The 72,089-nt window shown below is 36.5% G+C and overlaps 1 protein-coding gene across 1 annotated transcript; it reads right to left on the bottom strand.

Annotated features, from left to right (window-relative positions):
• Positions 1-24,343: 24,343 nt before the first annotated feature.
• Positions 24,344-51,821, bottom strand: LOC131162033 (protein ROOT INITIATION DEFECTIVE 3). Its single transcript, XM_058118132.1, has 9 exons — positions 51,353-51,821; positions 50,419-50,684; positions 50,131-50,244; positions 49,845-49,978; positions 49,586-49,733; positions 29,682-29,881; positions 27,110-27,237; positions 25,634-25,875; positions 24,344-24,805 (listed from the first exon to the last, which is right to left on the bottom strand). The coding sequence occupies exons 2-9, from the start codon at positions 50,620-50,622 to the stop codon at positions 24,641-24,643; spliced, it is 1,335 nt and encodes a 444-aa protein (XP_057974115.1). The 5' UTR covers positions 50,623-50,684; positions 51,353-51,821; the 3' UTR covers positions 24,344-24,640.
• Positions 51,822-72,089: the final 20,268 nt, after the last annotated feature.

Below are 72,089 nucleotides of genomic sequence, written 5' to 3'. Positions count from 1 at the left end.
TTTCATTTGTATAGCATTGATTATTTTCATTTCATTTACATAGCATTGTTGTATTATTTATGCATAATTGGGAATGTTTATTCATTTTCCCCATCATTTATATGTGAATGAAAGTTGCGCAATTATCAAATATCTATTACTTATTTTATATTTGGTTTGCTAAACGAAATATGATAAGATTCAAGTAAACAATAGTTTATTTATAAACTAATAAATAAGTACTTTTAACTTTCATAAAAGGAAAAAAAAATGACTTTTTTATCTTTATTTTATTAAGAAGCAAAGTACACAAATCTAACTTCCACGCTAATTAATAATTACTGTGAAAGATTGAAGCAGATAAGGTTACCTTCAATGTTAATTAATGTGGAAAATTGAAGATAATGTTGTGATTAAGAAAAAGGCTAAACCTAAAGCTAAGTTATGAAAAGATAATCTTTCCAATTTAAGGGACAAAAACCCTTTTGAACTTGTACCAAAAATAAATAAATTGACAATAAGCTTGAATTATTTTTTTCTTAAGTGGTGAAAATACATCTATTTGCTTTCCTAGATTTTAGTTTTTTTTTTTTTTTTTCAGTAACTACTTAAAACAACTAGATGCTTTGTTTTTTATTGTTGTAATTAAGATACCCTTAAATTTTTCAAAATTTTTTAAAAATTAGTAAAATAATTGAGAAAAATTTCCCCATTTTTCAACCTTCATAATTCAGAATAAAATTTACTAATAGGTTGTTTTAGAAACAATGAAAAGTTTAAAAATACTATAATAAAAAAAATAATTAGAATTAATTTTATTCTTTGCTAGAACATATTTTGATTTATGACAATTTGTATTCTCATAATTATAATCATAGTTATTAATTTTTAATTAATTCAAGGACAAAAAATTCGCTCACAATTAAACAAATGCATTTTTAATTAATTTGGTTGACGCGTGGTAAATCTCGCAGAACCTAGCTGCGAGATTTGATTGAGTGAGTCGAGTGTATTGTGAGTGTGTACTAAAGTGAGTGAGTTGAGTGTATTGTAATTCTCCTCCTCCTTCACTGTATACCCATATATATATATAGTGAAATTACTCCTCTCCCGTGGACGTAGGCTAAATTGGCCGAACCACGTAAATATTGTGTGTTACTTGTGTGCGTGTTATTTGATCTTGGGCGGGATTCATATCCTAACAATTGGTATCAGAGCTACTGGTTTACCTCCTTGTTGGCAGGGTTTATTTTTCGTATATTAATACTGCCTTGACAGCAGGTTTTATTTCTGTGTATTAATACCGCCTAAATGGCAGGTTTTATTGATGTATATTGATACCACATTCATGGCTGGATCTATTCTTAATTTTTGAAACTATACTGTAGCAACATTGTTCACTGTAGTTGTCCACAAACAGTACCTGTTGGCTTTTTGAGTCTGATCCCTATTTTGATAATGACAAAGCATAAGTTACTTATGTGTGTTTTAAGTGCTTGAACAGGTTTACTTTTCAACACACACATAAGGCAAAAGGGAAAATGGAAACCAAAAGACTTAAAACTTACTTCAACTGGCGCATTCCATGGGGTGAAGAGCAAAAGAAGAAGACATTTTGATTTTAGTTGTATTGCATTTAGTTTTTATTATTTGGTCTGTAATAATGCATGCATTTGCATGATATGAATTGAATGTTCAAATGACCATAAACTAACCTTAGGGCACCCTACACTTCATACAAAACCTTTTCATAAAAATATAAAATCTTACAAAAGTTTTAATATAACTTTAGGGTCAAATTAGGGCATACAAAGACTTCGGTCAACTGAAAGTTAACCGATGTTAGAGTTTTGGACTTAATTTAAAAGTCTGGTCGACCGAACCCCTCTAGTTATAATCAGTTAGTCGACCGAATACACTGTAGGCCGAAAGTCAAATTTTTTACTAAGCCTCGGTCGACCGACCTTTGGCGTTATAAATTCCTCGGTCGACCAACCAAGCAAGAAGTCAAATCTTTGACTTGGCTCGGGCGACCGACCCAGATTTGAACTAATCTTCCACGGTCAACCAAACCTTGAAACTTGACTTTTCTATTGTCCCCGGGTGACCGAACTTGTAGTTCAAAAACAACTTAGTCGACCGAACCTGAAAGATTGGCAGACCGAACCATTCACTGGGCGACCAAAACCTCAGCTTTGGAAAATTGCCTGGCTCAACCGACCGGTGGTTGCCTATGGTTAACCGAACCCAAAAAATCATTTTTACTCTTTATGAGTGTTCGGGCGACCGACCATAGGCGCCGGGAGACCGAATCTCTCGGGTTGGGTTAATTTCCAGCGCCTAAACACGCAATATTTTAATTAAATATTTTTAAAAATACCGAGCGTGTCTTTAACGGTCATAATTTTCAGAAAAACTATAAATACCCCTTTCATTTTCTTAATTAGCAACTTTGATTAACTTAAAAATTCTCTCAAATGTTTTTTAATCAAAGTTCCCCCATTTCAATTTCTATTTCAAAAATCTTTTATAGGGTAAGTTTTATACTCTCCAAACTCTCTTTATTACTCTTTGTAAAATCATTTGAAAGAGTGTATTCATTTTTGATTGGGCATTTATTTTATCAAAGCAACTTTACTCTTATAAATTCTTTCATTGTTTTATAATCATTATTGAGAGTAAATCTTGGTTTCTCCTGATTATTTTCTTGATAAATATTTTCGAAGAAACTTTTTGTAGACTTTAAGATCTTTGAAGTATTTTATTGCATGCTCTATTTTAAATCAAAGATCATATACTTTTCATTTGTGAAAAAAATTTGTTTATATATCATACTCAAATATTGCACAATTATTTTGAAAACACCCTTACTCTAATGAGCATTAATTTCATATCATATAAGAATGCATTAGAGCTTTTAATGTATACATTAATGCTTATATTTAGAAGCAGTGTATTATGTACAAAATATTTTTTAATGTACCGGTTGGGTTCAGCCCATAAATTAAACTGGAGAGTCTCTGCCCTATAAGGGAGACCCGTTGGGTTCAGCCCATCGATTGAACTAGAGAGTCTCGGCCCCGTAAATGAGACTAGTTCAGTTTAGCCTGAAAATTGAACTGGAGAGTCTCCACCCTGTAAGGGAGACAAGTTGGGCTCAGTCTTGTAATTGAGTTGGAGTTTACCTCGCCCCGTAAGGAGAGGTTGTAACGGCTGTTGCTCCGCCTATTTAAGTGAGCATGGATAGTGGAATCTTTGGGGGGTATGACTAAGGCGGGGACGTAGGCTGGTTTGTCCGAATCTTGACAACAAATCTATGTATCACTCTCTCTCTCTATCTCATTTATATTTCTGCACTTAAATTTCTATATGTATATGTTTGTTTATTCACGGTTATAATTATTTGCATGCATACATTTAAATTAAATGAGATATACTGTACCCATGTATGCCTAAACTCATAGTTTAATTATTTTACATACACATGTGTACATTGAATGGGATATGATTTGTGGTGAATCGGAGAAATGTTTAAATTAGCCAAAAAGTTTTTAAAACCAAATTCACCCCCCCCCCCCCCCCCACTTTGGGATCACACCAATTCCAACAGTACCAAAACATATTACATGAAGGAAAGTACAAGTCTTGGCACTAGTTCCATGATCATACTTACAGAGACAAATTATTCCATCTGGAAGACAATGATGGAAGATTTTTTGTACTGTAAAGATCTGTTCGATCCCATTGAATGCAAAAGTATCATGCCAAGTGGAAAAACTAAGTCTGATTTGAAGAAGCTCAACAGAAAGGTTGTCAGTGTTATAAAACAGTGGGTTGAGACAAGAGCAATTCGTGATACAGTGGATGCCTACAAACTTTAACAACATCTGGGAGAGATGTACAAGTCAAAGAATGCCCAAAACAAATCCTTCATGATAAGAAGGCTTGTGATTTTAAAATTATGTGATGGACAAAATGTTTCAGATCACTTGGATAAATTTAATGAAATGCTTAATAATCTGGGATGCATGGAACCAACTATTGCAGAGGAAATTCAAGCAGTGATTTTGCTAAGTTCATTACCAGATAGTTGGGAGACACTAGTGGTAGCTCTCAGTAATTAAGCACCAAACGGAAAGGTAACCTTTAGTATGGTGAAGGATAGCATCACTAGAGAAGGCAGGAGAAGAGTAGAGCAAGGCTTGTCCTCTCACTCTCAAGGACAAGTGATGGTCACTAAGAGGGGTAGAAGTAGATATTCCCAAGGAGACAAGAAAAACACAGGCAGGTCCAGAGGCAAATCCAAAGGCAGATCCAAATCAAGGGGTAACTTCGCCTGTTATTATTGTAATAAGTCTAGACATATAAAGAAGGACTATTGGAAATGGAAGGCAAAACAAACCAGGGAAGAAAAGAAAGAGGATGACAAAAGTAATGCAACTATGACTTCTGATGAAGGTGAAACCTACGTGGTGTGTGAGGAATGACACGTTAACCTCACTTGCCAAGACACAACATGGATGATTGACTCTGCAGCATCATTCCATGTAATAGCATGAAGAGACTTCTTCTCATCTTACAAATGTAGTGATTATGGCTTTGTTAAGATGGGAAATGAAGTCAAATGCAAAATTGCTGGTAAAGGAGACGTGTTGATAGAAACAAATGTTGGCTGCAAGCTACTACTGAAGGATGTTCGTCATGTACCAGACATTTGCCTTAACCTGATCTCCACAAGTCAACTTGATGACATAGGTTATGAAAGTTATTTTGGTAATTGAGTCTAGAAGCCAAGAAAGGGAATTTGGTGGTGGCCAAAGGAAAGAATGATGCTAGCTTATACTACACTTAAGTTAAGCAACTCTATGAAGGAGATGTGAATGCTACAGAACATGAAATCACCACTGAGTTATGGCATAACAAACTTGGCCACATGAGCGAGAAGGGACTCCAGATTCTTGTAAGGAAAAAACTCATTCCAAATTTCTCAAGTAATTCTTTAAAGAATTGTACTCATTGTTTAGCTGGTAAACAACATAGAGTTGCATTTCGAAAGAACCCCACATTTAGGAGAAAGCATATTCTAGATCTGGTTCATACTGATGTGTATTTTATGAATGATAAAAATATTGGTGGATCATCATATTTTGTTACATTCATTGATGATCGCTCTAGAAAAGTGTTGGCTTATCCAGGTTTTAGATATATTCAAGAAATTTCAGGTCAATGTTGAAAGATAAAGTTGAAGAAAGCTCAAATGTGTTCATTCAGACAACAGTGGTGAATACATTGGGCCATTTTAAGAGCATTGTAGAGTCCATGGTATCAGGCTTGAGAAGTCAATTCCCAAGACTCCTCAACACAATGGCGTTGCAGAAAGAATGAACAAAACCATCTATAACAAGATTTTTTGCATGCTCTCTCATTCAAGATTGCCAAAATCCTTCTGGGGTAAGGCGTTAATGACAAAAGATAACATCATCAACCTTTCTCCTTCAATTCCTTTAGGAGGTGACATTCCTAAAAGGATCTGGATTGGGAAAGATGTATCCTATAAACACTTAAAGGTGTTTGGTTGTAAAGCTTTTTGTCTATATTCCTCGAGATGAAAGGACAAAACTTGATGCAAAGACAAAAGAGTGTGTCTTCATTGGTTATGTTTTTGATGAGTTCGGTTACAGACTATGGGATCCAAAGAACAGGAAAGTCATTCAAAGCAGATAAGTGGTGTCCTTCGAAGATCAAACTATTGACAATTGTGAGAAGGTCGATAATCCAAAGAATGTCCTCAGGAATCCAATCAAGCTTATTCCAAATTCACTGACATAGCCACAAGAAGAGCATAATGATAACATGGAAGTTGATGAACCAATAGCTGAAGGTAATCAAAAGGCTCTAGCAACAAAACCCCAAATAAGAAGATCCACCAGGGAACGTCAACCTTCTAGTAGATACTCACCAGATGAGTATGTGTTGCTAACCGATGGGGGAGAACCAGAATGTTATGAGGATGTCATGTCACATGAGCACAAGACTGAGTGGTTAAAGGCCATGCAAGAAGAGATGAAATCCTTGCATAAAAACCACACATATGAATTGGTAGAACTACCAAAGGGAATGAAAGCACTCAACAACAAATGGGTGTTTAAATTGAAAAATGAAGGAGAAAACTCACAACCAAGGTACAAGGTATGACTAGTTTTGAAAGGCTTTGGTCAAAGAAAAGACATTGACTTTGAAGACATTTTCTACCCGTGGTAAAGATGTCATCTATTCGAGTTATTCTCGGATTGGCTACCAGCCTGAACTTGGAGATTGAGCAGCTTGATGTAAAAACTGCATTTCTCCTTGGTGATTTGAAAGAAGAAATCTACGTGATACAATCTAAAGGATTTGAGGCCAAAGGAAAAGAACAATTGGTGTGCAAACTGAGAAAGAGTTTGTATGGTCTCAAGCAAGCATCGAGGCAGAGGTACAAGAAGCTTGATTCCTTCATGATGGAGCACGGGTATAACAGGTTCACAACTTATCACTGTGTTTTTATTAAGAAGTTTTCTAGTAATGAATTCATTATACTCATGCTTTATGTGGATGATATGTTGATTGTTGGTTGTGATACTAAGAAGATAGAAAAATTGAAGAAAGAATTAAGCAAATCCTTTGCAATGAAGGATTTGGGTCCAACAAAATAAATTCTCAAAATGAAGATCTTTCAAGACAAGAAAAATAAAAAATTGTGATTATCTTAAGAAAGGTATATTGAAAAGGTGCTAGAAATATTAAACATGAGCAAAGCAAAACCATACAGCTATCCACTTGTAGGACACTTCAAGCTTACTTCCAAGCAATATCCTACAAGTGAAAATGATAAAGAAGAAATGAAAAAAAGTGCTTTACTCTTCAGCCATGGCTAGCTTAATGTACATCATGGTATGCACAAGACCTAATATTGCTCATTCAGTTGGAGTAGTCAGTCGATTCCTTTCTAATCCTGGAAAAGAACATTGGGAAGCTGTAAAGTGGATTCTCAGGTATCTAAGAGGTACTTCTCATTTATGTTTATGTTTTAGTCAAGACAAACCTATGTTGGAAGGTTATACAGATACAGACATGGTCGGTGACATTAATTCCAGAAAGTTTACTTCGGGATACCTGATGACATTTTCAGGGGGAGCAGTATCATGGCAATCAAAGTTACAAAAATGTGTTGCATTGTCCACTATTGAGGCAAAGTACATTGCCAACACTAAAGCAAGCAAAAAGCTACTATGGATGAAGAAGTTCCTATAGGAACTTGGCCTCAAGCAAGAGAAGTATGTTCTTTATTGTGATAGTCAAAGCATTATTCATCTCAGCAAGAATCCAAGTTTTCATTCAAAGTCGAAGCATATTGATGTTCGATAACACTAGATTCGTGAAGCGTTGGAGTCAAAGCAATTGAGTATAGAGAAGATTCATACTGATGACAATGCATCAAATATGATGACTAAGACAACATCCAAATCAAAGCTCAAAGCTTATAGTTGCAACAAGTTTAGTGGAACTCTCCACATGAGTCAAGCGGGGTGGATTTTTTGGGGCCCGCCTCATTTAATAAAGCAAGATAAAATTGCTGCCAATTGATGGTTTCAGCTAATAAAATTGCTGCCAATTGATGGTTTCAGTTGGTGCAAATAATTAATAAAGTAAAAGAAGGCAAGCTTCACATAGGGTCAAATATGGCAAGCTTCATACTGCAGCCAATTGGTGTGAAGGAGAAAACTTGCTAAAATAATTTTCTCCTATCTGCCTATAAAAGGAGTACTTCTCCTTCATTGTTTTATGCTCTCTGGTGGTGAATTGATATACACAGAAAAGTGTTGATATACACAAATGAAGTGTGAGTGAGAGTGAGTGAAGACACAATAAGTGTGAGTGCACTTTGAGTGTGTACTAAAGTGAGTGAGTTGAGTGCATTGTAATTCTCCTCCTCCTTCACTATATATATAGTGAAGTTACTCCTCTCCCGTGGACGTAGGCTAAATTGGCCGAATCACGTAAATCTTGTGTGTTATTTGTGTGCGTGTTATTTGATCTTGGGCGGGATTTGTATCCCAACGCTCATGATATTTTGAATTATATAAGATGTCTTAATAGCATGTGATGCCATTTTGCCATAAGGTGAACCGCACTTGAATTCTTATATAAATATAAAATGATTGGATGTTTGGAAATTTGAAAACCCTAAAATGTTTTAATGAATCCGATGATGGACCTCAAGATGGTGTCTTGTGCATACCTTATAGGATCTTAAGGTGAGGGTAATTGTCGTCTTGTGCAGGATTGACCCATATCTATTGGAGGGTAAATATACATAAAAAAAAATTCACACAATTAAATTCATCCTTTGATGGACCTCAAGGTGGTGTCTTATGCATACCTTCAAGGATCTTGAGGTAAGGATAGTTGCCATCTTGATGGGTTGAATTTGAAGATAATCACAGTTAATTAGGTACAGTTCGTAGAATGGATGTGTAGGGGTGTTAGCACCTTCCCTTCACATAACACCACTCTTAGACTTAGATATAATGCGTAAATTATTAATTATCAATTCCTTGGACTCTAGGTTAGCTAGTTGACTAATCAATCAATAATAAATCATTAGGTACTCTAACCTCACCTAAAATAAAGTTAGTAGCGACTCTGGTGACATTATTGAACCATATCTCATCCCCAAAATACAAACACAATTCGAGTTCATCATCCATGCATGTTGAGACGGTTCGAAGATTCACCCTTGTATAGGTGAGTGGTCAGAACGTGTTGACAAAGAGGTTGCCTATGAGATGGGAGGCAAGAATTTGATAGCTATTCACTAAACCCAAAGTCAGTAAGTTTTCTATAATTGAAACCAACTCTTTTTAATTATTATATCCATTTATAATTTTTTTTTACATTTCCATTCAATTACCATAAATAAACATTACATGAACTAAGTGTGACCTAGGACTAATATGTGCTTATAATGAGATAAGGGGGAGATTTTATTATATAGTGTTTTCTTCCCCTTATCCCTAAGTATGACGGAAATTTTTTAACTCCCGAAAATCATATGATCAAGTGAGATTATGGTATTAATCAACGGGATTAGATTGAATAAACCCTAGAATATCTAATTAGATGTTTGTTGCTTAGGATTAATGGTTAGGAGTCTCCACCTAAAAGAAAATATTTTTAAAAAACTAAAAATTGTTTACAAAAGTCTTTTTTCATTTTAAGCAAAATGACCAATGATGAAACTCTAAATTTTCAAAAATCATGCATTCCGTCAAAACCTTTTTCAAAAGTCACTTTTTTCACTCACCTTCTTCAAAGACCGGTAATACAAACTCGATGCCCCTTTTCTAAATTTTGGTTTTCAAGTCGATAATACAAACCCAATATTTTTCAAAGCAAATATCTTTCATCATCGTCATCATCATGTTTTGTTCAAAATTAGGATTCTGAGGCCAAATTCCCTTTACGAGCTATACTCTAGGCTTTTAGAAGTCGTGTTGGAGTGCTTATAGATGATGGTTCTTACTGGATGACCAAAAGGGGTGTTTTTATATCATTTTAATAATTTTAAAAATTGGAAGAAGCACGCACATGTAATTTCAGTTACCATTCTACGAACGGGTGCTATTAGGGGTGCTAATTGGTTAACCATCACCAAGATGGTTAAGCATTCACATTCCTAAAGCATAAATGTACTCCCCTATTCAATCTCTAATTTTCTTAGACTTAAGATTTTCTTTATTTTCCCTATCTTTCAAAAAACAAAGTGTTGTTGTAAGTCTCGTTTATGATTGTTCGTCTCTTCTTTCTCATTGTTTTCTTATTCGGGAATCGACATACATATTTTCCTACGTTGATATCCTGGATAGAATCCGGCATTGACAAGACACTCATGAACGATAATTCGTTTGCAGCTCTAGTGATAAAATATATAGAAGAAAGTGAGTTACCTAACTCTGCTCGTGTAAACCAACTCTTATGACTGAAAAGAAAACCCAAAAGAAAAAAAGGAAAAAAGAAAAAGGAGCACAGTGCATAGTTATTGGGTTATTTATCTGTAATATGAAAATTATTGGCCATATGGCCTAGCAAAAGAAAATTATTGGTCATGTATGAAATGGTTAAAAATGATGTTTAGATATTCATGTAACCACATAGCTACTTGTACATTACACAACTCTTTAAGCTAGATGTCTACTAAAAAAATATTTACTAGATCAATAGTTCTAATTATTATTAGAGAGGATATTTAGTAAAGTTAAGTATTAAGTGCTAAACATTGAATTTAATTATAATTTTATAATTCACATATAAATTTTAACTTGAATTGATCATCAATGAAACTATTTGGTATTTTAATATTTGAAAATGTGTTATTATCCAAATTTAAGCCTCTCAACTCTTAATAATCCTCTCAACTATCAACAGTATAAATATCTAGTAAATTTATGAAGTAATTTTTTAAATCAAATTTATAATTTAATAAAAGTAAATATGTTCATAAATTTATTAATATTTTTAAATTAAAAATATAATTCAATGGTCCACAAATATAAAGTTAATTATTTTATTTTCCCACTTTTGTGTTAGTTTTTTTTTTTTTTCTTTTTTTTGCATTTTTATTCTTTATAATGGGTAAAAACAAAAAAGTAAACGATCAAATTTTTTTACCTATCAAATGAGACATTTTCCTATATATGCCTAATTCAGTTAGACCAATTTTAAGAAAACTAAAAATTATAACCAAATGCTCTTATATTTAATTGGTTCACTTATTTAGTGAACAAGTTCAAATATAACCTTGACTTAGAAACCATTCAAATAAAACAAATACCCTTCTAGCCTAAAATGGAATGCAAGTTATGACAAACAAAGGTGGACATCTGATAAAACTAAGTGATAAGTGTTGAATATTGAATTCAAATTTGATTAAATGAATGGTTCTGAATTTATGTGATATCTGATCGATTCACTTATTTAGAAGTGGTTCATTTATTTAGTGAACTGGTTCAAAAATCTCTACTCACATGCTATTTAAATAATCAAATGCCCCCCAAAATCAAGAGTAATCACACAAATTATCTTTTATCTAATTCATTTTTTGTAGAAAAACAAATTCATTAACAAAGATGAGAAACAATCATAAAAATCATAGAATAAGATATTCTCCTAGAAAAAAGCAATAATCCCCTCTCTCAACACAATGAAAGCAAAGAGTGAGCCCAAAACGGAGCATTTAGAAAAGAACAAAGACAATGTTTCTTCAAATATAAATCAACCTTTCCTTACTCCATCAAAAACCTCTATTCCACACTAATAAGAAAGTTTCAACAATTTGTTGCACCTTCAAAGGCAATTCAAAACTTGAAAATAGATAGGCTCATAGCAACTTAGTCATCCAATAATGGAGCCAGTAACGAAGAAACAAGGGGTCAATAGTTTCACTCGACTCTAAACATATAATTCAAATATCCAGATTGATACTCTTTTAAGATTTCCATTCTTTCAACAAATCATTAATTAGTATTAAGCTTATAAAAAGTCATAGTCCACACAAAAGCTCTAATCTTAAAAAGAATTTCTTAACCTTCTGGATGAAAGCATTCAAGGGAAAAAGGAGAGGAATTGGAGATTTCAATAACTAGGAGAAAAAATATTTTGTTAAAAAGAAACGGGTGTATTCACTATCTAAATCCTCAAATCATTTATTACTTGAGGAGTGAAAGATCAACCTCACATTGATATTTTTGAATAAATAAATGATAACCCTAGAAAATATACCCTCCTCCAAAGTTAAAAAACATTAATTAGGACATTATGAGTAGAAGACAATCTATAAAGATTAACTAATCAAAGACAACATTAAGACTTCGCCCGCCTAGTAGTTAAGAGGGTAGAATAAGTTGTTGAATTGTAAGTCACTTCTAGCATTCAAAATCCAACATATGGGTTGTACTATTCATATGGTGGTTGTACTATTTATATGGTGGCTGCACTATTCATTTGGTGGTTGTACTATTCATTTGACAGCTTTGAAAAGGAGGCTTACAAAACCCCTATAAATAGGAAAGTGGTGGTGAAGGAAGAAATCATCCTAAGCAACTCCAACTCCACCTTTGGAAAGAGAAATCAAGTACTCTCCTGCAAAGTGTCCCTGTTATAGCCTGCATTTCTAATTTCTCCTAATTTTAGAGAGATTTGTATACTCCTAATTCAAGAGAGAGGTATCATCGTTTTCCTCTTGTAATTAAAGAGAAGTTGTATCATTATTTTTCATAGTAAATTCCTTCTACTCTTCCCCGTGGTTTTTCCCTCGATTTGTTTGGGGGTTTTCCACGTAAATCTTGGTGTCATTTCTTATTTTCTCATTTCTTATTTTAGTTGTGTGATACTGTTCCTACCCATTCAATTTCCTAACAGTGGTATCAGAGCCTTGAGTTATAGCCTTTGGGTTGGGGTTACCATTCACGGTTACTACTCACGTGTCACCGGATACTTTACAGTATTGTGAACGTATACGAGATTTGTTCAAGTATACAATTCCATTCATTTACAATACTATTCACATATACAGTATTAATCACAATGAAAAAGTGGGAGTCGATTTAGTGGAGGAGCATATCTTATCTACTACAATGGCAGCAAAGTACGAAATTGAGAAGTTCAATGGGGGTTATTTCTCCCTTTGGAAATTGAAGATGAAGGCGGTCCTGAGAAAAGACAATTTCTTAGCGGCAATAGGAGACAAACCAACATAGATAACTAATGAAAAATGAAATGAGATGGATGACAATGTTGTGGCTAATCTTCATCTAGCATTAGCAGATTCGGTGTTATCAAGCATTGCAGAGAAGTCTGCAAAAGAAATTTGGGATCGCTGACAAAGCTCTATGAGGTAAAGTCACTTCACAATAAGATCTTCTTAAAGAGGCGACTCTACACTCTTCAAATGAGTGAGTCCACATCAGTTACGAACCACATCAACAATCTTAATACATTGTTCTCCCAACTAACAATGTTAGGCCATAAGATTGAGCCAACCGAACGAGCGAAACTTCTACTCCAAAGTCTGCCAGATTCGAATGATCAACTCATCATCAACATTACAAATAATATTCAATTAGATAATCTAGTCTTCAATGATGTTGCAGCGGCCGTTCTGGAAGAGGAATCCAGGTGCAAAAACAAGGAAGACAGATCATCTAGTTCTCAACAAGTTGAGGCACTACTGATGACGAGAGGAAGATCAACAGAACGTGGCTCTAGAGGGAGTCACAATCATGGTAGATCAAATTCAAGGAGTAAGAAGAATTTTAAATGCTACAATTGTGGCAAAAGGGGGCACATCTCGAGGGATTGTTGGCGTAAGAAAAAGAATGCAAGGAAAGCTCCTGAGGAGAACACTTCTCAAGGATGCGCTGTGAGTACCTTCAGTGATGGCAAAATCCTATACAACGAAGCAAAAACTATCTATATAGGTGGTAAGAAACTCACTGATGTATGGATCATGGATTTAGGAGCAACTTGGCACATGACCTCTTGCCAAGACTGGTTTCACTCTTATGAACCTGTTTCAGGTGGATTTGTATTCATGGGTAATGATCATGCCTTAGAGATCACTGGTGTCGGTAATATCAAACCGAAGATGTACGACAATACGATTCACACTATTTAAGGGGTACAACATGTGAAGGGTTTGAAGAAAAATTTACTGTCTCTTGGACAGTTAGATGACCTCAGCTGTAAGACCCTTATTGAAAATGAGATCTTGAAAGTTGTCAAAAGCGTGCTTATATTGATGAATGCAGAAAAGATCGTGGCAAATCTATACACACTGCTAGGAAATACTATACAACAGGGAGACGCATTAGTTGCATCAACCCAAGAAGAATCAACGATAATGTGACATCATAAACTTGGCCACATTTCTGAACGTGGTCTGAAGATTCTTTCAGAACGTAATCTTCTTCCCAGACTCAAATCAATAAGTCTACCTTCCTGTGAGCACTGTGTTCCAAGTAAGCAACATAGATTAAAATTTGAAAGATCTACTTCCAGAAGCAAACACATTCTAAACTTGATTCATTCTGATGTATGGGAATCACCAGTTCCATCCCTAGGAGGAGCACATTATTTTGTATCATTTATTGATGAAACTCCAGGAGATTATGGGTGTAACCAATCAAGAGGAAGTCAGATGTGTTTCTAGTGTTCAAAGAATTCAAAGTGCGGTTAGAACTTAAATCTGGAAAAAGAATCAAGTATTTAAAGACAAATAATGAAGGAGAATATAAAGACAATGATTTTCTTTCATTTTGCAAGCAAGAAGTCGGGTATTCAAAGGCAGTTCACTGTTGTGCATACACCTTAGCAAAATGGCATAGCAGAGCGGATGAATAGAACTATATTACAAAGGACCATAGCTATGTTGAAGACTACAGATCTAGCCAAGTCATTCTGGGCTGAAGCAATCAGAACCGCTTGTTATGTGATAAATTGGTCACCATCAACAGCAATTGGTTTCAAGACACCGATGGAAATGTGGTTTGGTAAGCCAGCCCAGTATTCTTCCCTTCACATATTTGGATGTCCTGCATATGTAATGTAGAATGCCCAAAAAGAACTAAACTGGACCCAAAGTCCAGGAAATGCATATTCTTGGGTTATGCTAACAGAGTCAAGGGGTATTGCTTGTGGGATCTCACCGCCCACAAGGTTGTAGTCAGTAGGGATGTCATATTTGTAGAAAATAAACTGCAAAATAAAAATAAAAAAAATAAACAACAGCACTTCGGAAACGACTACTTTTCAGATAGAAGAAAATAAAGATTCTTCTAAAGCCGCACCAAAGCATAAGGAACAAGAACCAAATGAGGCCAATGATACAGAAGTTCGACGTTCAGTACGTGAAACAAGGAAACCATCATGGCACTTAGATTATGTCATGGCAAGCAATCCTACATATTGTCTTCTAACAGAAGATGGAAAGCCATCAACTTTCCATGAGGCTATTAGTAGCACTGATGTTTCTTTGTGAATGAAAGTAATGCATGAAAAAATTGAAGCCTTGTACAGAAATAATACATAGGAGCTTGTTCCATTACCACATGGACATAAAGCCATTGGAAATAAATGGGTCTACAAGATCAAGTGAGATGGCAACGATCAGGTGCAGTGATATCATGCAAGATTGGTAGTGAAAGGGTATGCTCAAAAAGAAGGTATTGATTTTAATGAGATATTTTCTCCAGCTGTTAGACTTACTACTATCAGAACCGCATTGGCTATGTGTGCTGTGTTTGATTTATATCTAGAGTAGTTAGATGTGAAAACTGCTTTTCTTCATGGAGAACTTGGAGAAGAGATTTACATGATCCAACCATAAGGTTTTGAAGAAAAATGAAAAGAAAACTTGGTTTGCAGGTTAACCAAATCTATGTATGGCTTAAAGCAAGCGCCAAGATGTTGGTACAAAAGATTTGATTCCTTCATAATTAGCCTCAGATACAACAAACTCAGTGCAGACCATTGTACGTACTACAAGAGGTTTGGTAATAATAATTTCATTATTTTATATGTGGATGATATGTTGGTTGTAGACCCCAACAAAGAAAAAGTCCAAAAATTGAAGGCACAATTGGTTAGGGAGTTTGATATGAAGAATTTGGGACTAGCAAACAAGATTTTAAGGATGCAAATTAACTAAGACAGAAAAGACAAGAAGATTTGGCTTTCTCAAAAGAATTATTTGAAGAAAGTCTTGTGATGTTTCAACATGCAAGATTGTAAGTCAATTTCTACACCACTTCCTGTCAATTATAAATTATCCTTGAGTATGTGTCCTAGCAACGAAGCAGAGAGGAAGGAATTATCTCAAGTGTCGTTTGCATCAGCAGTGGGAAGTCTAATGTACACTATGATTTGTACAAGACTAGATATTGCTCAAGTAGTTGGTGCATTCAGTCGGTTCATGGCGAATCCTGGTAAAGAGCATTGGAATGTTGTGAAAAGGGTCCTAAGATACATCAAAGGGACCTCAGATGCTGCATTCTGTTACAAAAGATTAGAATTTATTGTTAGGGGATATGTTGATTTAGATTTTGCAGGTGATGTGTTTACTCTTGCAGGAGGAGCAATAAGTTGGGTATCAAAGTTGCAGACTGTTATGACATTGCTTACGACTGAAGCTGAATACATGGCAGCTACGCAGGCTTGTAAGGTGACAATCTGGATTAAAAGGTTAATAGAAGAACTCGGGCACATGTAAGAGATGATTCTTTTGTATTGTGACAGTAAGAGTGCTTTGTATATTGTAAGGAATCCAGCTTTTCATTCCAGAACAAAACACATCTGAGTACAGTATCACTTCGTTCGAGAAGCTGTGGAAGAAGAAAGTGTGGACATGCAAAAGATTCATACCAAAGACAACCTAGCAGATGTTATGACAAAACCAATCAACACTAACAAGTTTATATAGTATAGATTCTCTTATGGCCTAACAGAAACATAAGTGGCATGGAACTGGCAAGACCAGAAAGGATGAAAAAAAAAAAAAAGGGTTTGAAAATGACTGTAAATGAGAGAATGTTGAATTGTAAAGTCATTTCTAGCATTCAAAGTCCAACATAAGGGTTGTATTATTCATTTGGTGGTTGCACAAGTCTACAAAGGTGGCTGCACTATTCATTTAGTGGCTGCACTATTCATATGGTGGTTGTACTATTGATTTGACGGTTTTGAAAAGGAGGCTTACAAAACCCCTATAAATAGGAAAATGGTGGTGAAGGAAGAAATCATCTCAAGCATCTTCAACTCCACCTTTAGAGAGAGAAATCAAGTACTCTCCTGTAAAGTGTCCCTGTTGTAGTCTGTTTTTCTAATTTCTCCTAATTTTAGGGAGATTTGTATACTCCTAATTCAAAAGAGAGGTATCATTATTCTCCTTTTATAATTAGAGAGAAGTTGTATCATTATTTTTCGATAATAGATTTCTTCTACTCTTACCCGTGATTTTTCTCTCTATTTATTTGGGGGTTTTTCACGTAAATCTTGATGTCAATTTCTATTTTCTCATTTCTTATTTTAATTATATGATACTAATCCTACCCATTCAATTTCTTAACATAAGGGAGCATAACTTAATTGTGAATTGCTACTACCTCTATTATCATTTGCCAAAGGAGTGAACCTCCGAGAGTAAGGTCATTTTCTAGCTAAAGAAATGTTAAAAGGCACCACATTTAAGAGGCCTAAACCAATTTTCCCATTGAGGCCTTCTCACCTTTTCTGACAAGATGGCCCTTCTCCCTTTTCCTATACCTTTGGTCTCCTGTAGTTACAATGTTTCATTACTGTCCTCAATGCTCCACCGACTAATATTTACGCTCACAATTTTTTTCAAGTGCAAAAAAAAATTTATTCCCTAAACAAAAATTAATAATGAAGATCACTCTCATAAGAAAATATTCATCGTCTAACCCAATAAAGATTGTAATAGTCCTTATTTTTATTTTATCACAAGACTCTTAAAAAAATATTTTTTCATTGATCCACCATCATACTCTCAAAGCAAATTTTAAAATTCAACGACGAACTAACTAAGAATCTAAATATTTTGTTCGGATAGATATACACAAACATACATGTATTAAGTATTTTAACTATGGCATCTTCATCTAACATTCAAACTTAGCAATTAAGGGACTTATAAAGATATTCATATTTCATCTTTAGAAGATGGGGAAGGAGTGGTACCCAGGAGGCGAAGGGTCCAGATCTACCGACGGCACCACAAGTAGTTTTGATGGTGGATGAATTATTTTGGGTAATAAGTTCATATTTATAACAAATCTTTAGGCTTTAGCTTTGCTCACCCCCTACTCCTTCCGGAGCGGAGGGGGTTGGCGGTGGGAATCCGGTGTCGGCTTGTCTACGGCCGATTCACAGGCGGCAGTTAACCGGCGGTGGAAGGGGGCGTGACCCCCACCTTTACCATGCTGGTCCAGCGTATACAATAATATATGTTATCCTCGGCATTGAATAATATTATCATATGATATATGATTACTGCAGGTTAGGAACCTCACCTCCTAACCTGCTTTCCACCTGGGGCATCTACTTTTCCTTTCTTCTTACAATCTTTTACAGAAGAAAAAGAAGAAGAAAACTCTCCATTTCAAAATTTGTTTTAAGTCTCTTTTAAATATTGCAAAAAATGTTTGTTTGTCTTTTTTCTTTTCTTTTTTTTTTTCATTCATAAAAAGACAAAATGAAATGTGGAAAATTAAGGAAGACATGTATTTTTTGTCAAATTAGAGAGCCTTTAAGAACTCTCGCAAAAGTCTAAGATTGATCATGTAGGGTTTTTAGGAACGGCAGTCATTCCCCATTAATGCTTTAAAGTAAAAGCATTGTATACCATCCCCCACTTTACATTGTGTATTTTACATGTTATAGACAACATTTCAACCTCAATAAATTGAAGAGGACATCATTTGTTACAACAGACTATGAAAAAGTACAAATGGTAGAAAAAAATTTCAGAATGTCTTTACGGCATATGCTTGATTTGCGGATGAAATGCAAATAAGTAAAGAATGAAATGAAAATTTAAATGGCATGCATGATAAAATCAAACTATAAATTTGATTTCATCCCTTTAATTTCATTTGATTCCTACATACCAAACATGTACACTTCATTTGCTCCAATTCAATACCACCACTTACTACTCCACAAGGATTGAAGATACAATTAGGTTACCAGAATTACAGGTGAAGTTCTGAAAAAATCTTCACCGAAAGTGAAAATTCCTCAGCGCCCACAACCACTAAAGAATAATGATGGGTCTAAGTTCCCTCCCGTGTCTGCTTAAAACATTTCACCACACCATATTAATTTGCATCACCATGGTGTACTATTGCCACAAGGCATGACATCTCTACTTCAATATGTATTATCCATCAAAAAAGAGCATTTCCCTTCCCTTTTTTTCCCAAGAAAGAAGAAAGAACAAGAGTCTTGCCTATTATAAATTCTCCACCTCTAGTTCCTTGAAGATCGAATTTTGCTACACCATTTCCTTGACATCTCTATTCATAATCTCTCTAACAATGGAATAGATACTTTTTTCACTAACCTACAAAACCCTCGTCAAATTATCCATAGTTTATTGAGAGAGAGAGAGAGAGAGAGAGAGAGAGAGAGAGAGAGAGAGATTTTACTGAAATGAAGAGGACCAAAGAAGAAAACTATTACCCGAGGAGAAAGCTTGTGGTTTGATTTGCCAATGCACACGGCACAATGCAACTGAACACACAAATCTGGATTCCCAATTCTTGTAGAAGTATTTTATTTCAGTATGCAATTTGATTTGCAACAAAAGCAGCCACCTCCCAAATACAAACACAAATTTGGATTTCAGTTCTGAAAAAGAATGCTCTTAAGCATTTATAGACTGATTTGGCTAGGGATTATACTGATCATATGTTTCACTACTAGAAGATTAAATTCTGATTACACCTTTAAAGGTGTATGAGTAGATTAAAAGAGGGTGAATGGCGAAAATAGAAGGAAAACTAAGAGGGTAAACCCTCTCAATTACAAGGCTGAACTTAATTATATTCTGTAACCAGTTTTGGGCAGGAAGTCTGTTAGCTAGTAAATGATAAAGCTGTGGAGGCCATTGCGGGCACACCAGGTTGAAAGACATGTCTGACATGTGAGATTGCACGTAAATACATGTCTAGCACATGAGGCTGGAAATTTCTGAGTTGTAAGCAATAGATACAAAGCTGATGCTCAATGAAGAACTGCTTTGATGACTTGAATCAGAAAGACAAATTGCCATTAAATGGAGAGCCAGTCAAATTGGGTAGCAGCAGAGCCCATAACCCGCCCTCCAGAAATAAATCAAATCAAATCCATCTTAAAGCTTGAAATTACTTCTCCCATTTCTTCTGCAAAATCGGATGGACCTGAATCAATGTAATCAAACATTTAGAGCTTTTCAACCACTCTCTGCCATGCATGCTCTCTACTCGTCCACTGTATTACAAATATCATTGGTGCTTCAGCACTAAATACCTACCTATCTATTTAGCCAGCCCACTAGTCACAGAACCACTGCCTACCTTCACAAGACTGCGTGCATTCTTTCTTCGTCTTCTTCTTCTTCTTCTTCTTTTTTTTAAGCTATTCATTTCAAGAACAACTTACTACTACGAGTCCATGCCTAATTCCATGAGGAACATTCACTCTAATTCCATGGGCGACATCTCCGCCCCTCTTGCATTCCCATCTGCCGCTGTAGCTAAAGAAGCTGGTGCACGAAATATGATCTTAGGCTGCATTACACCTGAGCTGCAAAAACGTCTGGTTACCTTTATTTTGACGAGCTTCTTCTATGGACTCCTTGATAGTTCTGCTCCTTTTCCAATTATTGTCGCCCCTCATCTTTTAACTTGTTTTGGACAACTAATCCACCTTCTAAGATTATTTTTTTTCAGATAATAAATTGTTTTACCTTATTTTTCAAGTTCAAACTCCATGCCAAACAAGAATGCTAGAACAGTTTATAGCAAAATTGATCTTATTTTCTAGGGGAGAGTTGGCAACCCTTCTTAGTAGCGGGGCCTGCTCCGATATCTCCAAAATAACACCAACCTACAGACAATAAAGCTTTCTTATATCTCCTTCACTTTGAGAGAATACTGAAATAAGTATCTTCCGAGGTGAGATGTTTTCCTCGGCGCATACCACAATAATCCAGCATCTCATCCCTGATCTGTCTGAATGGCCTCTCCACGAAGTAAATTTTCATTCTGGCCATGGTGAAGGTGCAGCAATATGCTGGGGTCCAATTGGGGGTAGTCACCCCCTCTTCCCCCAAGGCTTTTGGAATTGACTATTATGGTTGCTGCTGTTATATAAATGACACTGACATTGTAGTTGAATTAAAAGACATGTGAGGTATCAAAATTTTCATATACCAAGCTTTGTAAGGGGAAAAAAAAATTTTAAGACTCTGGGAACTAAGTATACAATTATCAAATATAAAGAGGTTGAAGATTTTTGAAACAATTGGACAAGTCAACATTCTTTTTACCAAACCTCAAAAGATCTCTAAAAATTTTTAAAACACAAATCTTTTTGCCAAACCTGCCAATGTCTTTTTCCCTTATTATTACTAGGTGTTTCCACAAGTTGATTCCCGTACATTTTTTTAAAAAGAACAAATATCTTTAAAACTATTGACCTTATAGGTCACACCGGTTTTGATAATGACAAATACTCAAGTATTTAATGTCCATCAAGTTTGTGTATAGGTTCATATGAGTAGATCACTTGATGGCATATGAAGACTCCAAGACTAAAGATCCTGAATGTTTACTTGTATTGTAATTTATATTATGCTTTATTCGGGTCTGTAATTATAATTCAAAAGGTCTGCAATAATCTGCATATTATGCATGTAAAACTGACTATAAAGCTCAAGACCGTAAATTGACCTTAGAGATCACGCTTCGGTCGATCGACGCTGAATTTTTTCGGTGTCCTCATAGACCTTAAAAAGACCTTAGGTCTCTACACAGATGCACAAAATAGTCTTCATATCATATATATTATCAGGGGAAATAATTAAATTAAGATTGAACTTAAGAGGTAAAACTGTGAGAGGTCCGACGACCAAACCCTTGGTGTTCAAACACCTAGGGCGCCCGAACCGTGGACCGATCAACATGTTAACCTGAGTTCGACAAACCAAACCATTTTGAACGCATCTTCCACGGGCCCGAACCACTGATCTGACCTTTCCCAACAACTCGGCAGCCCAAACCTCAGCATTCAAATCATGCTCGGACGACCAAACTTCTGAGTTCGACAAACCAAACTTCATATCAAGCACTCAAACCGAGGACCTTTTGAGGAATCGCCTCATTCAGCTAACCGAGTCTATACTCGGGCACCCGAACCTTGAAAATAACTTTTCAAGTTGTTTGTTCGGGCGACCAAACCTCAGGTCATGCACTCGAAAACTCTCGAGTTGTTATATTTTCACCGATTTTAAAAAGGGTAAAACGGGGTTAATATTTTGAATGGCTTTTAAACAATACTAATAATTACCCCTATGTCCTTAGCGGTCATAATTTAGCCCATATTTATATATAGGGCCCCATTTGCAAGATTAACACGGGATTAGGGAGTTTGATAAAGAAAAATTTTCTCTGAATTTTTTAAATCTCTTTCTTCATACACATCCCATATACTCATCATTTTATCATTCTCTTGTCAAATCTTTTTGAGTGAATATATCTTAAGAGATCGTACAAAGCTATTGCTCTCATTACTTTGATTATTTGTTGATTTTTTTGAGAGTTTTGCCAAAGGCTTTTCCCCGGATTAACTAATATTCTTTGTGGGAAAACCTTATAACTAGTGAGTCTTTACACCACCATTGCAAGATTCACTTGGCTTGTGTTTTTAACTGTGCAAATATTTTTCACAAACATTCTTTTCAAACATCTCTTGAGCTACATTTTGAGAAAATCATTCAAGAGATTTTTGTACATCCTTATTGCAACTCTTTGAAACACTTGTTGTAATTGATTAATATTAATTGTTAGTTTCAAAGATAGATTATTTGCATACTCTTTGAGGTTATTGCATATTAATATTTGTAAGAGTGTAGTTGAACACATTACACAGAGCTTATAGTTCTTACATCATTGATGTGCATTGATTATACTGTGTTGTATTGTAGTATATAGTCTGCTTAGTTGAGAAGCACATTTTCGTGTACATAAATTTACATTTGTTGTATTCTAGGCGTGGGCATGAAGAGGGAGATTAGTCCTGTTGAATAGTCCCAAATTGGTTTAGACCCGATTAGGAAAACTAGGTGCGCACTATCCTGGTAAGGTGTAGGTTGAGGTCCGCCCCGCTAATTGACCTGATTGTAATCAGTGCTGCTTCACCCGTTAAGTGAACTTATAGTGGAATCTTTGTGCTGATAAGCCAAGGCAAGGATGTAGGTACAATTGGCCGAACCCCGATAACATTTCTTATGCATGCTTTTAATTTCTATATTTTAAATTCCAGCACATGAATGTTTGTATTTTACTATTGTGAATGATTGAGTTTATAAGTGTATAGGCAAATCCTAGGTTGAGTAATACTGTTCCTTAATTAGTTGAACCTAAGAGAGATTTTAAATACCCAATTCACGCCCCCCTCTTGGGAATACACCAAAACCAACAAAAACAATCCTTTCCCAACCCTACAAGGCACTGAAAACAGTAAGAATTTGAATTATTTATAATTTTAACCCCACATCCGCTTTGCCTTTTGCAAAGAACAAACTCAACATCTGTCATGGCATTGGCATGGGACTGTTAAAGCCATCATATTGATACACAAAAAACAAAATGGAAGACAAATGTCGAATAGAATGGGCAACAAGAAAAGTAATAAAAGAAGTCAATAGAGAGGGAGGGGAGAATGGGAAGCCAAAAGAGAAGTTAAAAGAGTATCTGGATACTGCAATGCAATGGGGCTTGAACATGGGAAATTTGTTAAGGTTAATGAGATGACACTGTATGTTTCTTTGTTTACATACATAAAACATTTAGTACCCATCTTAAGAGGCCAAATGAGGGATTTTAAATATAGCAAATCATTCATCACTAGGTTCTAGCTCCACACATGAAACCTTTTATACAAAAGCACAAATCTAGTAAATAATGCTCCCAGAAACGTGTCTACCTCTTGCAGACGACTGCAAGGAGTTAACCGAGCAAAGGTAATTAGTCTCATTGCTATCTCAAAAAAGTCAGTAGATGTTTTCATATTTTTCACGTCTTTCACGAGGTTTTCAATTATTGCAAAATATTACACCATATAACTTTTCTAGCAAAAGTACTATTGCAACATTTTAGTTTTTAGGGTAAAAGAAAGTGACCTCCCCTAAGTTTGATAAGACACTGAACTCCCCTCAAGTTTTAAAATCTAGGAACCTCCCATGACGTTTTAAGAATTCCACAAACCTCTCAGTTTAACAAAAAGACACTAATCTTCCCATGCATTTTATAGAAAGACAAGTTTTGAGGCCTACAAGGCCCAAAATTCAAATGTCAAAGGAAGTTCGTGAGAATTCTGAAACCTCAGGGAGGTCCATGAGATTTTTGAAACCTCGAGGGAGGTTCCTGTCTTTTTGCCAAATCTCAAAGAATGTCAGTATCTTTTGCCCTAACTTTTAAGGAGGATTGATTTGATTTCCTGTGAAGGGGATCATTTATAGCTACTCCACATCAAACGAAAAATGATAAGGTGATTAAAACAATAGCATGTAAGGAATGCAAAAATTACTCAATTTGCCACCCATAGACAACAGCAAATCAGTGTATTATGGATCATTGGATCCATAGGTGAGTTGACTCTAATAAATTAATCCTCTTAACCCAAATAAAACACCCATTTCTTGAAGAAAACAGCAAACAAAATTTCAAGCTAGAGAATACAAAATAAAAGAAATAACAAGAAGCACAATAAATCATTAGAATATACCTACAAAACTTGGAAGCTGCTTGCATAGAGGACAAGTGAACAACCATGACTCAGGTGGCATTCAACAGGAGCCTCCTGTTTGATTTCCATCCAAAAGCTCATTCACACAAAATTCATGCAAGTTTTCATACATTCTCTTCCACTGTTCAACCATTTGCATAGACTTTCTACAGTCAAACTGAAGTCTCTCATTCTCCACTTCAACAGCAGCAGCAGAACCTAGTTGCTAAAAAACAAGACCCAAAACACAGTTTAGATATCGGATGTCCATGACAGGCTACCATGCTCATTTGCACAAATAGAATAATTTAAAAATAGAGGGAATAAAATTTTAAGTCAAAATATTATGAACATGAATGCTGAAACTCATGCAAACTTGTAAAACAAACACACACCTATAACTAAGTCACAAACATTCATATTCTATGAAATAAAATAATTGCATGGTGGTGTTAACCATGCGGACATGAACATATTTAATCTATGCAATGAACTTTTTCTTTCTAAACCAATTCCCAAAGAAACACACATGCATTCAGTGCTTGGACTCGACCAACCAAGAGCCTAAAAAAACAGGAGTTTTGGTCATATAAGACAATAGATCAGTTGGCTAAGGATGAGAATCATATACACCTAGTAATTTCTAAACTCCTAAGATAAATTGAAGCATAAAAAGCTACATGTTCTTTAGGCATTGATATATCATTGTACTTGCATCATTTTTTTTCATGAATGATATCCATATGCTGTAGTTCTACACAGCTGCATAAGGCATTTATATGCATATATAATGTTGATGTTTCTGGGAAATAATCAAATAACAGCAAATATTTCCAAGGTATCTAGAAGTAGAATGTTAGTATCATTCACTTTAAATCATTAAAAGAAACATAAATAAATAACCAATAGGATGCATTTAAAACAGTATAATTATTCTGAAATAATATAGGAAACTGTTTCCAAAACAACAAAAATAAAAAATAAAAAATGATGTTGCACAGCAGAATCTACACTATTGAAGTGAAGCACAAAGATTCATCAAGCAATAAGATACCTGAAGCTCTTTCATTTGATTATTCATCATGTATGCACTGAGGTATGCAGCATCCATTGGCTTATCAAAAGCTTCCTTCGGTGCAATAACAGCCTCTATCTCTATGTTTTCGTCAGATGAATTTGCATATTTTCCCAAGGGAGGTGGTAAAAATGACCCCTGCCTTCTTCCTAGGGATGCTTGTGACACCTGGGAATTTGAGGAACAGGGTCTTCTTACAACGAGAACATTGTTAATGGGAGCTGCATAATACAGAAGGGAGTGCCTTATATTGAATGCAACAAACAACAAAAAACAAGAGTAGGATATCAATTAGGAGGGGAAAATTAAAAGAATGATAAATCACCTAACTAGACAAGAAATAATAAATACATCAGATGGAATTAAGTATGCAAATCCTAGGTAATGCATGGAGGGATACACTGAGGGGCAGTGTACCAGAAAAAATTTTAAAAAAATGATAAAAGAAAAGGGAGAAGAAATTTAAATTTCTTACCTTTTCAATCAAAATTATTTAGAATACCCCGCCTAATTATATGTAGATAATGGACATCATCAAAATGGAGATTCTAAGAGCTCATTTAGCAGTAGAAAATATTTTTTTTAGTTTACATATAGTTTTTCAAACTATAAATATTTCAGCTTATTTTTTTGTTTTCCGAGATTCGTTTTAGAAAAGTGAAAATAACGAGCCTGTTTAGCTGTGCAAAATAGTTTTCCATTTTTTATTTTAAAATTTTAAAAATAATTACAAAACAAAAAAACTTGTTTTTCAATTTTCCAAAAATTATATAAAAAACTACTTTAGATCATGGATTTTAGCGACTAGATTTAGATTTGCGTGAGTATAAAAGAAACTCAATACATTACCTACACAAATCAAAGTCCAAGATCTGAACCATGCTCACATAATCAAAGTAAGATGTCAAAAATCTAGAAAATAATAAAAAATGTTTTTCAACCACTTTATGTAAATTTAGAAATGGAAAACAAGGTGGAATTTTTAATTATTTGAACAATTAAAATTGGAAAATAAAACTATTTCTGCAATAGTGACAAAACTTTTTATTATTCATTTATTTTATACAAATGTTGTAAGACTAAAAAACTAGCTTACTTTTTTGTACTTCTTAGGAAAACTAAAATGGAAAGTGAGAAATGTTTTCCACAACTGAATTGAGTCCTAAATGTTTTGGGTGCTGTTCTTACAGAAAACTGTTCATTTTCCATATAATGGACAGAAAAAATTTCACGCTCATGAGAACATCATTATTAACTTCTAGATCAAGCACCAAATTATACCATGTCTCATAAATTTGCAAGTTCAAAATATGGTGTGTGTGCAGTAAACCATATAACAACAATTTGCTAAGAGAAAAACAAGCAACACCAGTTAAAGGAACTTAATTCTGCCATAAACCTAAACAAATGTCAAGGCAAGCAAACAAGTAGTACTCTCATAGAATGGCTTAATACCTTTCGAATGTTTGAATATGCGAATAATGTTGCGCATTTTAGTATCCCAAACACGAATCATGCCATCCTCTGAGCCAGAAACCAATAAAACTCCATCCATACCAAATGCTAAGCAAGTAATAGCCTTGCTGTTTCAAATATCAGAAGAGCTTTTGAGGAAATTGGGGAAAAACCCTCAAATAAAAGAAACAAGTATTTCATTTAAAACAAAGCTAAATGAAGAATATACTTTGTTATCTAAAACCAACAATCTTCAGCCTGACATGGTTCCAGAAACATGAAATGAGCAAAAAATTTTTATTTGGTCAATGGATGGATATGTAGGTATTTGTTTTGTAACTCAACATCAATGAGGTAGGGGCTGCGTCTGGAAAACCCATACAAAATTCAGCAATGAGCATTAAGTTGCAGCTTCAAAATGTGATAGTCTTAGAACACATTTCCTCTTCATATGGAAGAGGAAATGTTCAGTTGCCCATCACATTTCATTCTGTTGAGTTATTGAAATCCCTAGGTCCTCATTACCCTTGAAATTCCTTCTAAAACAATTTTCTCATATTGTTTAGACAAATTTCATTCACCCAAACTTGTTTAGAATGTTCAATTGAAATGCTAAGCTCCACTAGTTTTTTAAGTCAAACCTAATCTCATTCACAGATTGTTTTAGACAAACTCAATTATTTCACACTATTTAAAGCCATATTTGCTAATTAACCAAAATTCTCAATTTTGATGGATATGAATAATGCCCTAGCATTTCAATGACAAGAAGTCTCATTTTGTGAAAATATTGCAAAAAATTAATTTCCAGACATAAACAAGGTTTATAACTACAGTCACCTTCCACAAAAGTTCAAAGTACAAAAACTAGAAAATTTTGCCCAAACATGGAGAATGAAAGCTCATTCAATTCAAGAGCGCTATCAACAGTGGTAACTTTTGCTAATTTTGATATCAAGATCTTGGATAACCAAACATTTCAATCCATTACTACAAGTTTGCAGTTTCGTATCAGAATAAGAACAGGTCCTAAAAACACTTCCAAAAAAAAATCATCAAGATATTTATCTTATCAAAAAATTAAAAATATTTAAAACAGCATTCATTTCTATGGATATGTTATCATAAAAGCTGTGGCCTGTGGGGCACCTTCCCATCAAATAAGTATCCCAAAAAAAAAATTAACAGTAATTTAAAACATTTAATATTTAGGTAATTGTTTGGAACCACTTCTAAAAAGATACTTTTTTGAAAAAAGGTACTTATTTAAAAAAGTACTCATCTAAAAGTATCACCCAAAATAAACTTTCAATGGATGTTATTTACAATGCTGCTACCTCTTTTTACCTCACTGTGATAGTCTTAGTCTTACAGCACAGTTTCCAAGCATATGATTTGACATTAACCTTATCAAATATACAATATTAAAGAGAAGTGATGAGCTGTCTATTGATGATATATTTTTGGTAGCACTTTTTTGGCTAGTCTGGAGAGAGGAATTTGAAAGGTTTGGGAGGGGAAGAGATTTCTTTGGAGGATATCAAAGAGTACATGGATTTATCATCTGTCTTAGATTTATAGACAAAAGGCACTTTTCTTTTTATAGCCCTGCCCTGACAAATTGTGCAGTTACAATGATATAATTATTTGGATTCAAATTGATGTAACTCCATCATATATGGATTTCGCCCCCTTGTTGACCTCTTTAATACACTTGATTACTTATCATGAGCTTATAAAGCCCATGCCCTATGCCTTTCCACTTGAGTAGCAGAGAAACTGAATGCTTCCAAGTACGGGCATGACTGTACTTGTAAGAAAATAAAATCAGAAACAGTAATTCAGAATCAATTAAAGTGTATGTATAATACGACTCCAAGTGCATAATGCAAAGCAGCAATACATAAGAAAGTGACCACAAATAAAATGACAACTATTTCAGAGAAAATCAAAGCCCAATCCTAGGGGCTAAAATCAGTGCCAACAGTGTCATGCAATTCTACCACTAACCCAAAGAGTTAAACCAATTAGGTCTGGTTAGTCACTTAGTTGAGTTATTTATTATTTTAAAAGCACAATGATATTTCTTAATATCCCTATAATTGTCAGTGGTTTGCTTCATTCATTGAATACTGCCACATCAGCTACGTTCAATGATGCCAAAAGCAACAACTGCTTTCATAGGAGTAAGATAATGTTGGTCATCATAAATACCATCCACTTGTCCTCAACTTGTTAAGCAACAATAGACGCATAAGGAAAAGCATAGAACAAGACAAATCACCAATGCAAACTAAGGGCAAACATCTATAATAGATGGCGATACTAAAATAAAAATAAACATGCAAATACAAACTAGCTAAAATAATAACAAAAAAACCAAGCCTTAAGTCTCATTAGGTGGGGTCGGCTATATGAATCCTTTTCCGCCAATTTATGCGATCATGGACCATTTTTTTTTATAGATTCAGGGATATTAAATCCTTACTCACCATTTCCTTCCAAGTTATTGTAATAAGAAAAAAAATTAAATCCATTAGCATTGTGTACAATAATTTGAGAAGTAGCAAACCTGTGATCAAATAACGAACCAATGATATGCATCCCATACTTGCTACTAGAGGTGCTTTCAACATTAAGTGCAGCAATGTATATCTTGCCATCTCTTCCACCAGCATAAAAGACATGTTCACCAGGATCCAATGCAATTGCATCAATTATTGAAGGAAATAAAATATTTCTTAATAACCTCCCCTTCGATAAGCTCCAAACCTAAAATAATACACCTTGGAATAAGGATATTGTTCCGAACAAAAAAAAAAAAATAATCTCATACATGATTTTAATGGACACATTACAAAGGAAACAAACAATAATTTACAATGATGCAGAGTTATTAAGGAACTGTTGACTTTCAGTGGAGTCAATAACTAGAAATTGTACTGCGTCTTCCCAAAGAAACGATGAAGGATATTTGCAATATGAACACTAAGAAAAGGTAAACAAGGTTTGCCAAAATAGGATGGAGGGCTCAAAGCTTTAAGTATACTGAGCTGCCACCAGCCCATGAGGTGGGAAGAGATGAGAAGATTTCGGATTTATTTGTATTTAATTTTGAATTTTATCTTTTTGAAAATTTTATGGTTTATTCAGTAATTTTTATTTCTTTAAGGAATTATTATCTATCTTTATTTGTTTCCTAATTTAGATCTAGGATTTAAACCAATAAAAGGTTTCAGTATGCATGTTTTAAATTTCAGGGAGCCTTCATTATTGAGAATTGAAAACCCAAATAGATTTTCTTTATCAGCAAAAAGAATTATATTGGCAAGGCATCAAGGGGATGCCAACCCGTTGTACAAAACATCAACCACTCTTAAGAGTGTCGCAAACATCAAGGATTACAAAAAGATCATTAACAAGTTTCCCACTAAGTCAGCTGGAGAAAGCAGTAATCCATTGGGCTTTGCAGGTCTGAAGCAAAGTACATGAATCTTTGAAGGCTCTCTTATTTCTTGCTTTCCAAGCGCACCAAAAGATGGCGATAGGGATGAGGTTCAAAGCCTTTCGATTCTCCTTTGTGGCTCTAATGCTTTTCCAAGCTCAAATCTCCCCTCCAACTGAATTTGTCGTAACCCAGTGCTGCCCATCCAAGGAAAGAGCCAAATTCCACAAGTTCCTTGTCCAGGAGCAGTGGAGAAGAATATGGTTGACTGATTGTGCATTAGCCATACATAGAAAACACCAATTCATGACTGTAAGCCTTCTTTTCTACAGATTATCGAGGGCTAAAATATTTCTATGCTAAAATATTCCCAAGCAAAAAAGGCAGCCTTTGAAGGGGCTGCTGTCCTCCAAATGTGAATCAAAGGGGATTTGTTGCAATTTGTTCCCAGAAGTGAGAGGTTCTTATAAAAAAGATTTAACAATGAAAACACCATTTTTGTCCAAAGCTCATTTTGGCTCGTTGGGGATGTTTTGGTGACGGAATTTGTATAGAAATATGTAGAAGTCAAAGAGTGTGTGAAGTTCCCAATCTGCTACATTCCTTGTTAAAGGAATGTCCCAAAAAATTCCCTGATCAGTGATTTGGAGACAATGACTGATAAGGGCATTTTGGTCACAAGCCAAGTTATAAATGGAAGGAAATGCAACTCTAAGATTATGATTCTCATGCTATACATCATGCCAAAAGTAAATATTGGCCCCATTCCCCAGTTGAAATGTTACAAAATGGAAAAACTCATCCCATCATTTCCTAATGAATTTCCATACCCCGACTCCATAGGGACCTCTACTATTGTGAGTTTTCCAATCATTGTGCTCAAGCACATATTTAGAAACAGTAGTTTCCACCAAAGGTGGTCTTTCTCCTTCATGAACCTCCATAAGCACTATCTGAGGAGGACTTTATTGAAAGTGAAGGATTTCAATCGCAAACCTGTCGAACAAATGGGTTGCTTAACCACTCCCCATCTAACAAGGTGATATTTAAACTCCTCCCCTACACTTCCCCAAAGAAATATTCTCTGAATTCCCTCCAATCTGCTAGCAACTGAGGCGGGTAAGGGAAGGAAAGACATGAAGTAAATTGAAAGATTCGTCAAAGTGCTCTTGATAAGAGTGAGTTTGCCTCCTTTTGATAAGAAATTTCTTTTCCATCCTACCAGTATCCTTTCAAACTTTCAATAATAGGGCCCTAGACTCCTTTATCTTTGAATTTGGCTTCGAGGGGGAGACCGAGGTAATTAATGGGGAAGATTCCCATCTTGCAACCCAAAATTCCAGCAAGGAAAGCCCCCCTTGTGTTCTCCCCAATTGGAATAAGCTCACTTTTGCCAAGGTTCACTTTTAGGCCTATGAAGGCCTCAAACCCTAAAAAAATGCATCGGAGGTTGAGGATATGAAGTGGATCATCTTCACAAAAAATAATAGTATCATCTGCAAAGAGAAGATGAGAAACTTCTATAAGCCTTCCATTTTTGCCCACCTTGAGATCTCTAAAGACCCCTCCTTCAGCAACTTTCATCTGCATGAGGCTAAGCACCTCCATGACCAAAAACAAAAAAAACAAAAGGGGCAGGGGATCTCCTTGCCTCAAGCCTCTCAAGGAGCAAAAGAAATCAAAAGGGCAGTCATTTATAAGTACTGAGAAGCATAGGGTTTTGATGCATTAAGAAATCCAACTACACCATAGCTTCCCAAAGCTCATTTTCCTGAGGAGATAAAGAAGGAAGTTCCAGTTCACATGATCGAATGCTCTCTCCATATCCAATTTGCACACTATTTCCCTTTTTCCCTCCTTCGGGTAGGCATCCACTAAGGGCAACGTCCATAATCTGTCTTCCAGCCACAAAAGCATGTTGGTACTAACCAATGAATTCTGATATTGCTTTTTGGAACCTCTCGGCAAGTACTTTGGTAATGATTTTATAAATATTTCCACCAAGCTAATGAGGTGAAAATCCTTGATAATAGCAGCCCCAACTTTCTTTGGAACAAGAGTGACAAATGTGGTATTTATGCAACTAATGAATTTTCTTGATCTATGGAACTCCTAGAACATGTTTAACAAGTCATGTTTGAGGAAGCTCCAGTTAGCCTGAAAGAAACCCAAGGAGAAGCCATTCGATCCAAGCACTTTAACCCCATTGCAATTTTTAATAGCTTGAAGGACTACTGCTTCTTCAAAGGGTCTCTTAAGCCACCTTGCAGTGGAAGAACTAGGATATCTAAAATTGATGACATTCACTACAAGTCTCCAAGCCTTGGATTCAATGTAGAAGTCTTTATAAAGCCTTGCCTAAAATCCTCTTCCCTAGTTAAGGTGATTTCCCCAATTTCAATGTTGGATAAGGTGTTACTTCTACGGTGAGCCTTTGCTGTCCAATGAAAGAACTTTGTATTACAATCCCCCTCTTTGAGCCATAGAGCTCTATATTTCCGCCTCCAAGGTATCTCTTCTAGATTAATAACCTTGTTCAATTCCTTCTTAAGCAAATCTCTTTTTGCTCTTTGTTCATCATTAAGACCCTAGATTAATTCTTGCTCATCAATCTCTTTGATGCGGCAATGCCATTAAGGATAACAGTCTTCTTCGCTTGGATATTCTCAAAGGTGTTTTAGTTCCATATCTTTAACTTTTCTTTTAATCCTTTCAACTTTGATACTAGCACAAAACTAGCCTTCCCCGTGACCACTCCCCGAAACGATCATGTTTTAACCACATATTCTCGAAGTGAAATGAGGTTAGCCCCCATTTAACTCCCCTTGTGTCGAGGGAGCCAGGGAAATGATCTAAGATGGACCTAGGAAGAAGACTCTAAATCACGTGAGGAAAGTGATGTTTACATTCCATCGAGATTAGGAACCTATTGATCCTTGAAAAGGAATGTGGCTCCTTGGAGTGGGATCAAGTGAAGCCGCCACAAATGAGAGGGAGATCAATAAGGGCATTCACATTGAAAAAGTCAAGGAATTCTCTCATGCTACTGGTCTCAAGGCTACCCCCTCCCTTCTTTCATGCGTATACACGATTATATTGAAATTGCCTCCAATAATGCAAGGAGTATCCCATCTACTCCTCATCTCAAGTAGCTCACTCCAAAAAAAGACCTAGGGGGTCCTTCACCTAGGTCATACACATGTGAAAATCCACTAAAATTGAACAAACACGAGCCTGGCAAGGAGTTAATGGAGTGGTCCAACAATTCCACAACACAGGGCTTCCACAAGGCTAGTATATCCCTTAAGCTACCAATTGCTCCAAAGGATATCTAATCACAGGCATCTCAACCCCAAAGGTCATTGATCTAGAGCTGCTCCATTGTCTCCACCTTAGTGTCCTGCCAGCACACTACATCACCCTTCCAATCTTAAGAAAGGACTTGATTACACTCCTTTTGGCTTTGTCGTTAAGACCCCTCAAATTCCATGAAATGATTTTTCTTAACATGATTTAATACAAAGGTTCCGACTACTGCATGCCTCTTCCATTTCTGAGCATCCTCCTATTTTTCCATAGTTCACTATGCACTCCAAGCACTTTAATACCCTATTGGTATCCAACTTTCTAATACTTCCTACAGGTTTTTTGTGATTGCTTCCCATTTCCTCTCTTCTCTTTCAATATCCTCAAACAACTATATGACTATGCCTTCAAACCCTTCGAAGGACATGCCTATGGTTTTGCTTACCAATTTCAGCTTCCGAAGAACCCAAACAAATACCTAATTCTTGAATTGAGCATTATCTAAATTTAAGTCATTCAAAATTTCAAAATTGGGCCTATCAACCAAATCCTCAAAGTTGGGATTGGCACACAAAGTGGCATGGCCAGTACTAGGGGCTAGGACAAAGGCTAGTCTTCCAATATCATTTGGAGAATTAGGAGGTTCTTGTTCCAAAATCGTCTCCTCCTGAGTTGTAGTTTCCTATAAGGGGAGGTCTTGAAGGGGGACAACCTTACCAAAACAAACTAGCCTTTTGGCCACTTCAAAGGGACAATCATGCAGCTTGAAGGAAGAAAAAGAAGTGCGATTGGAATTTGAGTAGTGAAGTAGGATTGCAAGCCAAAAAAATATCCCTATATCTATAGCTCCAATGCCTAAGTTAAGGCCCACGCCAACATCCTCAAACGAGACGAAGGCTTTGGGACTGCCTTTATCAAGTTTAAGGAAATCCAAAGAGTCGCCTACAGCACTGTTCTTCTCCTCCACAACACTCGCAAAGGATCATACGCGCTTATTCGTCTTCCCCAGCACTTGTGGGTTGGGTACCAAGCCACCACTTAATAAAAGACTAAAAAGCTTGCCACAATAAGGGCAAGAGCACAAGGGGGCTGAACTATTGATAATTGCATTTAAATCCAAAGAGGAGACCATTGGCTTCTTTTCTGCTTGATGAATTACTAAAGAAGTTCAACCTTTCTTTGTGGGAAAAAAAACACAGCGGCCAAGCTCGGCTGCTGAGGAGGAGATCTTCATCCATCCCTTCAATTCAAACCCCTCCGGAAATGCAAGGGTTCTCCAACCACCACTGTTGGTCTCCATAATGGCAAGGTAGTTCCCAAACTTGTTTGAGATTAGCTTCAAAGTGAGGGTTTTTTCCTTGTCCCTTGTTCCTTGTTCAACGAATGCAATTATTTGCCTAGGTATGGTTTTTTTCAGAGCCCAAAATTCTTCCCAAGATTCAAGAAACCATTTGAATCCAACCATCTCTAGGAGGATGGAGATCCTTTTTCCCCTACGATATTCTGTGATTCTAAGAAATTCAGCACTCCCCCTCTTCAAAGACCGGGTCAAAAGACTTCCTTTCGACCACCACAGTATGTTTTCCATCCCTCGGCATCACGCCAAAATAGGCAACAAACAAAGAACCAAGCTAGAGAAGCTTGCGAACCAGAAGTAAGCTTGGAAAGCACCAAAAAACCAGAGAGAACGGTCGAAGAGGAAGGCCTAGAAACAAGATGAACACAGAAGACTGCTCAAACTAGGGCTTGAGGAGGGGAGGTAATTGCTCAAGTGCAAGGGGAGTCATGGTCGAGCGTGACGAATGACACGAAAAGGATAAGGAGAGGACTAGGGCTGGCAATAAGAGGTCGAGGAGGAGGTGTGGTCGAGCAGGAGAGAAGTTGAGGTCGAGCGAGGGGAGTCAAGATCAAGCAAAGGAGTCATGGCTGAGCGCGAGGGTAGTAAAGATCAGCAAAGGGTTCTTTAGTTGAGGACAAAGAGCGAGCAAAGAACCTCCATTGTTGACAGCAAAGGGAGATGACGACGGGGAGTCGGCGAGGGAGTTCAGCTTTGAGCAACATTGCAAGTTACCCAAATAGAATTTTTGCCCTTTCTCTTTAATTTTCTTCTTATTTCTCGCTAAATTTCCCTCCTCTTCTCTTTATTTTATTGTTATTTACCGGCTATTTTCTGCCAATCGTTCTTGCATCAATTTGTATCAAAACCTTATATCGATCCATGTACAATTACATCACTGCCTTTATCTAGTATCACTGTCCCTACTTTTCTGTCAATATTTCCAGATTTTCTTCACCATACCTGCAGCCACCACCCACAATACCCAATCCCTAAAATACCCTTAAACCCTTTTTTTCCCAATCACCACCACCAGAGAGCCAGTCAATTCATCAATCTCACACGCACACAAAAAGGAGGGACAGAGAAGCAGCGATACCTGCTTCTGCTGCTATGACAATAAAGGAAAGAAAGCCAATGAGGCAGCAAAAAGAAAGAGTGATTTCTGTGGCTCAAGAAGTAGGCAAACAGGAAAGGAAAAATAAAAAAATAAAAAATAAAAGATTGTCCCTTTTCAGGAAGAATAATCAGGAAAAGAAGAAGAAAAAGAAGAGCAGGTGCAGAAAACAAAGCTATAAAAATAAAAGAAGTTGAAATGTTGCTTCTAGAGGCTGAAGAACAAAAACATTAGCAAGGAATAAAAATAAACTGCTGCTTCCACACAACCATTTCTGTAATGGATCAAGATCCACGCAATCGATGGAACAAAAAGCCAACCCTAGAACCCATATTAGATCTTTGCCAACACAGAATCTTGTAAGGATTCCTGCCGTCAAAATCCTTGCTGGATTAACTGAACGTTGATGGCCAATCTTGAAAGTGAGCAGCTCTGCCATTTGAAACTACTTATAATTGAGCAGCCTTTAGCCCCTCTCATCATGAAAAGCCCCAACCCCTTTCCTTTTTTAACCCAACCACATATAGACCAAACTTGAATCCTACTCAATCTGACCCAGGTTCAACCCACTCAACTTCTTATAACCCAGACCCAATTTCATTGTAAACCAGCCCTATTTCTTGAGCCCAAAACCAGTTCACTTTCTTAAACCTAAACCCAGTTCAGACGTATATCTAAAACAGCCACTAGCATAAGACTAAGAAAATATTTGACCCATATCCACGCAATATTGGCCCACTTCACAGTTCAGCCAAGCTCTTGCACAGATTTGAAATCTGATTCAGAGCCAAACTTCACATCTAGACACATTATCAAAAGGGAAAAAAAAAACGCATAAATCATCCAATTTAAATCTCAATAAGAAAACAGGAAAAAGGAAACTAGGAAAAGGTGCCAAAGCCAACTAGGAAAAAGGAAAATGCTGCATCTTTCCTTTAAATTTGATCAAATATCTCTTATCTGGTTCGTATGCCCGTTAATATGCATCGGTTTCATAAATCTTGTTATCCTTAATTGTTTCCTCTGAAAAAGGGGGAGGGGGGGAGTTATCTCCTTGTTCCCTATGGCCCCATTATTGCATGCATTGAGATATATATATATATATATATATAAGCTCACACATGTGAATGTCTTTGACATGTTTGGTCCTCAGATGGTTGACAAGTCACCAAAAGTGTCAGGTCCTAGGTGTTGTTTTGACTTTGGCATGTTCAGATGCACACTGCTTCTTAGATTGGCTAGACATAGAAAATTATGTTATAATTGGTCTAGGTTGTCAGATGCAGTGTATACTCATTGCGAAACCCAAGTTTTGTGATTTTGCAAAACAGTATCAGCAACAGGTTGAATAGAACAGGACATACAAAGTGCCACTCCAAAGAGCCACAGCCCTATGCAAAGTGTTCACGACGAGACTTTCATTATCGGAGACTTGAGATGAACTATTTCAAGTCCAAAAGTGAGTCCTCAACTCCTCAATCCTAGCTTTGGAACGCCCTTTTCTCTGGCAGGGGAAGATTGGTGGCTCCGGGAAAGGTAAAAGACTTGCTTTTGGCTAATTTCAGAAATGACAGCCCTATTGTGTGTGTCTGTTTTTTCCATCCTTTGGACCTTGTGGATAGAGAGGAGTGCGAGGATATTCAAAAGTCAATCAACCTGCTCACGGCTTTTGGTGGGATACAGGGACTTTCCTAGCCTCCTTGTTGGTGCACTACGTGGGTTTCTTTGGGGGTTTCCGGCTGTCAGACCTTGCCAGAGATTGGAAGGCAGTGCTCTTGTAATGGTTTTTTTAATTATATTTTGTTTTTTCTATTTTGGTACTTTCCTCACTATTTATAGTTTTTCTTCAGCCTAGTTAGTTGGGAAGGACTCCTTGTCCTCCAAATCTTTTGTACTCCATTTCCCAGCTTTAATAAAATTTTCTTTTATGTCAAAAATTTCAGTGCACATATCTCCAACCTTTTCATGGATGGGAAATCCAAGACTAAAAAATCACCATGAGATAAAGATGTTGAATTTGGAACAAAAGCTGCCTTATCCAAACTTTCTAATGGCACTTTTTGAGGTAGTTTCTTAAAAGGTTGGTGATCGAATTCCCAGCAAAGGGGAATCACCAAATATTATGAAGTAACCCAAAAAAAACTAGTTCTATTTTTTAAATCAAAGAATGCTCCATTTATGAAGTACCTTGCGCATGGTCAAGTGACATAAGTTTAATACCATCATTTTTATTTTTGTTATTGTTCGTGTAATTTACCATCATCGTCGTCATCATCATTTACAAAAAAAAAAATTGGATACGACAATATTTCTTAAAAATAGTTCTAGTATTTAATTAGCCTTTGAATAATGCAGTAACTTATAATCTTATTTTAATTATTGCCTTTGATATTGTGTTTTCAATGAGTTGGTTAATTTTTAAATATTTTTTTTATTTATCCATTGAATTTTCTGCAAAAAACTCCGACTATGATGCACTTAATGTCCTAATCTTTCACACACAGAGGATCCCAAGCCCAGGTAAAGGAGGAGGATTGCATTAGGTAGCTGACAGCCAACATAAAACTTGTCAAATCACTATGATATGAATCCTTATTAATTATTTGCTAAGGTGTCCCCTACAAGCAATGTGTTGCACTTATATCACCCGAGTGTAGTGATAATTGGATGAGAGTGGGCTAGGTCATTGCCCCGAAGCAACACACTATGTCAGCACCCATATACAATGTCAAATATGTGAGGATTCCTGCATCAATCTGGATATGGACCAGTAAAGAAGTCAGTTTAGGAGACTAGTATTAGATTAGCAATTTGGAATATAGGTACACTAACAGGTAAAAGCATGGAAATTGTAGACACAATGATTAAAAGAAAAATTAATCTAATCTGCCTTCAAGAAACTAGGTGGGTGGGGAAGAAAGCTATAGAAATTGAAAAATTAGGATTCAAACTTTAGTATACTGGAATAAGAATTAGGTAGGAATTATTGTAGAGAAAAACTTAAAAAATAGCATTGTAGATGTCAAAAGAGTAGCGGATAGAATTATAAAAATCAAGATGGTCTTAGGCCAAGAGATAATAAATGTCATTAGTATTTATGCTCCCCAAGTAGGCTTAGAAGAAAACCTTAAGAGACAATTTTGGGAAGATAATGGATAGTATCATACAAGGGATATTAGGGACTAAGAAAATAGTCATAGAAGCATATTTGAATGGACACATTGAAAGGGATGATAAAGGTTAAGAGAGGATACATGGAGGATACGGATATGGAGACAAAAATAAGTCTAGGGAGATGATCTTAGATTTCGCAATGTCATATGATTTTATTACAATAAATACTTGCTTTAAGAAGAGAGAAGAACACTTAATAACCTCCAAAAGTGGACAAAATAAAAGTCAAATAGATTTTTTTTTTTAACTAGAAGGGCAAATCATTTATCTTGTAAGGATTGTAACATTATCCTAGGGTGAAAGCTTAAACACACAGCATAGAGTTTCAGTGTTAGATATATGTATTAAACAATGATGGAGGGGAAAGGATAAAATAAATCAATGTAAAAGAACTTGGTGGTGGAACATAAAGGGAGAAAATATAATAAAACTTAAAGATAAAATTATCAAAGATGATGATTAGACTATAGAGGATGGAGTAGACAAAAACACTCTATGGAGTAGTATAGCTAGCTCTATTAAAAAATAGCAAACGAGATTTTAAGTGAATCAAAAGGACTACTCATGAATAGCAAAGAAAGTTGATAGTGGGATCAAGATGTCCAAAAAAGTAGTAAAGACAAAGAATTTGGTATAAAACATGGCAAAAATGTAGAAATGTGGAAAATTTTGAAAATTATAATAAGTCCACATAAGGTGCAAAAAAGACCATTAGTGAAACTAAACATAGATCATTTAATAATGTGTATGCTAGATTTCACATAAAAGAAGGGGAAAGAGACATTTAAACTTGTTAGAGGTAGAGAAAGAAAGAGTAAATACTTAGGTAATGTAAATGTATAAAAAGTGAGGATGATATTGTCTTAGTTAAAGAAGAAGATATAAAAGAAAGATGGCGAAATTACTTTAGTAAGATATTTAATGAAAATCAAGTGGAAGTCTTAAACTTGGAATTGACAAATGAGGAAAAGGCTAAAAATATGAGATTTATTCGCAAAATTAGAGTTAACGAAGTTAGGTTTGCACTAAAAAAAATGAAAAATAGTAAGCTATAGGACCAAATAACATCTCAATTGAAGTTTGGAAATGCCTAGGTGATAACGGATTTATATGATTAACTAAGTTATTTAACACAATTATAAAAACTAAGCAAATGTCATACAAATGAAGGAAAAACACTTGAATACCTGCAAACAAAATAAAGGAGATATTCAAAATTGTAATAACTATTGTGGAATTAAACTTATGAGTCTTACAATGAAACTGTAGGAAAGGGTAGTTGAACAAAGATTAAGGTTAGAAACAAAGATATTAGAAAATCAATTTAGTTTTATGCCTAGGAGATCTACAAAAACTATATATCTTTTAGGAAGATTAATGGAAATGTTTAGGGAAAAGAAGAGAGACTTGCATATGGTATTGATTGATGTGGAGAAAGCATATGATAAGGTACCTAGGGTAGTTCTACGGTGGGTTTTAGAAAAGAGGGTGTATGTAACAGGTATACGGACGTCATTAAGGATATGTACGATGGAGTAATGACTAGTGTTAGGACTATAGGTGGAGAGACTTTAGAATTCCAATCACAATAGTTGTATATCAAGGATCTGCTTTGAGCCCTTATCTTTTTGCTTTAGTGATGGATGAACTGACTAGGAGTATTCAAAATAAGGTTCCATGGCGATGCAGAACAAGAAGGAAGACTTTGGGAATATCCGTGTTGGATAATAATTAAGAAGAATTGGGTTAAGGGATTAATGGATTCAGTTAGTAGTTAATTGTGTATTAAGTTTAGGATTATGTGTATTTGGGGGCTTGTTTGCAATATATGTTTATTTTAGGGCATGTTTGTAATTTCTTGTTGCTTTAGGGGTATATGTGTAATTTCATGTGTTTGAGGCTTTCTTATATATCGTGTGTGAAAGCCATGTTGTAGGAGTAGTAGTTGAATTTGAATTGACGTGAACATGAGTTTCCCACTTGTATGATTGTATCTCCTTTCTCCTCTCTTCTTATTCCCTTATCCTCTCCTACATTCTTTCACTCTTTGTTGATTAAACTTGAGTTCCCCGCCCCCCCCCCCCCCCCAGTATCTCCTCTCTCCTCCCTTCCCCTCCCTTCCTCTCTTCTTCTCTCCTAATTTCTTCATGGCTGCAGAACCTTGATGCTCCCCCTGCATCATTTGGTATCAAAGCCCAACCACGATCTTTCTTCCATTTCAATTCCCCCCTCTATATCCCTTTCACTCTTTTTCTCCCCCTTCTTCTCTTCTTCCTTCTCCCCACAGATCTGTAACTTCTCTTTCTCTGTCTGCTGCTGCTGCTGCTACTTCTTTATTCTTCTTTTTCTGCCCCTGAATGTCTTTTCTCCCACAGGTTCTCCTCTTGTTCCTCTCCTTCTTCTGTTTTCAGTGCTGTCCTGCAGCATCTTCTTTTCTTCTTCCTTTTTCTTCTTCTTCTACTTCTTGTCTTCACCTCTTTCTGATGTTCTGAAATTCTGAAATTCTCTTTTTCTTTTGTCATTTATGTTCTCCATTAATCAATCTCTCTCTCTGTTAGTCTCTCCTCTCAACACCATCCATAAAAAGCAATATCAACCATCTTCTCTATTCTAATCTAAAGTTTCAGTTCTAACAAAAAAGACCCCACTGAAAAGCAGTTCTGAATAATTTGGAAAATTCCAGTCGTGTTCCCATTTTTCGATACCCTAAATTCCTGGAATATTCTCACAACACTATCAAAATCAGAATACCCCCTAAACCCCTTGTAATTTTGTCTCTGTCCAACCATATAAGGGCCTAAATGTGCCGGAAAAACACTACCCAGCCATTGGCCTTCCGAAACCCCTAGTTTCTTGTGTTTCTCATCACACCACCATCACCATTGCATTCACCACGCTTAGATCTATACTTGCCTAAAAATATTTCATCACTGGAAAGTTTCTGCCAGCGACTCATGCACCCCATGTGCTGGTGACGCATGCAAGTAAAATTCCGGCATACACTGCAACTGCTAGAATCATGAGAAATTGGTTCCAGACACGATAATTTGGCGTTTTCTCCTGAGATTTGGATTTGCATGAGATCTTGGTTCCAGACCAGATATTTTGCACTCAAGTGTGAGATTTTGATAGGAAAGGCTCTAAATTGAACTATCAGACTGCCATCAGCATTGATCTGTTAATGCCAACAATAGTCAGTTCACATTGCTGCAATCGTGAGCTTTCGATGTGAATTTGTTTAATTTCTGCATGCCCCCAAAACTACATGTGAATTGAAGATGGTTCTTGAGAAATTTGGAGTCAAGCTTGCTAGCAAATTGTGTTAAGGGCTTTTGGTGATATATAGTTGCAGTATATATAAAAAAATTCCAGCAATATGGTGACAACTTAGTAGCTTACTGGAAAACTGAACGGATTTTGTCATATTCTGGCATAATATCAAGTCATTCCGTACCTTTCTTAAGTGTGGAGAAAATGTTTGCAAATTCATCATTGACAGAAGATGTCCTACGAACGTGGTTTCTGGAAATGTAGTCTCTCATATGCAACTTCATCTAGAACCTCACCCAAAGCCTTATGAGATAACTTTACATGTTTGTGAAAGATGTTTGGTTCCTATCCACATGGGTTACTATTTTTATAACGTTTAGTGTGATGTCATACCCATGAATATTGGTCATGCACTCCTTGGCTCTCCTTGTTGGTGTGATCATTTGGGTGTGACTTAAGGACTTGAGAACACATATGTCTTCCACTAAAATGGAAAAAATAAAATCATTTTGAAGCCTGCTCTACCAACCAACCAAGACATGGATCTACCCTAGTTCCTCAACTTGAAGACATTGCAAGGAAGAAAATGCAAGTGTTTGAAGACATCCAAAGTCTTTCAAACATTCCTATTGTTGACTTTGGCATTCCTGATGTGTTAATTGATGCCAACGCTCAATGTATATGATGCTGCCAATGGATCATGGTTTCTTGTTTTACTCAAGTGCTGGAATTTGAAGAATCCAAGTTTGCTTCTCCCTTCTGATCGTCAAACATTTAAAAATTCAAGACCAATTTTTTTCTAACTAGGGGAGAGTTGATGTAGGACAAGAAGCAAGACCTTAAGAGGATCCTTGCTGCAGAACAATTAAGAAGAGTAGGGTTAAGGAATTGTAAGGTAAAGTTAGTAGTTTATTATGTGTGTTCAGTATTAATTAGTATAGGATTATGTGTATATGGGGGTTGTTTGTTATATTTGTGTAAAGTAGAGGCATGTTTGCAATGTAATGCAGTTTTAAGGGTTTATGTGTAATTTATGTAGTGTGTGAAAGCCATGATGTAGGCAGTTGTAGATGAATTTGAATTGAAGTTGAACGTGAGCTCCCCCCTGGTATCTCCTCTCTCCTCCCTGCTTCTTCCTTCTTCTCTTCTAATTTCTCCATGGCTGCAGAATCTTGATGCTGCCCCTGCATCACATGATGGGTGTTGTTTGCAGATGATATTGTCTTGATTGATGAATCTAATTTAGAATTATAGAGAGAAGCTTTAAAATCTAGAGGCTTTAGGATAAGTAGTTATAAATATTGAATACGAAGTTAAGCTTGATGATGAAGAAATCAATAGCACTAATAGATTCGGACACCTTGAATATATTATACAAGCTAAAAGAGAAATTAAAGAAGACATAATACATAGAGTTAAAGTAGGTTGGGTAAAATGAAAAAGCACTTCGACTGTGTTTTGTGATCATAGAATACCTTTAAAACTAAAAGGGAAGTTTTATAGGACTTTTGTAAGACAAGTTATGCTATATAAATCAGAATGTTGGGCGGCTAAGAAACAGCATATCCAGAAAGTAAAAGTTACCAAGATAAGAATGCTAAGATGGATGAGTGGTATAACATTAAAAGATGAATTAAGAAATGAACACATTTACAGTAAGTTAGGTGTAGCTTATGTAAAAGATAAGGGAGGGACGACTCAAATGGTTTGAGCACTTGCAACATAAGTCACATAGTGCACCAATGAGGAAGAGTGAATGAGTTACTATGAGGAGTAGTAGAAGGGATACGAGTAGACCTAAAATAACTTGGAATGAGATAGTGAGTAAGGATTTAACAGTCCTAAATTTTTCAAAGGAAATTGTTCATTATTGCATAAATTGACGAAAAATGATTCATATAGCCAACCCCACCTAGTGGGGCTTAAGGCTTGGTTTGTTATTGTTGTTGTGAATTTTCTACAAAAAAAGAAATACTACATACAAGCATTATTTTGTTAAATATCACTTGTCCAGCTTAAGGATATTTTGGGAATAGAAAATTACTTTATTATCATTACCAAGAATGAAACAAAAGAACACCATATGCGCAGGAATCTATATCCAGCCATGGGAATCTTATATTCCCAAGAATCTTGTATATTGGGTATCAATATCCCCAAAAAATCACAATGCTAGAGGACATCTTCATGAGCAAACCAAATGCCACATTAATGTACACCAATTGTGACGAGAAGATCCCTAACACTAGTCATAACCCCATCATACATAACCTTAGACATTTATATATACCAATTACCTCCATTTTTTCTCCCTAGAACCCACAATATAGCTTCGTTAGGTACCCTATCATGCTCTTTCTCTAGGCCAATAAAAGCCATCTACAAGTGCCACTTATTTTCCCTGAAATTTTCCATTGCTCATTTGTATATATATAGTTTCTGTAGTTGATCTACCAAACACAAAACCAAAATGAATTTCCAACACCCTTGTTGCTAACCTCAATTTTATTCAACTAACCCTTCCCAAATGTTTCATTGTATCATTTTCATAAGTTCAGCACTGCAATGATAACAAAAATTTTTAAATGTCTCTTTATTTTCTTTTAAGCATTTCTAAACTTCAGTTTCAATTTTTCCTTTCTTTAATAAATACTCACTGCTCTTTACTAATCTGAAGCGACATGGTTGAATTTTTAAACGCTCTCCTGTTCCTTTCTTTAAAAGCACACCAGAAGATAGCAAAAGAGATGGGAAACAAGGCCTTTCTCTTCTTAACTCTAATTTTGCAGGAAAAATCTCACATTTTTAGCTATTTCCACATTTGTCAATTCTAAGTTTAGTATTCTGTTTGGTTTCATTAAATAGCTTTTTAAAGCAACTTCACCATCTTCATTTTCTACATTCTTTAACTAAAATTCTATCATCCTTATTTTTTGTATACATTTGATATTATATTATCTTTGCTAGACCTGGCAAAATGGATAAAAATCCATTAATCTGACCCACATCCGACCCGTTTTAACAGACTTATAATCAACCGCTTGCTAAATGAGTCGAATATGGTTTTCCATATTCATAATCGCCTCCTTAGCGAGTCGAACAAGTTTATCTAGCAAATATCTGCCAACCCGCTTAATTTTTTTTTATTTTTTTTATTTTTTTAAATGATATTTTTATTCAAATAACTGAGAAGTGAACACTACGTGCTTTAGAGATGATACAAGCAGGGTATTTAAACACGATTACACGATATAAGTAATAATAAATAAAATATCATAAATCCCATGATTTGAGATAAAATCTACATTATTGACATATAAGCTCCTTTTGAATCAATAGGCTCTAATTTGTTAGCATATACGATCCTCAGACAATTGACTTTGGATCTTTGACACTCCTTAGTTTTTATTGTAATGATTTGCCTCGGATCTTCATCAATTGAATCTGCAGCGGACAAATGCAACCATCGACAATTTGATGAACGATTAGTTTTTAATGCTTACAATTTTACTCACATGAATCAAGAGTTATTAATTAGTATAAACGATTGAATGATTGATATAATTACTAGAAAAGTTAATACACAAACTAATCGCAAGTTGTCATATACAACTTAAATTATTATGACACAAAATAAATTATTAATAAAATTCTATTTGAGATCTGACCCGAAACTGCCTAATCCGCCACTTAAACGAATCGAATATGGATTATGATTTTTTCACCCGATAATCTGCCTTATCCGTCACAGATTATCCGACTTGATCTGCTTTGCCAGGTCTAATTCTTTGCTCTTTCTTTTTCTACCTCTTGCAAGTTTGAACACACGCTTTTCTCTTTCTGTAGTACCTAGTCTAGTGTATATATTATTGTATGCTCTAAGTTTAGCTTCACAAATAGCCTTTTTTACACCCTTTAACTTGCATCTTTCTACCTTTCAAATGTTTCCATACTTCTGCACTATTAACATCTTCTTTCAATAGAAAAAGAAATTTAAAGAAGGGGAAGAACTGCAAACTAAGGAGAACAAGACATCCTCCACCAAATGAACGACAAAAAGGCAATTCCAGAAGTGCAGCCCTCCAACCCTTTGGAAATCAAACAAAAAAAATCCTCTAAAATTTCCAAAAGAGTGCCCAAAAAGAAACAAGGAGAACAACTTTATAACACATGGGAAGATTTTGCTTTGGCAAAAAAAATCCTCGCATTTCAACCCTCAAGCGACAAAGTCCAAAAAATAGCATACACCGTACATAGACATGTCCATAAAACCATCACTTTTTTGCTTCTCCCAACCCAAAAATCATGCCAGAATAAAGTCATCAATTATTTGTGATGTTACCCACACTTCACCAAAAATAAAGAGTGCAGTCTAGAGCTCCATAGCCAAAGCCCGACAATATAGAAGAAGACATGCATTGGTCTTGATGGGCTCTAGACTTAGTCATGCAAACACATTGCTTGTCCTCTTTTATCAGACTTTATTTCAGTCATTAATAAAATCTTTCTCTTGCCCAACAAACTTTACCCTTCCACATGCAGTGTTCATTAGAACAGGGAGGGAAGTTGAAGGTAACCTCATGGATCCCTAACCAAACTGCCAAATCACACCTCCTTTAAGGAACAATGGAATTCAAATTTCTCAACAAAATAGTAAGCTCATCAACTTTTCTTTCATTTAGACTCCAAAAGAAATGGAAATCTTAAGAAAGAGAGCCCCTCTTAGAAAAGGGGGAAAAAAAGATGTGATTCGAGCATAATAAATGAAGGGTAATTTGAAAAGGCAAGGCACCAACATCTCCAACAAAATTCTCCAGCCCAAAGATCCTCCAAGAACCAAATCTTATTGTCATTGCAGACCTTGAACTAGGTACAAGAACAAATAGCAACCTTAAGACAAACTTACAAGGAAACTCGCTTGAAAAACATTGCTACTACCTTTGGTATCCCACTTGTTTTAATATCTTATAACCTTGTGCTGAAGCAAGAAAATTCAAGGGTCATACAACTCCTTGTTTGCTACAAGATGGAGTAGTGCACTTAGCTTCCTCTTCAGCTCATTCGCTTGAATTTTTCAGGGTTTTCTTGCTCCTCAACAGTCCAAAGGGGTTGGAAGGCAGCTATTCTTTTTGGTTGTTACTTTCTAAGATGAGGAAAACCAAAGTCAACTAGGTGGGTGAGCTTTTGGTTGGCATGTTGCCCTCTTTACTCCTCTGGATTTAAAGATCTGATTTTCATTAGCTTTTATATTTTATAAAGTTTTGCTTATGTTTTTCATTTACTTTCTCTCTTTGTTTTGATTATTAGAGCAAGCCCATCCATTAAAAATGACTTTTCTAATTAAACACCACAAAGTTTAAAATTTTTATTGTTTTTCATTGATTCATTCCCTTAAAACCATAAAGTTCAATTTTTCATTAAGTTTTTCTTGTTTCCTCTCCTTATTGTTTTCATAAAAAGCATGCACATTATTTTTTTTATTCTTAAACAAGTAAACTTACACCATAAGCATGAAGTTCAATTTTTTAAAAATTTTTGTGTCCTTACCTTACATTGTAGTGCATCTTGAACTCTTAGACTTAGTGCTTTGGTTATGAGTCACATACGTGTTATATTTCATAGAAACTAGCTTGACTTGATACTAGACATAGATCACGGTACATCTTGCTTATATGGCTAGTTTTCCTTTATAGTATGAGTCAAATAGATCATGGTAGGATTTAGACCTACAAAACTTGCTTCAAAGGCAAGCACCATTCCAATTATCAGCAGGGATGATCCGCATTTGTTGAAATTACAATGTATTTTACTATTTTACTTGTTTTACATATACACAAGTCATTAGGAATTGATTTTTCAAATCTTGCACCGAATCCTATGATTTGATTCAATTCTCAATTCTTGTTTCATGAAATTGGGATTAGTATTCACGATTTGAATATCGACTTGACAACTATGTCCACAACCTATTTGGTTAATATTCTTATAACTACAACAAATGCAAAACTTGTACAACAAATGCTTATTTTTGTCCCATGTTCAGATAAAAACTAAAAATTGTAATTAAAATAATAAAAACAAAAAAACAAAAAAAATACAAACTTAAAAAATTATAATAAAAATAATTATTATTATTATAATCAGTTTACTAGATTATTATATTTCAAAAAACTCACTTGTTGTGCTACAAAAACAATCTTATTACACACGACATTTGAAAAATAGAAAGAAAAAAAAATTAAGATGACTCATTATTTTTTTCAAATTTTTAGAAGTTTTGTAGATATTTTTATTTTAATTATATTCTAAATTCATACGGACATTTTAAATTTTACTCGAAGATTATGTATAGTATAAATGATTTAACTGACAAAATTAATTATGAGTATTCTAGCACCAGTTTGTCAAAACAACTGAAAACTAGTTTTCAAGTTTTTCAAAAATAGCTGAAAATCAACAACACAAATAGAAAACAACATGAAGAAATGCGTTGTGATAACATTTTCTTTGCTATACAGCAATGAAAGCAGAAAAAAAAAAATGATACCTGACAACCCCTTAGTTATTCTTTTAATTATTTTGTCTAACTACCTCCATGCATTTACCAACAGTGTCCCAAAGTTCCAAATAGCTAATTTAATGTCACCTAAACTAGCTTCTTTTGGCATCCACATCCAAAATAATGCGGAGTCCTAGCATATTGAACACTAGACAGAAGCACAGGCACGGCATAGCCTACCTCTGCCTAAAAAAATTTGATAGCACAAAGATCTACATCAACAGCTATGTATAAACTTATACACACACACACACACACAAACAACTAACCTTACATGTCCGATCCTCGGAAGCTGACACAATAATTGCATTGCTTCCTCCATAACCTGTAACAATATCAGTAACTCGCAATGTGTGCTCAGAGAAGCTGTGTTCATAGAGATGTTTTGCTTCCTCTCTTCGTAGATCATCAAATATCCTGATTCCTCAAATGAAAAGAGATACAGAGAGAGATGTTAACAATTAGTAATGTCAATTCTCTAATATGACATTTTATTTTTATTTGATCAAGAAGGTGTAACATTCGTACATGAAAAGGGACCAGACCCTAACGCATCCATCGTCCGCCCCAGAAATCAAAAGAGATTCATCATCAGATAATACTAAGCAAGAAACAGCCCTATAATGTCCATGCCACCTCTTTAGCAGTCTACCGGTTGCAACCTGAATCACATATGTATTTATGATTGCTTTCCAAGTCCCAAGTCACTAATGCTACAGTTATACACCAAAAACAGAAGAACCAGAACTCACTTCCTAATCTGGTCATTCATCAAAAAAAAAATTAAAAAGAAAAACAAATAAACAGAACTCACTTCCCACAAGTAAATATGCCCAGATACACCTCCACCAATAATATATGTGCCATCATGGTTTGATACAAGTGGATTGATCGCTTCTGCAGGAAAACTCTTAACTCCTACTTGAGGCTGCAGACCCATAAATGAGAATCAAAAGAAATAAAAAACAATATTCTTTTTAGTTGGTAGGTCAATACGAAACAGCATTTACTGGTTCTATAGAATTAGATATTAAATGATGCAGACATGCTTGTTGGAAGAGGCAATTAATTGAACATCTAGGCTTCAAGAAAAGGGACAAACCTTGTGCCAAGACCAGTAGAGAATGGATCCAGAGGAGGAGGGGGAATCGCGGAGTTGTGAGGAGGCGAGGAAGCGTTGGGCAATGCAGAGGAGGCCATGAGGAGGAGAGGCACAAGATCGGTAGCGGAGCTGCTCTACACCTGTGTGCAGGTCCCAGCAACTGATGCCGGCATCAATTGAAGATGATGCTATCACCACTTCCATTTGATGAACAGATTCAATACTTGTTGCAACAAGGATGCCACATCACTTGTGCATTTTATGTTCTGAAACAGAAAGAGTGGCAAAAGAGATTGGCAAGTCGAGTTTGAATCAGTCATAAATGGGTGGGAACTTGAACGGATTTTCAGGTTGACCCCAAATGGCTTCGAGATTAGGTTGATCCATTTATAAATGAATAAGTAAACCATAAGCCCGATGCCATCCAATTAATAAATGGGTTATAAATGTGTATGGATTAAAAAATATATAATATATTTATTTCAATATTTTTTTTTAATATTTCACCAAAAATGGGTTAAATTTTTTAAACAAAAAAAAACAGCACATATTCACATAAGATTCCAATTAGCTTAGTAATTGAACTAAAAAAGACTTTAAGCGTGTTTGACTCTACGCGACACCGTAGACTATACACTGACCACCTCTCACAAACACTTTCACAAACACGGTAAGTAGTCCTGTTAGCATTTATCAATAAACTTCCGAATTTTCCCATAAGTAATAAAAATGAGCTAATTCCATACTCTAATTATAATTGTTTATGGACCATGTTCTAGTGGATATTGGTCGCGCATCATACGCTTCAACTGGTACTTGAAAAACCCAGAAGATTCCAGGAAGCATAAAAGAGGTCAGTTGTGCAGTTTATGGTTCGAACCCATCAAATGTTTACGCAGCAAAACATATATATAAAAAGATGAAAATACCAGACCTGTAGTTCGTTCTCCCCAGCAACTAGGTCGCAAGGGCAAGGCCGCTACTCGCAAGAGCAGATGAAATTTGAAATCGACAATGGAGATCGGAGGTTTTGATTCTTTGAAGATTATGATTGATAAAGCCGCCGAAAATCGTCAATCGCAACGGCAGGAATCCTGTTCGTGGGTCGTCGACGGGTCGTCTTGATGGCACTCTTCAGCGCCGCCGCCGCCGCCGCCGAAGAGAAGCTAAGAGAGATCGAGAGAAGATGGGAGTGAACTGAACACTGAACTGCGGAAGCCCTAGCTGAATGGGAATCTAACAAATTTTTTTAATAATAAATTTTGAAAAAAGGAAAAACTTAAAACTCATTTGATTTACCTGGCGGGTGGCGGGTTGGGCCCATCCACATAATCCATCAATCAATTGGGTTGAGTTTCGGGTTATGTATGGGTCAGTTGATCTTTTAAACTCCAACCCGATTCATATCAGTTGGTAAGAAACTTTGGTCTTTTTATCGGTGAAGATGAGAAAAATAAGGGTAATTTGGTCATTTCGGTGGAAAAGAAATTAAGAAGAGTATTTTGGTCTTTTGGATCAAATTGAAGGAATAGAATAAACATTTTATCCAATTTAGGGATAAGTTGGAACTACTAATAGAAGGTGATTTGATTAAATTGGACAATTTAGTCAAGATGCATAATTAGGAAAGGTCATTTGGTCATTTTGGATTTTGGTTAGATGGGAAATTGAAAAGGCATTTTGGTTATCTTTATTAGAATGAGTAATTAGGAGAAGAATTTTAATTATTCCATCAAAATTAACCGTAGACAATCATTATACACATAAAAGGAAAGGAAAAAAGGTGCCACGAAAAAAATGACGTAAAAATAAAATAAAAAACTATAATCCAAAGCTGCATCAAGGTACTACAAAAAAAATGTCAACAAATCAACTCATACAAAAAAAATGGAAAAAAAAAAAATTGGCATAAAGTAATTAATATACCTATCAAAGTTATACTTCAATAAATATTATTATGACAATTTGAATTATGACTCCTCTAATTTTTGGGCATTGTCAATCACACAGAGTTTTAAAATCGATCCATTAACACCCTCTGTTTGTGCTTATAACGCAATCTCTTTCCATGAGATAAACAAATCAAATCTCCTCATGTTGAATTTAAATCAACAGCTAAGTTTGATTTAAATTTTGTTATTGTAAAGAGCTCAAGAACCCATAGAAAGTACTTACATATATGAAATGAACAAAAAAGAAAAGAGGACTAAATAGTGTTTTTTTTTTTTTTTTTTTTGTACTTGAGAATTACAAAACAAAAGCTATCGAGGAAAAAAAACACTCTAAGCTAATTAGCTTCAAGAATAGCATCACTACTCCCCTATTGCTAATCCTAAATACTAATGAAGAATTGTGTGATCATGTAATTCCTGTTTGAGTAAATTTTTCCTTGAATTTCAAGGGGTTTGCTTTCTTAACAACTCATACCATTTTTCTGTCTTTGATTCTTGATGGGTTAGGGTTAGGTAGTACTTTGACTCTCCAGACTCATTTAGGTTTCACACCTTTCCTTTTAAACGAGCAATCAAATTTTATGTGTCCTTTTTTTTTATATAAGATGCATGTGGTGTGAGTGTATGAACTAGAGGAGGTACTAGCATAATGTTTAGATTCTCTTACACAGTACCCCATGTATAGGTTCTTCCTTTTCCTATTTTCAATCCCATTAAAACTTATATCTTCTTTATCTAAGGTCATTTTTGTGAACCTAAGAGTTTGTCAAAGTTTTCTTTACCTCTAGTGAATGTATGGATAATCTTAGACTAGTCTTTTATTTTCTTTTCTAGATCTTGAATTTTTAAGTTCTTTAGACTTTTGCAAACATTTTGAAATTTCATAAATTATTTAGTCATATTGTTTGCTTTATTTTCAAAATCAAGGATATGAAGATCCTTTTGTAGTAACCGGGAAAAAAATAAATTTTAAAAAATAATAATAATAAAATAATAAAATAAAATTAATTAATTAAATTAACAAGTAAAATGAATAGTATGATAAGGAACAAATATATATATAAAAATATTAAAGCATGTATATATATATATATAGGAACAAATATATATATAAAAATATTAAAGCATGTATATATATATATATATATATATATATATATATAAAGTGTGAAAGCTTCTTCAAGAAGCTTTAATTTAATTCATGTTTACTATTATATATATATATATATATATATATATATATATAAAATAACACAAGCTTCTTCAAGAAGCTTTGAAAGCCAAAATCCAAATTAAATTGGATTTTTGGGTGTGCGTGAGTGCACACTCTCTCTCTTCTCTCTCTCTCTTTCTCTCTCTCTCTCTCTCTTATGACTCTCTCTCTCTTCGATTTCGGGCTAGTTTTACGCCGGATCGACAAACCGAAGCCACCACGACGCTCCTGGCGAAATTCTCTACAAGTCTGCCGGAGCGGATTGTCAGGGAAACGAAATTGGATTTCATCCCAAATCCAAGGTAAGGCTTTATATTCAATATTTGGATTTTTGACAGTTGAAGAAAGTGATATACGCGTAAAAATACTGAACTTTAATACGGGAAATTTTCAGTTCCAATGTGTTGATTGGGAACATTGGGAATCATCCCTAAATTGAGGTAAGACTTTTTAAGTCGAATTTGACTTAGTGGTAGTTATAGAAAATGTTGTACGTACGAAAATACTAAACTTTAATTCTACAAGTTTTCATTTTCAGGGTGTTGAGTTAAGAACCTTATGGGTACGGGGAAGATTTTCTTAGGGACTTTTCAGGAATCAGGTAAGGGGATAAACTAAGCTAGTTTGTTTTGAGAAAATACATGTATATATATGTAGCATCTGGTTTTCAAGAAAAATAAATATATTTATATATATGATTTATATTTAAAAAATACTGTTTAAATGATGACATGTTGAATACGTGGAAAATCTGTTTAGTGTGGCATGAGTATAAAAATGTTGTGAAATACTATTTTCTGGGAATGGGGACGATATGGATTTCTATGATGGAAAACCGGCGTACGGGCCGAGATATATATATATATGTGTGTGTGTGTGTGTGTGTGTGTGTGTGTGTGATTTGCCGGCGTACGGGCCGTGCTATGTGGATATGTTTGCTGGCGTACGGGCCGTGCTATGTGGATGAGATTTGCCAGTGTACGGGCTGTGCTACGTGATTTGCCAGCATACGGACCGAGCTATGTGATTTGCCAGCGTACGGGCTATGCTATGTGATTTGCCGGCGTACGGGCCGAGCTATGATAAAATGTGTAATTTCGGAGTACGGGCCGATGATTTTTATGAAATATGTATATATGAAAAATGATATGATTGATTTGATAATTATTGATATGAGATATCCATGTATCACGATTTTAGTATATGTATATGATATCAGAACCTGGTTGGCTTGGTCTAGGCTAACACTTGCAGGGTACCGTTGTTATGTGTCCATGGTCCTCGTGATCATGATATCTGTGTTAAAGCCGCTGTACAGAGTGGTGTGAGATTGTATGGTCGATGTGGTTATTTTCAAAAAGTGTGCTGTTATCGCCCCTGGTGTACGGACCAGTCTGGGTAGACCCATCGGACCTACAGACTATCGTTTGACTTGGCAGTGGTCGGCCAACCATTGTCAGGTCCCACCTTCGGGCCACACAACCCAGTCATGTGGGGGTAATACATGACAATAGCCAGCTAACCTACTATGATTGTTTTATGTTATTATTAGTGTATGAGATGAGATATGTTTATGAAAGTGCAGTATATTCTGCTATGTGTTGATATATATATGTATGTTTTTCCAGATTTGATAAACAGTAAATATGTTATGTATGGTATATGTAGAACACATAATACTCATGTTACCACACACTGGTATTAGTTTATTTCCCTTACTGAGAGGTGTCTCACCCCTAAATCTTATTAACTTTTCAGGAGCCCCGAATAGGAGAGCAGGAAAAGCCCCGCTGATATAGTACAGTCTATCTACCCGTTTTGAAGGGTAAGTTTTGTAGGGACAATTAGATTTTGTGGGAAATGTCCCTAGATTTTATTTTTGGGATGTATATATGAAAATACAGTAATTGTAATAACTCTGGTATATTGTGGTATATGGTGTTGAGATGTACATGTTTGTATATTTTCTGCTGCTAGGGCTTCTGCTTTATGCTTTGATATATCCCTGGTGCCCACGGGCCTAGGTGGATTGTGACCTGCTGAGCTGGGATGTATGATGTGATGATAGTTTATTTATTAAAAAAAAAATATGTGAAAAAGGAGCAGGTCATTACAGTTGGTATCAGAGCCTAGGTTGCTAGGTTCTGTAGACTTTAGAGTGCAGCAGGAACAATACCAGAGTTTAGGAAATGATTTGAGGTTTTGTTCTACAGTCTAGAGGTAGGACTTCCGTGGTAGTTTCTGTGTTTTTCCTCGGGTGACGATTTCAGGAAAACTATAGTAAGCTATTGTCGGGTTGTGTTCCTAGAATATAGGACTGGGGATTAACAATGAGTTAGAAATGTTGAGATGAGTGGTGAGGATAGGTGGGTAAATTATGAGGATAGGATTACTGAATTGCAACTGCTATTTTCCAGGATGGATCCAGAAGGAAATAGTGCCCATGCGAGTGGCAGTGATGGAGCAGGACCATCAGGTGCAGCTAGGACCGACTCTGATGCGGTATTACATAGCGTGGCTCAGCAGGTTATGGCTAAGATTGCTAGGAGCTCGAGGGAGCAGAGTGGTCCATCTACAGGCCATGGGTGCACTATAGAGAAATTTACAAAGATGAATCCTCCGACATTCTCAAGTGGAGTTGATCTTGTAGCCGTTGAGAACTGGATGCAGGAGATTGAGAAAATCTTGGCTGTGCTGCAATGTACTGAGGAACAGAGGGCCCTCTTTGCCACCTATAAATTGATAGGAGAGGCTGAGAGGTGGTGGATTGCGGTGAGACTATTAGAGCAGCAGAGGGTGACTCCAATAGCTATGACATGGGACCGGTTTAAAGATCTGTTCTTTGACAGATATTTTCCAGCTACTGTGAGAGAGGCTAAGGTAGAAGAGTTCCTGAATCTGAAGCAGGGACAGCTATTCGTCCAGCAGTATGCAGCACGTTTTATCGAGCTCTCTCGATTCGCCCCATACATTGTTCCTGATGAGGTGAAGAAGGCGAGGCAGTTTGAGAGAGGCTTAAGGCGGAGTATATTTAGGCAGGTGGTAGTGCTGCAGATCCAGGACTTCGCTGAGTTGGTCGACAGGGCGGCCTTGGCAGAGATTGGTGAGCATCTTGATGTGGATGAGCCGGGACAGAGGAAGAGATCTGCATCTACAAGCTACCAGCAGGGTCACAGGCTGGGTCAGTGGGGGAGAGGTAATCATGGTAGAGGGCGGAGACAGGAGATAGGAGGACGCCAGGTGCAGACAGGGCAGGGTCCTCCAGTTTGTCAAACTTGTGGTAGGAGGCACTGGGGAGAGTGTCGAGCTGGTGGTGTAGTGTGCTACCGCTGCGGTAGATTGGGACATATAGTGCGAGATTGTCCTACCTCGCTAGATGCAGTTCCGTGCGCTATCGCTGCGGTAGGGCACATGGTACGAGACTGCCCTACTCCACCAGATGCAGTTCCAGCTCCTAGACCATACCGGGGAGGTTATCAGGCACCACGGGGGGGGGGGCAGCAGAGGAATACGGCTCCAGCCAGGGTGTTTACTTTGACGTCGGGTGAGGCTGAGGCGTCAGGTGACGTGGTGACAGGTATGGTCATTATGCTTTCTTTTAAAGTTATTGCATTATTTGATTCAGGAGCTACACACTCGTTTGTGTCCTTGGGGTGTATTAAATTATGTGAGGCTGAAACACAATCATTAGATGTTGAACTGTTGGTATCTACACCGACTGGGTCGGTAGTGAGGTGTGGTAGGGTACTCCGCGACTGCCCAATAAAGATTCAGGGAAAAACATTGTCTGCTGATTTGATAGTGTTAGACATGCATGGGTTTGACGTTATATTTGGCATGGATTGGCGAGGTGTGGTAAGGTACTCCGCGACTGCCCAGTAGAGATTCAGGGAAAAACATTGTCTGCTGATTTGATAGTGTTAGACATGCATGGGTTTGACGTTATATTTGGCATGGATTGGCTAACAGCTAATTTTGCCAGCATAGATTGTCGTGCACGAGAGGCGATATTTAGACCCCCGGGGAAGCAGAATTCAAGTTTGTAGGGTCGCATGTACAATCCCCACCTCAGCTAGTTTCATCTATTCAGGCCAGGAGACTACTGCTGAGTGGTTGTCAGGAGTTTGTGGCGGTTGTGAAAGAGATGTCAAAGAATGAGTCGAAATTTGCTAGCACGCTTGTAGTGAAGGAGTTTGTGGATGTTTTTCCAGATGAGTTACCAGGCATGCCACCCGACCGTGAGGTGGATTTCTCTATTGATCTACCTCCCGGTACAGCGTCGATTTCTAAAGTACCTTATCGAATGGCACCAGTGGAGTTAGCAGAATTGAAGAATCAATTGCAAGATCTGCTAGATAGGGGCTTCATACAGCCCAATGTATCTCCGTGGGGAGCTCCAGTTTTATTTGTGAAAAAGAAAGACGGGACTATGAGTATGTGTATAGACTAGAGGGAGATAAATAAAGTGACAATCAAGAATAGGTATCCTCTACCCCGTATCGATGATTTGTTTGACTAGCTCCAGGGTACACAGGTGTATTCGAAGATTGACCTTAGATCTGGCTACCATCAGGTGAAGGTGAAAGCAGAAGAAGTCTCAAAGACGGCCTTCAGGACTAGGTATGGGCATTACGAGTTTCTAGTGATGCCGTTTGGTTTGACGAATGCTCCTACGATATTTATAGACTTGATAAATAGAGTCTTTCCACCAATACCTATACCAGTTTGTTGTTGTTTTTATTGATGATGTACTGGTCTATTCTAGGAACTATGAGGAGCATGAGACGCACTTGAGGCAGGTTTTGCAGACACTTCGGGAAAAGAAGTTGTATGCCAAGTTCTGTAAATGTGAATTTTGGCTGGAGAAGGTCGTGTTCTTGGGGCATGTTGTATCTGGAGAAGGTATTTCTGTGGATCCTAGCAAGATTGAGGCTGTAGTGAATTGGGCTAGACCGAGAAATGTCCACGAGATCAGGAGTTTCTTGGGATTAGCAGGCTATTACCGTCGTTTTGTTGAGGGATTCTCAGCTTTGTCAGGGTCCTTGACACGACTGACGAGGAAGAATGTTAGATTTGAGTGGGAAGATAGTTGTGAGCAGAGTTTTCAGGAGCTGAAGCAGAGACTAGTCATAGCACCAGTGTTGATCATCCCATGTGGGGGTGAAGGGTATACCATTTATAGTGATGCATCCTTGAAGGGACTTGGCTGTGTATTAATGCAGCATGGCAGGGTAGTGGCGTATGCATCCAGGCAATTGAAAGAATATGAGAAGAACTATCCTACCCATGATCTTGAGTTGGCTGCAGTGGTACACGCACTGAAGATTTGGAGGCATTACCTGTACGGTGAGCAGTGTGAGATCTTCTCCGACCATAAAAGTTTGAAGTATTTCTTTACGCAGAAAGAACTGAATATGAGGCAGAGAAGGTGGTTGTAACTAATTAAGGATTTTGATTGTACCATCAGTTATCACCCAGGGAAAGCAAACGTGGTAGCTGATGCGTTGAGCAGGAAATCCAGGGAGCCAGTGTTGGCGGCTATGGGGATCCAGCATCCGATCATAATGGATCTGGAGAGACTCGGCATAGAGTTGGTGGAGAGTGATCTCCCAGTATGTATTGCCAGCCTAGTGGTACAGCCTACCCTACAGGAGAGAAATAAAGCTGCCCAGAAGGAAGATCCAGAGCTAGTGAAGGTGATAGATAGAGTACAGAGTGGGCAGGGGGAGGAATTCAGTATCGCAGATGACGGAGCTTTGCGGTTCCGTTCCAGATTATGTGTTTCTGCCGATACTGAGATCAGGAAGACTATTCTAGAGGAGGCTCATAGATCTTTGTATACAGTTCATCCCAGTAGTATGAAGATGTACAGAGATCTATGAGAGTCATATCGGTGGAGTGGTATGAAGAAAGAGATTGCCGAGTATGTAGCGCAGTGTTTGACGTGCCAACAGGTAAAGGCTAAGCACCAGAGACCGGCAGGGCAGTTGCAGCCGTTATTTATCCCGGAGTGGAAGTGGGATCACATATCGATGGACTTCGTGTCAGGACTGCCGACGACGTTACATGGTCATAATGCCATCTAGGTGATTGTTGATCGATTGACAAAGACCGCCCACTTTATTCCCATCAAGATCAGTTACTCCCTCAGCCGTTTAGCGGAGATTTACATTCAAGAGATAGTACGTTTTCATGGGGTGCCTGTATCTATTGTGTCGGATCGAGACCCACGATTCACATCACGATTTTGGAGGAGTCTGCAGGAGGCTCTGGGGTCTCAGTTATCGTTTAGTACGGCATTCCATCCTCAGTCAGACGGGCAGACTGAGAGGACGATACAGATATTAGAGGACATGCTCAGAGCGTGTGTACTAGACTTTGGGGGTAGTTGGACCCAGTTCATGCCATTAGTAGAATTTGCGTATAATAACAGTTATCAGTCTAGCATTGGTATGGCACCATTTGAGGCTCTGTACGGTAAGAGATGCCATTCTCCTTTGTTTTGGGATGAAGTGGGTGAGCGGCGAGTAGTGGGGCCAGAGCTGGTTCAGCAGGCGTGTGATAAAGTTCGTCTTATCAGGGACAGGATCAGTGCAGCTCAGAGTCGACAGAAGAGTTATGCCGACCATCACCGCAGGAATTTAGAGTTTGACGTAGGTGATCACGTATTTTTGAAGATAGCTCCGATGAAAGGGATTATGCAATTTGGAAGGAAGGGTAAACTTAGTCCTAGGTTTATCGGTTCATTTGAGATTCTAGATAAAGTGGGACCGGTAGCCTACAGGCTAGCTTTGCCACTTGTATTGTCCAGGATTCACAACGTATTTCATGTTGTTATGTTGAGGAAATACGTCCCAGACCCTTCTCATGTCATCAATTATGATGAGTTGGAGCTTAGTGATTCATTGGGATATGAGGAGGTACCAGTACAGATTCTAGATAGGAAAGTGCAAGAGCTACGTAACAGGACGATTCCTCAAGTAAAAGTCTTGTGGAGGAATCATGCAGTAGAAGAGGCTTCTTGGGAGTCCGAGGAGCAGATGAAGCAGAGGTATCCGCATTTATTTCAAGAAATCTAAGTGAATAAATGTAAATAGTTAAGTAGTTTTCTGTTGCAGGTACATGTAATGGTTGAATAGTGTAGTACTTTAGTTTTGGGAGAATGATTTTCTTTTGTATATATAATCTTCCAAGACTCGAAATGTAACCACGGTATTCCTCCGTCATAAGTGAGGGTAGGTAATAAAATGAGTAGACCTTTTTTCCTGGTTAAAAGATGGCGAGTTACGGAAACAGTAAATTTCGATGACGAAATTCTTTTAAGGGGGGAGGAATGTAGTAACCGGGAAAAAAATAAAATTTTTTAAAAAATAATAATAATAAAATAAAATTAATTAATTAAATTAAAAAATAAAATGAATAGTATGATAAGGAACAAATATATATATATATATATATATTAAAGCATGTATATATATAAAGTGTGAAAGCTTCTTCAAGAAGCTTTACTTTAATTAATGTTTACTATTATATATATATAAAATAACACAAGCTTCTTCAAGAATCTTTGAAAGTCAAAATCCAAATTGAATTGGATTTTTGGGTGTGCGTGAGTGCACTCTCTCTCTCTCTTCTCTCTCTCTCTCTCTCTCTCTCTCTCTCTCTCTCTCCTATGACTCTCTCTCTCTTCGATTCCGAGCTAGTTTTACGCCGGATCGACAAACCGAAGCCACCACGATTCTCGAAGTTCTCTACAAGTTTGCCGGAGCGGATCGTCAGGGAAACGAAGTTGGATTTCATCCCAAATCCAAGGTAAGGCTTTATATTCAATATTTGGATTTTTGACAGTTGAAGAAAGTGATATACGCGTAAAAATACTGAACTTTAATACTAAAAATTTTCAGTTCCAAGGTGTTGATTGGGAATGTTAGGAATCATCCCTAAGTTGAGGTAAGACTTTTTAAGTCGAATTTGACTTAGTGGTAGTTATAGAAAATGTTGTACGTACGAAAATACTAAACTTTAATTCTACAAGTTTTCATTTTCAGGGTGTTGAGTTAAGAACCTTGTGGGTACGGGGAAGATTTTCTTAGGGACTTTTCAGGAATCAGGTAAGGGGATAAACTAAACTAGTTTGTTTTGAGAAAATGCATGTATATATATATGTAGCATCTAGTTCCAAGAAAAATAAATATATTTATATATATGATTTATATTTGAAAAATACTGTTTAAATGATGACATGTTGAATACGTGGAAAATCTGTTTAGTGTGGCATGAGTATAAAAATATTGTGAAATACTATTTTCTGTGTATGGGGACGATATGGATTTCTATGATGGAAAACCGGCGTACGGGCCGATATATATATATATATATATATATATATATACGTGTGTGTGTGTGTGTGTGTGATTTGCCGGCGTACGGGCCGTGCTATGTGGATGAGATTTGCCAGCGTACGGGCTGTGCTACGTGATTTGCCGGCGTACGGGCCGAGCTATGTGATTTGCCAGCGTACGGGTTGTGCTATGTGATTTGCCGGCGTACGGGCCGATGATTTTCATGAAATATGTATATATGAAAAATGATATGATTGATTTGATAATTATTGATATGAGATATCCATATATCACGACTTTAGTATATGTATATGATATCAGAACCTGGTTGGTTTGGTTTAGGCTAGCACTTGCACGGTACCGTTGCTATGTGTCCATGGTCCTCGTGATCATGATATCTGTGTTAACGCCGCTGTACAGAGTGGTGTGAGATTGGATGGTCGATGTGGTTATTTTCAAGAAGTGTGCTATTATCGCCCCTGGTGTACGGACCAGTCTGGGTAGACCCATCGGACCTACAGACTATCGTTTGACTTGGCAGTGGTTGGCCAACCATTGTCAGGTCCCGCCTTCGGGCCACACAACCCAGTCATGTGGGGGTAATACATGACAACAGACAGCTAACCTACTAGGATTGTTTTATGTTATTATTAGTGTATGAGATGAGATATGTTTATGAAAGTGCAGTATATTCTGCTATGTGTTGATATATATATGTATGTTTTTCTAGATTTGATAAACAGTATTGAATATGTTATGTATGGTATATGTAGAACACATAATACTCATGTTACCACACACTGGTATTAGTTTATTTCCCTTACTAAGAGGTGTCTCACCCATAAATCTTATTAACTTTTCAGGAGCCCTGGATAGGAGAGCGGGAAAAGCCCCGCTAATATAGTACGGTCTATCTACCCTTTTTGAAGGGTAAGTTTTGTAGGGACAGTTAGATTTTGTGGGAAATGTCCCTAGGTTTTATTTTTGGGATGTATATATGAAAATACAGTGATTGTAGTAACTCTGGTATATTGTGGTATATGGTATTGAGATGTACATGTTTGTATATTTTCTGCTACTAGGGCTTCTACTTTATGCTTTCATATATCCCTGGTGCCCATGGGCCCAGGTGGATTGTGACCTGCTGAGCTGGAATGTATGATGTGATGATAGTTTATTTATTAAAAAAATATATATGTGAAAAAGGAGCAGGTCGTTACACCTTTTCATTTTCAATTGTAAGTTGAGATCTTACATCTTTAAGCTTTTTTACAGCATAGCATTCTTGTTTTCCAAATTCATGATTTTCAAATCCTTTTCTTTATTAACAAGAATTTGTGATTCAAGTTCTTTCAATGATGCATCGTTCTTGTTTTTCAAAATAGTATAGCGTTTAAGAGTTTTAACAAGATACTTATGAGTTTTAATATATTCTAATTTGAGTTCCTTATAAGTTGGCATGCTTTCACTATCAGAACTCTCACATGATTCAGAATCAGAAGCATCACAAGATTTACCACATGAATTATTGCATGAATCATTTAAAGAAGTAGAGGGAGAGGAATTTACCTCTTCATCAATTAAAGCAATAAAACATTGTTTTTCTCCTTCATGGCCTTTTGAGCTGGAGTCACATGGAGCTATAGATTTTTCATGCTTAGATGCTCCATATCACTTTTCAAGTTCCTCTCATATTTCTTTAGCACTATGATATGTCATAACTTCACAAAGAATGTTAGAACCAAAGGCATGCAGCAAAGTGTTCATGACAGCAAAATTTATTCGCACTAAGTACATGTCAACACAATCAATGATTTTCATAGGCACAACATTCTCATAAGTAATGACTTTCCAAAATCTCCAATTTAAAGGTTTGATAAAAATAGTCATCCTAAATTTCCATTTGGCGAAATTTTCACCGTGGAACATCGGAGGGTTCGTAGATAACCTTCCCTCACAAGATGGGGATGCACCAAAACAAGTCATCATGATGTTTTTACAAAATAACGTTTAAGTCTAGGTAACAGGGCTTCGATACGAATTGTTAACTTTGGTACAATCCCAAGAGATGGGTGAATTGGAGATTTAAAAATTTCCTCCTAAGTTAAACTAATCTAGCAACAGTATAATGCAACCTTGGAGCAGTCTAAGTATATATGAAATTGCAAATACGATATATTAAACAATTTTCAGTACATGCACCATAATTTCAGTATTTCTCAACCAGATATAATGATGTGTCAATCACATATGCAGTATATTTAGCAGGCAAATTTAAATCAAGCACAAAGTAGAATATAATGCAAGAAATGTAAAAGTGATACCGAATATGATGTCGGGGTTCAATCAATCCTACCTACGTCCCCGCCTTAGCTCACAAGCACAAGGATTACACTAAGGCTCACTTAACTGATGGAGCGGTACCTAATACAACCAGGTCAATTAGCACAGGGCTGACCTCAACCTTTACAAACAATCCTTCCAGGATGGATTACCGCCCCCTTAGGCCACGCCTGGAATACAACAGTATCTTAATACAAGATTCGTACAGATATAATATTTCTTACACTAAGCAGATATGTACCACTATGCTCAATCAATTAATACACTCACATATGATAAGTGCACAATGCTTAGGTGAGATCCAATATGTAAACTCTCCAAAAATGTGTGAGTGAATGTATATGTGAGAGTTTCAACCTTTGATTCAAGCTATAATATTCAACAAACAATTAATCAAAGGAAGTTAAAACACAATCCAAATCAAATATCTCAAGGATATTCTAAATGTAAAGCACAATAGATTTTTGGATTAAAGCTTGCAAAAACAATATCAAAGATTATATGCAAGCTTTCAAGTCTTGCAATATGAGTGCCAAGACTAGCAAGCAAAAATCAGGATCTTCCCAATCAAATATTTATCTATTAAATACTATGGGAAAGATCAAACAAGCAAAACTCTCAGAAAATAGTTTTTCAAAATGTATGTGTATGAGAGAGTATTTGCCAAAGGAAGATATGAAAATATGTATACAATGACCACACACAACTCCCTTCAATCTTGCAATTGATTTGTAAGAGATGGGAACAACTAACACTTTCTCTCACTTTTAGAAAGATATTTATAAGAAAGTATGAATGGGAGATTTTTAAATATGAGCTTGGAATGAAAAGAATATAGTAAAAGAGTATGAAAAATTTGAGAGAAAAAAGTCTTAATCACTTTTGCAATCACTTTTGCTAATCTCCTACTAATTAAGCCAAATGAAGTGATATATATAGGTGGACTTAAAAAGTAACTGTTAGGACACAATGGGGAATATTAAAAATATTTTAAATAAGTTTAACCCAAATAACCTTGTTTTAATGCTGTTAAAATTATTTCAACCTGAGAGGGTCGGTTGACCATCTTGATGGTTCCGTCAACCATGGAGTTCAGTTTGGTCGACTAGGGAGAATTTGAACTGAGTGTTCGGTCGACCATTTTTAAGGTAATTCAAAACCTCCACGGTTCGGTCAACCATATTGGGTTCGGTTGACTAAACTGTACGAACTTTGGTCCATTAGCATGAGAATTAACTAGATTGGATGGTCGACCAAGAAGTTGAAATTTCCCACGTGGGGGTTCGATCGACTAGGGCGTTGCCTTATATTTTTGGTCGGTCGACCTAAGGGTCAAAATGTTGACCCGGTGGAGGTTCGGTCGACCGAAGGTCCCTATTCATTATAGTTCGGTCGACTGAACATGCTTTTTTAGAGCATTTCAGTTCTATTCCACTTATAATGTTGTCTCTATACATATGATGATTATTTTAAAAGTAATAGGGCACATTTTTATGCAAACAAGAGGGCCCTAAGGTCAGTCTAAGTCCTTTGAGGTCTATTGAAAAAATTCAGCGTCGGTCGACCCCCTAAGGTCATTCGATTCCCTATGGTCAATCTACAGTCTTGCTGAGCATTAAACCCTATCATGCATGCAGATGCATTATTACAGACCATATTATTACAAACCAATTAAAAATGAATGCAAATACAATAGCAAAAAGGTCTTCATTCTTTCAATTCTTCAAATGCCATAAATGAAGCTTGATCTTCATAGTCCATATGGCTTGCTAGAGTTCCTACCAACAATGCATGCTTAGGATGAACCTGTTCAAGAAGCTCAGTGCACAGGTGAGAAACATTGGTTTTGTCATAATCAAAACTGGGTTAGACTCATAGAGTCAACACTTGGCTACTTCTATCAACTCAACTTGAAATCGTTTTTTAACCTCTTCCTTGATCTTTAACAACATTTCAGGTCTCATTCTCCTGAATTTTTGTTTTACAGTATTACTGTCCAAGTAAATGGGTACAGGTAGGCTCGCTAAGGATTGGGTCCTTAACTACCAAAGATAAAATTTATATAACCGAACTAATCCCAAGTTTAGTAGAAAGTGGGTAAATCGGGTGTCGATCCTCAGGGACTTGAAGCGCAGTTAGTAAGCTACTTCCAAATTAGTTTACTGTAGCCTTGTATTAAAGAGAAGTAAAAAGGTGGTATTTTTCAATGGGTGAAATCTAACAATCTACTGGAAAGCATGTAAAAGAAAACAAATAAATCTAAGTTAACCCTACTCCTACAAAGTAGTGTTTAGACATGAATATAGTTTAGGATGTTGTTTTGTGTAATCTAAGTTCAGTGAGTTTATCATACGAAACTAACAGGAACCCGACTAAACAATTCAAGGAGTCGTTCGATGGCATAAAGTAGCAAGGGTGCACCAGTCGTCCGAAGCATGGTCGGGAACCAGAGTATACTCTATCACAAACAATCACAAGAACCTCTATAGGAGACTGTAGCCTAATATATGTACCTGACTGAAGTAATAGAGCTGCTAATCTTATCACAAAATATCATCACAGTCTAAACCATAAATGAAAGCAGTAAAGGAAAGTTATAAATGAAAGCAAGTAAAACGAAAGCATGTAAAAAGATCATCCCTTTGCTTTCATCACATCTGTCATTAACACCAGGAAGTACAAAGAAGATCGTGTAATATACATTGGAAAACACACAAACACCGTCGGTTGTCACATACCATCGGAAACTTCATGCACTGACCAGAAATCTACACTACTCCTAATCTAACTTGGCTCTCAATGACATCTTAGGTTTGTCACTAACCTAAGAGAGGCCAAAGAGGAAACCAGAGCTTGTGTTTGTAGCATATACTTATAAGTTCTAGGGTTTACAAGGTTTTTTTTACGAGTTAGGAAAGTTTGCAGCAAATCTCGTGCAGAAGATCATTGCTGCCGACTAAGTCGTCCCTATATCATTCTTGTGCGCGCCTTAGTCGAGACACGCTGGAAATTAGGAATTTGAATCTTCAATGTCTTCGACTGCATAGCCCCTCAGGGTCTTACTGGTCGAGTTGATGGTCGAGACTTGCAGGATCTCGATCTTTAGGAAATCTCAGGAACTCGACATAGTTGCCCCTTAAGGTCTCTTGGTCGAACACTTCGTCGAGCCTTGTAGCATTTTGATCTCAGTATGAACCTTGGAGTCTGTAGTAGAAGACTAAGTCACCCTTGTGTGTTGCTAGTCGCGCCACATGGTCAAGCATCGTCTTCTTGTCCCTCAATGGTCTAAAGCTTCAGAAGCTTGGTTGTGCATCTGATTTAAGCTTTGTGTCCACCAAATCCTCTTTAGCCTTCTCATAATGTCTATCTCCATGGTTTTAACCTTTTTTTTTTTTCCTAAAAAGACAAACAAACCTTGCATAGATCTGAACAATAATAACTCTAGGTAAATACATAGTAAAATGAGGATAAACAAAGATAAATGAGGGTCTAAAATCATGCATTTTAAGGACTCATCAGGTACCTTATGTGTCACTGTATCCATATTGCCACATCTACAATAATATCCTTGCTCATTCTTCCTCAACTCCAATCCTGTTTCAACCGCAGTTATCACAGGGCTGAAGTTTTCCATCTCGAACTTCTTTAGAATCTCTTTTGCATAGTTACTCTAGGAGATGAAGATTCCTTTTTTGCTTTGTGCAACTTCTATGCCAAGGAAATGAGCCATTTGGCCAATATTCTTCATCTCAAACTCTTTGACCATGCTCCTCTTGAAAGTGTTAAGCATCTAGGCATTCTCCCAAAATAGGGGGGTGAATTGGGATTTAAAAACTCTTTCCTTACTTTGTATTTAAAAATCCCTTGGTTGAATTTTACTTTCAGAAGTGTTTACTTTTAGCAAGTAATCAACCTTTAATGATCACGTTATTGATAATTAATAAAGTTGAATTAACATTCAATTTCAAGTTCAAATCTTTTAGTCGATTAATTTCCAAAAATTAAATTAAGATAGATTAGAAATAAAACTCAAATTTTGATTTCAAAACTTAGATTTTATAGCTTTACTCTAATCAATGAAATATGATTTTCAGATATTGTATTTTTGAACACTTTCAATTCAAAATAACTTGCTGGTTTTTTAATCTTCAAAAATCAAAACTTCAAAGAATTTATCAATCCAACCAAAAAGTTAATGTATGTTGAATTTAAATATGCTTTCAAAACAAGATTTCAGCACTCTCCAAAGTTTAATAAGATATAAAGATCATCCACGCAGTTAATATACTTGCAAAAAATAAAGAGAGTAGGGAGAAGAGCTTAGAACAAGATTTTTTACAAGGTTCGGCCTGCAGCCTACGTCTTTGCCCCAAGCAACCGCTGTGAGGATTCCAACTTTTTTATTAGGCAAAGTTACAACCTATCTCCTTCTCAGGTGGAGATCCCTCTCTAACAAGAATACCACTTCTCGTTAGCCAATGATTCAACAACCCTGAATCGTCAAAAAACAACACAAAATAGCAAACTTGTTGTCGTACAATGAATACTCTCAGTTAGAGCTTATGTGTACAAGTTAAAAGCACAATATACTTCAGAAAATAATCAATATAAAGAGATGAAGCTCAAAGTAAACATCACTAGGGTTCTGTAGATTTGAAAAATCTTAGTTAGCGCACAAGAACCTCAAACTTTAATTCAGCAAATACTCGGCAATAACTTGTCCACAAATATTTAGCAAGAACTCTTTGAAAGTATGAGAATTAGATCAATAGCTAATTACTTGTAATTGTTGGTATGTGTAATCCTTGGGTTTAGTAAGTATTTATAGATAGAAAAACTAATATTTCATGTTCCCCAAGTTTACTTGCAATATTCCCCAAGTTTTTACAAAGTTTGGTGGCTAAGAAATCAAATTTGGAAACTTTCTCTCGCTGTTAAAATACGACAGTTAGTCCACTATGTATATGGGTCTGTCGCCTGTCCCTTATGAAATCAACGTATTTTTCAAACACAAAATGGTGTCTGTCGCCTGTTCCCTAAGGGTCAGTTGCATGTGCCTATTTTATCTAGTTCAGTTATAACATTATATAAATCATTAGTTGCCTGAGGGTGACTTGTTAGTCGCCTGGCCTATTTCTGTTTGTCAATTTATTTAGCATTAAATATATCAGTCGCCTAATGGAATAACATCGGTCGCCTAACATTTCAAAACATGTGCTTTTGACAAATTAGTTTCCAAAACCTTTTTAGCTTTCATACTTGACATATTAATTTGAGACTTTTGAAAATATACTTTTCGGGGTTTTCAAAATCAGGTCTCTAAGTCAATATTGAATCCTAAGAGCTTAAAACACTTATATTGAAAATATGCAAAGTACTTACATGAGACTTTTAAATAACTATGACACTTATATTCACTAAGTCTTTATGTATAGCTTGATTTCAAGCTTCGATAGCCTTTACCTTCATAAAATCTTGCAACATCAAGTTCAAGCTTTTCAACAAACTTTGTCAAGCACTTGTTCTTGATCTGAATCACTTTGAGTCACTTGAACTTGTACACTTGAGTCCTGAATCATCACTTAACCAAACATGTTAGCTTCCTCTGATTTGTTATCATCAAAACAAGATTCTGAACCTTGTGAGGCCAACAAGTATCAAACATTGCTGGATTATGGCTGGTGAAGATCAAATCATTAACCTATAAGCAGGAAATTAGCATGCTTCCATCTGTCTCCTTCTTCACATATAGCGTATGCTCATAGGCACATTTTTCCAATCCATTTGCCTGGAAGTAATCATCAATCCTCATGTTTCAAGCACGAGGGGCTTGCTTCAAGCCATATAGTGCCTTCTTCAACTTATACACCTTATTTTCTTTGCCCTTCTTTACATATCTAGGTGGATGATCAATATAAATTTCTTCTTCAAGAAAACCATTCAGAAATGTTGATTTCACGTCCACTTGATAAATCTTCCATCTATTCTGTGCAGCTGGTGAAAGCAGTAGTCTAATGGTCTCAAGTCTTGCAACTGGGGCAAAGACTTCACCATAGTCGATCCCCTCTTTTTGCTTGTAGCCCTTGGCAACAAGCCTTGCCTTGTGTCTCTAGAATTCACCTTGAGCATTCCTCTTGATCTTGTAGACCCATTTGACACCAATGGTCTTGTGGCCCTTCGGGAGAGTAGTCAACTCCCAAGTCTTGTTCTTCTTTATGGAATGAATCTCCTCATCCATTTCTTTTATCCATTTGGCTTCTTCGTTAGCCTCCTCAAAGCTAACTGGATCACTACTCAACAGAAGATAATATAGAGTGACATACTCTTCCATTGGTTCTGTATTTTCATAAAAATCTTCTAAGGTACAAGCTCCTATGGACCTCATATATGAAAGTTCTCCCTCAATTGGTAATGGAATTTCACTCCTCTATGGTGAGGTAAAACCACGTGGAGATGTCTGCTGATCTCCAAGTGGCCTGACAACCACTTCTATTGTAAACTGATTTTGGATTCCTTGTTGCCTAAGGAATTCCTAGAAAACTTTTGTTATATACCCTCCTCATTGATCTGATCAGAGTGACTTGATACGGTAGCCACTCTACTTCTCCACAAGAGTTTTGTACTTTTTGAATTTGTCGAATACCTCCAACTTCCTTTTCAGGAAGTATACCCAAGTCTTCCCACTGTAGTCGTCGGTGAAGATGAGGAAGTATCAATTATGTCAATTTGAAACTAGGTTCAAAGGACCATAAATATTGGTGTGCACTAGCTGGAGTGGCATGGTAGATCGCCAATTAGCTTGCTTTCCAAAGTTGAATTTGTGTTGCTTGCTCAAAACATAGCTCTCACACATCTCATTTGGGTGATGAATGTTGGGTGAGTCGTACACCATCTTCTTGCTTCCCAACTGATTCAAGCTTTCAAAGTTGAGATGTTCATACCTTAGATGTCATGACCAATCTTTCTTGTTGATGATTGCACTCAGACACTTTGGTGTGTCATAATGGATGGCAAGAGAGAACATCGACTCGAGTGACCAGCTTCCATCGATCGTTTGAAATCAACATACATATGCTTGTTTCTAAGGCTAATCTGGTAGCCTTTCTCCATGAGCTGTCTAAGACTCAAGATGTTGGTCTTCATGTTTGGAACATAATAACATTGGAGATAAAAGCGTGATCTCCATCCTTCTGATTGATCAAAACATCTCCTTTCCCTCAAACTGGTACTTTAGAGAGATAGTCGAACAATATATCTCCCTGAACTTTCTTGTCAAATTTAGTGAATAGGTTCTTTCTGCCAATCATATGGTTGCTAACTCCCAAAAAAGGTACCAAATATTTTGGTCCTATTGGGTTGAGTTGTGTGCCATCAGCATCAACAATTCTTCAGCTACTGGTTTAGCTTCTGCAAGATTAGCCTCCTCGCTAACCTTCTCAGTTGGTTGTCTACCTCAACACTCGTTGCTGTAGTGACCAAACTTGTGACAGTTGTAGCACTCAATGTTACTTTTGTCAACGTTCTAATGGTTGTTGTAACCGACTTTTCTTCCGCATCCACTTCCTCTTAGGACGTTATTCTATTACCTATGTCCTCCTCTCATAGATCTTTGTCCGCCTCTACCTCCACCTCTCGATTTAGAATATCTAGATCCTCTTCCACAAGATCCTTGACCTCACCCTCATCCACGATGTGACGTCCCCCCATGCTCGTATCTCCCATCAATCAAAGATAGTTTTGACTGTAAGGCCTGCTCCAGTGCTTTACGGTCACTTCTTCTATTGACCTTTTGCTTGTAGGCTTGTAGTGAACCCACAAGTT

Source organism: Malania oleifera, chromosome 8, assembly GCF_029873635.1.
Source record: "Malania oleifera isolate guangnan ecotype guangnan chromosome 8, ASM2987363v1, whole genome shotgun sequence".
Lineage (NCBI taxonomy): Eukaryota > Viridiplantae > Streptophyta > Magnoliopsida > Santalales > Ximeniaceae > Malania > Malania oleifera.
This window is presented reverse-complemented; position numbering and strand designations above follow the sequence as displayed.

What these genes read in the sequence shown, in the direction of transcription:
- LOC131162033 (XM_058118132.1), bottom strand. Translation starts at nt 50,622, where the DNA reads ATGGAAGTGGTGATAGCATCATCTTCAATTGATGCCGGCATCAGTTGC. An exon ending in CATATTCAAACATTCGAAAG is followed by an intron (nt 25,876 to 27,109) that starts GTATTAAGCCAT and finishes TGTATTATGCAG; the next exon opens with CTCCCATTAACAATGTTCTC. An exon ending in ATCAAATGAAAGAGCTTCAG is followed by an intron (nt 24,806 to 25,633) that starts GTATCTTATTGC and finishes CTTGTTTTTTAG; the next exon opens with CAACTAGGTTCTGCTGCTGC.